This window comes from Pseudonaja textilis, chromosome Z (genome assembly GCF_049901715.1).
Source record: "Pseudonaja textilis isolate UNSWEBS1 chromosome Z, rPseTex1.2, whole genome shotgun sequence".
Classification (NCBI taxonomy): domain Eukaryota; kingdom Metazoa; phylum Chordata; class Lepidosauria; order Squamata; family Elapidae; genus Pseudonaja; species Pseudonaja textilis.
In genome coordinates, this window is record NC_142008.1 from 29,911,943 (window position 1) to 29,972,890 (window position 60,948).

General features: G+C 37.4%; 3 protein-coding genes across 7 annotated transcripts in view; 2 read left to right on the forward strand and 1 right to left on the reverse strand.

Annotated features, from left to right (window-relative positions):
* Positions 1-3,103, forward strand: part of TAC1 (tachykinin precursor 1) — a 12,680-nt gene extending 9,577 nt beyond the window's left edge. For all 3 annotated transcript variants that reach the window (XM_087915266.1, XM_087915265.1, XM_026706307.2), the window contains one exon: positions 1,280-3,103. In XM_087915266.1, the coding sequence (XP_087771392.1) occupies positions 1,280-1,329 (50 nt within the window). In that variant the 3' untranslated portion in view covers positions 1,330-3,103. The remainder of the gene's footprint in view (positions 1-1,279) is intronic.
* A 15,163-nt stretch (positions 3,104-18,266) lies between these two features.
* ASNS (asparagine synthetase (glutamine-hydrolyzing)) lies at positions 18,267-39,463 on the reverse strand. 2 transcript variants are annotated; one of them, XM_026706305.2, is made up of 12 exons: positions 39,290-39,463; positions 34,883-35,152; positions 33,413-33,650; positions 31,746-31,931; positions 30,803-30,904; positions 29,493-29,620; positions 28,729-28,855; positions 27,275-27,381; positions 23,775-23,875; positions 21,496-21,577; positions 20,948-21,103; positions 18,267-19,494 (listed from the first exon to the last, which is right to left on the reverse strand). In XM_026706305.2, the coding sequence occupies exons 2-12, from the start codon at positions 35,129-35,131 to the stop codon at positions 19,285-19,287; spliced, it is 1,686 nt and encodes a 561-aa protein (XP_026562090.1). In that variant the 5' UTR covers positions 35,132-35,152; positions 39,290-39,463; the 3' UTR covers positions 18,267-19,284. The 2 variants fall into 2 exon arrangements, with proteins under 2 accessions (XP_026562090.1, XP_026562089.1); XM_026706304.2 differs by having other exon boundaries at positions 34,883-35,155.
* An 11,717-nt stretch (positions 39,464-51,180) lies between these two features.
* C1GALT1 (core 1 synthase, glycoprotein-N-acetylgalactosamine 3-beta-galactosyltransferase 1) lies at positions 51,181-57,544 on the forward strand. Of its 2 annotated transcripts, XM_026706308.2 has the most exons (5): positions 51,181-51,334; positions 52,236-52,329; positions 54,206-54,431; positions 55,077-55,744; positions 56,265-57,544. In XM_026706308.2, exons 2-5 carry the CDS (start codon positions 52,327-52,329, stop codon positions 56,475-56,477), a joined length of 1,110 nt encoding a protein of 369 aa, XP_026562093.1. In that variant the 5' UTR covers positions 51,181-51,334; positions 52,236-52,326; the 3' UTR covers positions 56,478-57,544. The 2 variants fall into 2 exon arrangements, with proteins under 2 accessions (XP_026562093.1, XP_026562094.1); XM_026706309.2 differs by lacking the exon at positions 52,236-52,329.
* The last annotated feature ends 3,404 nt before the right edge of the window (positions 57,545-60,948 follow it).

Here is a 60,948-nt window from a genome sequence, read left to right on the forward strand (position 1 = left end):
TTAGTAAAGCAAGTTAATTATGCAACACAATAGATTGTGGTCTAGCTGTCAGGTTGTCTGCTAGTATAGATATAAAAACATTCAAACTGCTATTACAAGAGGCCTTGGAGAGTTCATTTCTAAAAGACACCATATGAATATTTGAATTTCAAAAAAAACTGCCTTAAATAAATTGTTATTCTGTAGATATGTATATACAACTTCATTAGAATCAGTGGGGATTATTTTGAGGAACATACTATATCTATAAATTACACTACTGGAGACACTAATATTTAGTCAGACTCAGGATAATAAATTCATATCTTTTTAACATAATGAACATGTTTACAGTTTCAGTTCCTTTGTCTGGTAATCTAAAATAGTCACTAACAAATAAATCAGATTCTACTGAATGTATTCAGTACATTCATGTAAGTTTACCAGAAACAGTAAACAGTAAACCAGAAACACATTGAACTGGTAATTGAAAAAGTGTCTGTGAAAGAGACAAAATAATTAAATCTTAAGATGTCAGTTCCTTTATTTACAGTGATGAAGGCCAGACTTTTAAGCAATTATGAAAACCAACAAAAAGTAAGATCTATCACTTGCCTTTATAATTGCCAATATGCTAACACAATTTTCCCAGACAAAGATATGTAAACATGAACTCTGCAAATTCTCAAGCTGGTATGGCCATTTCTGAAAATTTTGGGAGCTAAATCTATACATTTAGAGATTATCCAGACTGAGGAAGACTCTTCTAAATCAACAGTGATTATCACTGTAAAGCAATTCTATGTTTTATTGTAAGTACTTTAAAAATCACCTAGTTTAGTCTCCTGCTCACTGCAGTATATAGTAGATGGTGAATAACGCACTTGCCATGTGATCATGGAAATTCCTCAAATGAAAATATGAGGACCACCTTATGATGCAAATAGTTCTTCAAACATTCTCTTGTCATTCTGAGTGATAAAATCTTCAGAGGAATCCAGAGTGCCTGAATAACATTGAAATATTTTCATGATCAATGACTTTCTAAGTCAACATAAGCACAGAAGTTCTGAGGGATAAATTAGATGCCAATATTGGGGGCTAGTTCAGATGAGTTAAAATCTTTGAATCAAATTTATGTGGCACTTAAAATTAGGAAGCAACACTCCAGCTGTGGTCTGATGGGCACAGCTTACAATGGAAATTCATCACACTGAGCCTTAATTTTGAGACAAGCTTATCAGGATATATAAATATTCATTATATTCAATTAATCTTCACTGTTTTGTTTCCTTGTTAGGATCTTCTGAATGGAGTACCCTGCAAATGTTTGAAAGAAGACGCAAATGAGACAGTTTTTCCATTGTCCATTGAAATGTTTAAGTAGCCAGCTTAATGTAATGAAAAATAACCATTGTAAGGAATATTTATTTATTTATTTATTTTTAAGATGAAAATTTCAGTTACAATGATTTTCTCTATTGTGACAGTGATGTATGCATATGAACATGGCAAGCTTTACAGTAATATTTTGAACGGAATATAGAAATCAGTAGTGTTTCACAAGAAAGCACATTATACATTGTGTGAAAAAATGTTCAACTGTAAAAAAAGTGGTAAGAATTAAGAAAAAAAGAGAATCTTTTGTTAATTTAGTATTTGCTAAACCACCAAATTGATTTGTGATCACAACAAAAAAGAAAATGAAAAGCCCAGTAATTTCTATCATCAAAATTTGCACATGTAGCATGTTTTTGTTTATTTTGCCTATATATATTAAAGAAATGAGGTGAATTTAAATGTCTTCACTTCATTGTCTGATACCTTGCCACAATTCACAGACATCAGATAAAAGTAACAGTCTATTCAGAAGGTTTTGAAATACCCATTTTATGCATGAATATCATTAATTAAAACAGGAGCACCAGATCTCAAATTTTAAAAAAAGGAAAAGTAATGATTGTGCATTTTATTAGTGAATGATTATTTGAGTATTGTCCATTAGTCAATCTTGACAGAATTTCTAGCACTGGCATTTATAGTTTTGCACTTAGCAAGTTGAGGAAGGATGATCAAGCAGATTAAGAATGGTGCATGTTTGGTGACTGTCTGGCCTTCAACTAATCTAAGCAAATCTGGACAGGTGAGCTTCTAAAGTTGTCTAAAGTTTCTAAATTTCTAAAGTTAATACAGTAAGATTTCAAGATACACAGCTGAAGATAAAGCAGTTGCAGAATTTTCTGACTTCCTTGGGTTTCCTTACTTGTTATGTGAAAAGCAGAAGCACTGCCCCAAGAAAACAGATTAGGAAAGCAATGGTAGGATGAGAATCATAAGGATAAACTGCAGTTCTTGAACACATACTGTATATACACCTTGATTATATAGCCATATCATGATTTAGTTTCAAAGCTCCAGATGACCAAATAGAGAGAAATCCTTTCTATTAGATGAGCCCTCTAATGATCCTCTGGATTTTTGCAAACAAGATTTGCTTTTGTGTAGCACTGCTGTCCCTAATGTAATGGAAATCATGTGAAGAAAATGCATCAATTTTAAGATTCTACTACATAAACAAAATAATGTGAATTACCTAGAGTTCTTACCACTTTTGGAACATATACAGTAAAACTGCACATCTTGCTTAGCCATGGTAGATCTTGTATGATTCACAGCTTCCCATGTTGTACCAAATTAATCAACTGTGATTAAGCAAATAATGATATGTGATGTTATCTTTATATGAATGCACACTGAATATAAGCAGTCAGCACTTTTGTCAATTCTAAATCTACTGCTAATCAATTACTACAGTGGACTATAAATTCTAGTATGATGAATTCCTATTTTTTGTGTGAAGGAATGGAGTCCCAGGAATAAATTTTATAACATATTCTAACTTCCTCCTTGAAAACAGAGAAGTCTGAAGTTGCATTTTGCAAGCAGCTCAGTTTTATCATATACTATTTTGATCCTATAAAAAGTCATATCCAGGTTTAGGGGGGAGCAATCTTAAAATACTTTTCTTTTAAAAAAAGTTTATATGCTCTATTTGGATCGCTATAAACTGTAAGCCTATATAGTAGTTTAGCTAAAAGCTAATAAAAAATAACTTATCAATTAACCATCTGTATTTGTCTATCTTTGTCCCAGAAATATCAAGCGTTTATTTTTCTTTAAAAAATGCAACAGATTCTAGTTTCCTAATCATGAAATATGATCTAAACAATATGACAAATTTAATAAAAAGTATTATTAAAAGGTAAGTAAGAATCTAACAAAAAAGAAGTAGGCACTTTATTTATAATTATTTTCTCCTATCAGATGTGTTTCCTTAGAAAATTAAGCTACACTCACATGGTTTAGCTGTCCTGATAATAGCTAAAGAATAGCTAAGCAGTTATTCTTTTTCTATGGAAAGAAAGCTGGCTTCTACAAACATGAGTCATTGCATGCATTTGAGATTCTATATCCCCCACTACCTCTTTTTCTGTTCTTGGCTTTCAGAGATTCCCCTGTTCTCTTCAAAGTGAATTGTGTGTACATAATTGATTTAGCTATAAACCAACACCCAAAATGTAAGGCTGAAATGAATGTAGCAATTTTATTGTTTATGTAATATATGGTTTCTTTAATTAATTTCTTTAATTCAAGAATTGAAAAACTTTGAATGACTAGGGGTTGCCCTTAAAGTTGTTTGGATTCTACCAGTTCGCACCTATTTGCTAGAACCGGTTGTTAACATTCTAAGCAGTTCAGAGAACCGGTTGTTAGAAGAAATTACTGGACTAATCCTGTAAGGAAGGCAGGAAGGAAACATTCTGGTGTTGCTTACAGAAACTGCCTCTCCATTAACCCTTATTACATTCTTGACAGGACTAGATTTCTTGTCTCAGGAACTTCTCTGGAGTTTTTTCCCCCTCCTTTGCTGGTACTTTGCTTGTGTGGAGTGACCATTCAAAGTTACAATGGCACTGAAAAAAGTGACTTATGACCATTTTTCACATTTATGACTGTTGCAGCATCCTCACAATCATGAGAGGCCAGGCGAGGAGATGCGTGCCTCAATGTGAGTGATATTGAGTTGGCCACACCCAGCCAATAACATGACCACCAAGCCACATCCACCACCTAGGCCATGCCCACAGAACCAGTTGTTAAAAATTTGATAGACACCGTCTTCTTCCATTACCTGCATAACCTCCTATTCACCATCCCCAGTTCTTCTTGTCAAGAGTGCACTATCTGAAACTCCAGGCTAAAAGCAATGTTTTCTTTTTCTTTTTTTTAGAAAAAACTTTATTAATTTTACTTTTAAAAAACAACAACACAGCTACAAATTATATGCAACAAAAAGACAAACAGGTCTTGGCATAGGCCAAGAGGGAAAGAGAGGAAGGCTTGAGAGAGGAAAGAGGGAAAGGTAAGGGAAGGGTGGGAAAGAGTAGGGAAAACAATTATAATAAAACCATATTTTTGTGACTGTCTGTAAGGTCCTTTCTTCTTCAAAACTATCGTCGGCGGTGCTTTTCTTTATCTCTGCTTCGGAGGCCCTCGGCCTTAATTTTCCTAGAGGTGATCTGTCTTTGGTTTAGCCAATTATACAAAGGATTCCAATTGCTATAATAGATTGAGGATTCTTTATTTTTAATGCTTGGAGTTAGTTTGTCCATTTCAGCGCATTGTAAAATTTTCTGAATAACTATAAGTTCAGTAGGGATAGAGGGTAGTTTCCAGCACTGGGCAAATGCCAGTCTGGCCGCGGTTAAGATATGGATTGTAATATACTTTGATTTTTTGGATATTTGTTTATCAAAAATTCCTAGAAGGAAGGACTCTGGTTTGTACTCAATTTGTTCCTTGGTTATTTCCTCAAGCCAGTGCCTAATTTTTTGCCAGTACTTCTGGGTTTCCTTGCATGACCACCACATGTGGAAGAAGGTACCTTCTATGTTTTGACATTTCCAACATTTGGGGCTCGTGTTGGGGTGCATCTTCGCCAATCTCGAAGGGGGCAGGTGCCATCTATAAAACATTTTATATGAGTTTTCTTTATAAGCTGCTGATTTCGTGATCTTAATGTTCCTGTTCCAGATCTTTTCCCATTCTGCTAGGGTAATGCTCCGACCCACGTTTCTGCTCCATGCAATCATATTTCCTTTGACAATTTCTTGTTCTAGTTCTGTTTCTAATAAATGTTTGTAAAATTTAGATATATTTTTTTTACTCAGTCCTAATAGAATTTTGTCTAAAGTCTGTAATTTATTGCAGATTCCAAATTCCTTAATGTCTTGTTTGTATCTACTATGAATTTGAAGGTACACCCACTGATAAATCCTCGCTCTTGTAATTCTTGTCATGTTTTCAGCTTTCCTTGTGGGTCTAAGAAATTTTCGTACTTAATCATTTTGGTTATGTCCAAATTATTAGGGTGTACTATCGCTTCCATTGGAGATAGCCAAATCGGTATTTTTAGATAAAGTTTTTTACATACTTTTTTCCAATTAGTTAATAAAGAGTCCCTGATAAGATGCCTATGGAAATATGATTGCCTGGGTTTCCCAGTTTCCCACAGAAAGGCATGCCATCCTTTCTGCATATTGTGGCCTTCTAATACTAGTGTTCTTTTGTTGGTTAGATTCACCCAATCCTTTATCCATAGTAAGGTGGCTGCCGTATGATATATTTCCCAGTTTGGCATGGCTAACCCTCCTCTGCTTTTTGAATCTTGTAGGGCTTTTACGTTAATCCTAGCTTTTTTCCCCTGCCAAATAAATTTCAACGTTATCTTGTTTAGTTCCATAAAAAAAATTTTATTTAATTTGATTGGAATTGTCTGGAATAAATATAGAAATTTTGGCAGAATATTCATCTTAATCAAAGCAATCCTGCCCAATAAGGAAAGTTGTAATTTACTCCAGGAATCTAAGTCTTTCTTGGATTGTTGGAGAAGTTTGTCATAGTTGTTTTCTTTTAACGATTTGCTTTGTGGAGTTAGCCAAATTCCTAAGTATTTAATTTTTTTTGTCACCTGTATTCCCATTGTTGTCTCTAGCTCTTTATTCTGGTCTCCTGTTAAATTTTTAGTCATTAATTTCGTTTTTCCCCTGTTTATTTTAAATCCTGCGACTTCTCCAAATCGTTCTAGTTCTTCTAATAAGTTGTGTCCTTTTTCTATGGGCTCCACCAGAAAAAAATCCAAATCATCAGCGAAAGCCTGTACTTTATACTCTTCTGATTTGATCCTCAGTCCTCTAATTCTCAAATTTTGCCTAATGTACGTCAGAAGAGATTCTAGGGCGAATATGAAAAGCAGAGGGGAGAGAGGGCAACCCTGTCTTACCCCTTTTTCTATTTTTATCGGGCCAGTTTGTTCCCCATTTATTAGAATATCTGCCTGTTGAGTGTGGTAAATTGTAGTGATGACGTTTTCGAATCTGAAAGCAATGTTTTCAATGGACAAAACTATGGGTAAAACTGTTTTGATGATAATTTCCACCTGCATTATTCCATTACTTTCAGGAGAAAAAAACAACCTGGGACCACTTTCTCATAATTCTTAAAGCGGAAGTTCCCAAACTTTCTGGCTTGGTGGCCCATTGGGGGAGGGGGAGAGAATTAATAGTTCCTTGCAAGTAGCAGGTGAGCATGCACAAGCAGCTCCATTTATGTGAATGATGGGCAGGTGATTGTTTGCGTAAGCTTCAGAACTTCATGCGTGATCGCAAGTTTGGTGCCGCTCATGCAAGCAAAGCTTCAAACACGAGCACAAGCATCTGCCACTCATGTGAGGGGAGCTTCGCATGTACACATGCTCTCACTTAACACCTGCATGGTCCAGTTCCGAACAAGCCATGGCCAGTAGTGGACCACAATCCGTGGTTGGGACCCTGCTGTAAAGAACTCTCAGCATTGTAAGCTCCTCAAAGAATCCAATTATATTTTAGAACTGTAAAAACTGTTCCCCCTCCCTGGGAACAGGCCTGTCTTTTCCAACTGACTTCCCCCAATCTGATTGTTAAATATTATCCTTTAACAATGATTCACATGAACTAGACCAAGATAGTTAGAACTCTCGCTTCTCCCATCCATCCACCCCCACTCAAAATCTGTGTTTTCAAATTGTGTCAACCCATAGTTAACTGAATTGCATATTATTATATTAACTCACTTGCCTGGTTTCATAGAGTACACTATGTTGAACCCAACGGTCCTGGTTTGCTGAGCCATAAACTAGCCAACATATTTAGTTCTGTTAGAAGATGCAAAGCTAACTAAAGTGGTAAGCAGCAAGTGAAGGGGCTAATAATATCAAAAGTTCCACCCAACCAAAACACAGACGACTTATAACTCTTTCTGTCTTCTTCCCTCTTGTTATCTATCTATCTATCTATCTATCTATCTATCTATCTATCTATCTATCTATCTATCTATCATCTACCTCCCTAGTGGCGGGATTCAAATAATTTAACAATTGGCTCTGCCCTAATGACTGGCTAGGTGAGCGTGGCTGGGTGGTCATCTAACTGGGTTGGTGTGGCCAGCTCCACATCACTCACCCAGCCCCATCCCTCCCCTCCCAGCCATATCTCACCACTGGAGAGCATCCCATTGGGAACAGACAGCTAGCCCTGGCTGGGTTCTAATCACAGCCAGGCTGATATGCAGCTGGTCTAGCTTTGTGCCTCTTTTTGTGTGTTAGGCTAAACTCAAAAAAAGTTTGAAAACGAGCCGTTTTGGCTTAGAGGGCTGCACTGCCCCACAATCCGGCTGCTTTGGAGAGCATGCATTAGCAGTCTGTATCCTGTACATTCTTCCCCCCACCTATTGTGCAAAGGAATGAAAACCAATTTTGCACTCCAGGGCACTGCCAAGGTCTCTCAGGTGCAGCTCTCTTGGATTTGCAATGGAGACAGAATGTGGACATGGAAGAGAGGAAGCAGACTTCAGCTGCTTCCAACCGCAGAAGAGGAGACCAGCCGCCCCACTTCTTGCCCATTCTGTCTCTCCAATAAACCAGTGATCAGCAAGAGAGAGATTCTCCCAGGCTGACCCTCTTCCATCGCCAACTTGTTTCCCCGGCCCATGCATTTTTGTGCAAGGCTTCCCTGCCGTGCTTTGCTCTGGCTGCTTTCCCTTGGCTAACGCCCAGCAAGGGAGAAGTTGCTCTGCCACAAAAGGGCAAAGACGGGCAGCGAGGGGTGTGCCCAAATGACATTGCTGTGCCAAAAAACTTACCCTTCCTCTGTGTAAAGATTAGGGCCTTTTTACTCTGTCCTAGGTCAAGGGGATGTTCCGGGCACAGATCGCCACTGGCATTACCTTTATGGGCAGCTGCAGTACAAGCCCCACTGGCTGGAAAGTAAAATGAGCCATCTCAGGGGGGAAGGCAAGACTCAGCTGCCTTTCAGGCCCAGTCTCAGCTTCTGCCGGCCCTCCAGACAGCTATTGCCCAATATCCCTCCCTTCCACCTTGGATCCTGCACCCAGCCTATGACAGAGGGACACACATCACAGACCGCTTCCAGGCTAGTCTGGCCAGCAGGAGGGCAAGCAGGTAGCCCTCGGGGGAGAGCACCATGCTGGAAGCAAGTCTGCTGCAATGCAGCGAGGTACGACATACGCCTGCCTGTCATGCAGGAGCACTGCTGCCAGGTGATAGCTCCATTGGGGTCTGAAGAGCAGGCTGCTTGGGCCAGCAGAGGTGCGTGGAAACTCTGGAGCCCCTTGAGGCCCTCAGAATGGATCAGGGAAGGTTGTGTGCCCAGACAAGGCACTTTCTGTCTGCCTCGCGGAAGCTGAGAGCCAGCCCAAAAGGCAGCCTCGCCATTCTCCCCAAGGCAGCCTGCCTTACTTCCCAGCCTGTGGGGCTCACACTACAGCTGCCCACAAAGATAATGCTGATGGCGACCTCTGCCCGGAGCATCCTTTAGGCCTGTGATGGTGAACCTATGATACGCGTGCCAGAGGTCTTCTCAGTGGACACGGACACCATCAAAAGCTGCTATCTTGGTTTCTGGCATGCACATGTGCGCTAGCCAGCTGGTCTTTGTGGGTGCCAGAGCACTGGAAAATGGCCCCAAAATTGGCCAAAAACCAGGGCCATTTTCAGGCCTTTTTAGGCCTATTTTGGGGCCAAAAACGGGCACAAAAACAGCATGAAAGTGCCCTGGAAAATGGTCTGAAAAATGTTCTCCGCTTCCTCTCCTGGCACCCCAACTGGGCTCGTGTTCTCTTCACACACCTCTCCAAGTTTGCAAGACAAGCACGCATCAGCCGAACTTGAAACCAGGGGCTTTCCCAAAGTTTCGTTGGAGGGGGACCCTCCCAAGGTATGTTTGTGTGGGGATGTCTTTTTCTCCAAGTGAAAATAGGGGAAGAGACAAACTATTTTTCACCTTCATCGTTGGGACTCCAAGTGAATCCCTCTCGTTTGCACTGTTTCCAAGACTGCTGGGCTTTGATTTATTTTGCTGGAAGGCTTACAATGGTCTCTTCTCCCCCACCTTCCTTTTCATTTTCTTAGGAACAGAAAGTCACAGGGCTAATCTGGAAGAAAAACACTGGGCTGAACCATTAAAAAGTGCAGGTGGTAGTCTCTCACCGTCTTTCCGCTTCCCTGGGTCTTTGATTGTGTGTTTCTTCTGGAGCAGAAGCAAAGAGCATCTTCAGAGAAACTGAAGATTTCTCTGTGTCTTTTAATTTTCTTACATAGAAGAACAAAAGGGGCTTTTCCTGTAAATACTTTTCCATGTCTTTATTCTGATTTTCCCCTGGAGCAAAAGAAAGCTCTTCCCTGTGTGTTTATTCTGATTTTCCTCTTGACTGGAACAAAATCACCTGGTGGCAGGCCTTAAGTAACAATCCCACTTATTTTACTCGGTGTGTGGTCCACCCATTATTTAATTTACCACTTCTGTCTGTGCTTCTTTCCCAAACTGTACATTTGTCTCAATCACAGTCACACACACACACACACACACACACACACACACACACACACACAACCATGGAAAAATTGTCTTCCGTGAAATTAGTACCAAAAAGGTACATGTTGGGTCCCTACAGGAGAGCCCTTTTAAGGATTATGTATTAATAGGAAAGCAACTAACTTAGCTCTGTTCCTAAATGCTAAAGGTTTGCACATAAAAAACAGGGGAACTCTGTCAACTATCACAGCCATCATTTTGACAGTTTTGCTGTAGTGTTGTCTGTAGATGCTCCCACTAAATGCAAGCATGAGATAAATGAAGCCTGGTTTGTTTTCAGTCTTTTAAGTGACCAAAAACTACTAGCAAAAGTGGCATTTGATCATAAGGCAAGGAGGCATCAAGAAATGTTTCCCCTTTTGCATTTGAGCAATCAAGAAGGGACAGGGAAGGAGATAGGGAAAGAGGAAAGACAAAGAAGGAAAGGTGGCAAGAGAACAAGGAAAGAAAAAAGGAAAAGAGGGAAGGAAGAAGAAAGAATGGAAAGAGAAGAGGGAAGAAAAAGAAGAAAGGGGGAACGACCAGAAAACAGGCCACTTTTTAGGCCTTATTCAGGCCTAAATTTATTCACCCCAAAACACCAAAAACTGCCTGAAATGCCCCCCCAAACAGCCAAAAAACAGGCATGCACACACCAGCCAGCTGGTCTTTGGTTTTCTGGTACTCCGGCACACACGCATACATGTGCCTGCGCACATGTTCCAGTTTGGGCACTCAGTGTCAAAAAGATTCACCATCACTGCCCTAGGCCTAAGGATGGAGTAAAAAGGCCTCGATCTTTACACTGGAGGAAAGGAACGCTAAGTTTTTCGGCACAGGAGTGTCACTCTCACTGGGGCAACAACTGGGCCTGGGCCACAGGTTAGGGTTAGGGTTAGGGTTAGGGCAAGTGGTGACAGCAAGCAAGCACGCAAGCACGGACCAGGAGCAGCTGGACCTGGGCATGGGTGCCACATGATCTGGGTGTTACAGTGACAGCTGGCAAGTAAGGGGAGAATCACACAGTCCCTATACTCAGAACAACTTATCAAACATTAGGCATGCTATGGCAGGCAAGAGTGGGAGCAGTTGTGCCTGGGCCGTATGGTCCAGGTGAACGGTGATGGCAGGCAAATGGGCAAAGAGTGGGAATGGGCAAGGAGCCAGAGAGCAGCTAGGCAGCAGGCATGACTCTAGGCAAGTGGTCAAGGCAGACCAGGTAAGATAAGGAGTGATTTGGAGGGGCAGGGTGGAATGGGGCGGGGGCGGGACAACCAGTAGTGTGATCAGCCTGGACAAAAAGTTAACAAACGGTTCAGCCAAAATGGTGTAAACTGGCTGAATCCCACCTCTTTATCTATCTGGTTATATCTCTGCCTATCTAATACATGTAAACTCAAATCTATCAACTACCCGCAACATGAAGCCTCTCTGTTGAAGCCCCAAGCCAACTGGCAGGTACCACAATATTAAAAGATGTTGAGTTTCTAAAAATAGTGCAGAGAAGAGCAACAAATATTTATTAAGGAAATTAAAAGGCTAAAATGAGGGATGCGGTGGCTCAGTGGCTAAGACGCTGAGCTTGTCGATGAGAAAGGTCAGCAATTCGGCAGTTCAAATCTGCGAAACAGAGTGAGCTCCCATTACTCGTCCCAGCTTCTGCCAACCCAGCAGTTTGAAAGCATGTAAAAATGCAAGTAGAAAAATAGAAACTACCTTTGGTGGGAAGGTAGCAGCATTCCCTGCGCCTTTGGCATTTAGTCATGCCGGCCACATGATCATGGAGATGTCTTCCGACAGTGCTGGCTCTTTGGCTTTGTAACAGAAATGAGCACTGCCTCCTATAGCTGGAAACGACTAGCACACATGTGTGAGGGGAACCTTTACCTTTAAAGGCTAAAATATATGAGGAACAATTGCAGGAATTGTGTATGTCTAGTTTAATGAAAAGAAGGACCAAGGATGATATGATAGCAGTGTTCCCATATCTAAGGGGCTGCCATAAACAAGAAGGAGTCAACCTATTTATCAAAGCACCTGAAGGCAGGACAAGAAGCAATGGATGGAAAGTAATCAAGGAGAGAAGCAACTTAGATTAAGGAGAAATTTCCTGACAGAACAATTAATCAGTGATATAACTTGCCTCCAGAAGCTGTGGGTATTCCAATACTGCAGGTTTTTAAGAAGAGATTGGAGAATCATTTGTCTGAAATGGTATAGGTCTCCCTCCTTGAGCAGGGGGTTGGACTAGAAGACCTCCAAGGTCCCTTCCAGCTCTATTATTGGGCCATTCTGTTAAGCTCTTAGAGAAAGTCAGGATGGTTGGGCGTCCTGATTGGAGCTGACCACACTTTGGGGGTGGGGGCTAAATTTTCACAAAGCAAATGCAATAGCAGACAAGACACTTCTGGACACCCTGACTGATGGCATGACTCTTCTGTCGGCACAGGTGGGGTGGGCCAATCCCAGTGAGATGAGATGGTAGCCTGAACCCATGCCACAAAGGGCTTTAAAGGTAATTACCAACACCCTGAATTGTATCCTGAAGCAAATCGGCAGTCAGTGCAGCTTGTGACCCAGTAGTCCTATTCATCCCAACTTTAAATCTGCTACTCAAACTCTGCATATTTTAAGGGACATTACTATAATCTATAATTATGCTTAACAATAAGGAAGTTCAAATTAAGCCTGAGTGGACAATTATTGTGAAATAAATATGTTAAATTGATTTCTATACAGTGAAGAAGTTTACAATTCCATGAAAGAATTTTCTGATTGCTTATGCTTTTTGTGTTTTTTCTTTTGTAGGCTTAAGTCATGCCCTGACATTTCTTTCATTTTCTAAGGAATAATAATAATAAAAAAATATAAAAGTCCCAATTAAAAGTAGCATTTTAATTAAAGGTCATGTCTTTTTCGAAGTGATAATAGTTGCAATTTTGTTCCTCCAGAAACTCAGTTGCGTTGGATTCAATTTAAGTTGGTAAATGCTTTTCCAGACAAAAAAACAGACCAGCTTCAGAGAAGAAAGAAGAAATGAACTTCATATTGATTTTTATAGCTATAGATAATTCCTAACGCTATACGACATGGGGCTGCACAGCCTGGAGGACTACAGGTAGTCCTCAACTTACAACAGTTTACTTAGTGACCATTCAAAGTTATAACAGTACTGAAAAAAGTGACTTATGACCATTTTTCACACGTATGACCATTGCAGCATCTCCATGGTCATGTGATCACAATTCAGACTTGGCAACTAACTCATATTTATGACGGTTGAAGTGTCCTGAGGTTGGGTGATCACCTTTGATAACCTTAAGACAAGCAAAGTCAATGGGGACACTAGATTCACTTAACTATCTTACTAATTTAACAACGGCAGTGATTCACTTAACAACTGTGGCAAGAGTAGTCGTAAAATGGAACCTTGACAAAGGTCTCACTTAGCAACAGAAATTTTGGGCTCAATTGCAGTTGTTGGTTGAGGACTAACTACACTTGATTGCAGGATAAGGATACAGAAAACTCAATTTTTTTGCCATCTAGTGGTTGTTTAAATGTTTATAGCCCTATTTTAGTAGCCTTATAATAGCATTTCTGAATAAAAAAACTTTGAGACCTCCAAATAGTTCACAAAAACTCCTTCATTTATATGTATCTAATATTGCCTTATGGGTAACATAATTCTTCCTTTTTTTTCAAACAATGCTTTGCAAATGGGGGAATTGCCCCATTCCATTTTGACTTCCACTGTCATCTAGAGCATGGGTGTCAAACTTGCAGCGTCACATTGCCATCACGTGCTGTTTCATGATGTTTTTTTCCTTCATGGAGCTGGGACAAGACTAATCAATTCAGAAGCCAAATGGTAGAAATTATATGTATGTATGTATGTATTTATGTGTGTATGTATGTTTTCTTAAGTTTTTGCAGGTATTTATATGTATGTTATTCAGCTTTGTTCGGGTATTTTCCCATGTTATTATAGTTGTACTTTTAAAGTTGTAGCAACGTTTCGGCAGAATCTCACCTGCCATCATCAGGCTTCTGTATTGTGTTCGTCTGTGAGTCAGACTTTCACAGCCGTTTCTGTTTTAAAATTGGTGCTAGCCTACTGCTGTGCCAGAATGGTTTTTCCTTCATCCTGATTGGTTGGGAGTCTTGGTCTGTGTTTACTGGTCTTGGAGTTTGCTGTGTTCTGCTTGATTGGTGTTTCTAATATCTTCTGTCTGTTCTGTAGCTTTTTTTTGTCTTGATTGGCTGACAACATTGTGTTTCCTGTATTGGAGGCTTTTAATGTGGTTTGGCTCCGAGTAAACGGACGGCTATCATTTATTAGGAATCTAGGTTTCATCTGGGTGCCTGGTTGGGGTGTGTTTGAGCTGGAGGTATCGGGGGGGTGGTCTGTTTGTGCTCAGGTGTTTGCCTGGCTTGTGGTGTGGAGATTTTTTTGTTTGTGAGTGCAGGCTTCCAAATAATTGACAGTCTAGTGGAGTCATCTCTTCTATTCATGCTTTCAGGTCTTCTTTCAATCTCTATGGCTTCTCTGATAATTCTGTAGCTGGGGTTTTCTATAGTGGCTAGGATTTTGGTGCCATTGAAGTCAATGTTATGACCTGTTGCTTTCATGTGTTGGACTAGTGATGAAGTGTGTTTAAAAGCACAACTATAATGATGTGGGAAATACCCAAACAAAACTGAATACCACACACATACACACAAACACACACATATATATACATGGATTCTTAAATCTGAAAGTGTAGGCATGGCTGCTTCCAGTTTCAGTGACAACTGCAGAGTGCTAGGCATGTACACCCTTGGACTTCTAATATATATATAAACTGTATTTCCCCCAAAATAAGACCTATCCTGAAAGTAAATCCTAGATTGATTTTTACATGTGCGCTCAATATGAGCCCTACCCCCAAAATAAGCCCTAACCCCCCCCCCCATTTCAGGGTACATGGGTAAAAATTAAGCTAGGATGGGAATAGTGGGATGGAGCTGCCCTACTACTTACCTTTGGACAGTTGCAGGCCTCACACACTCCAACACCTGCCTTGCTGGCCTATTTCTTTGATCTGCTCTGTTATCCCCTGCAGAGGTCTTCAGAAAAGCCTTGCTGGCCACAGAAAAAAAGTTCCTGAAGGCCTCTGACAGCAAAAAGGAAGCCGTGAGTGATGTGTGCAAGTTAGGCAAGTCAGTGGATGACAACTTCCCTGAAAATTAGATCTGGTACCCTTTTTGGTGGCAAAAAACTATAAGGCAGGGTCTTATTTTCAGGGAAACATAGTATATACACATATACATAATGCATGCATGATATGCATGTATGTATGTTAGCAAACTTTTTGTTTGGATGGATTCTTAAATCTGGATTCTTAAATCTGAAAGTCTAGGCATGGCTGCTTCCGGTTTCAGTGACAACCGCAGAGTGGTAGGCATGTACACCCTTGGACTTCTAATCCAGCTGGGCAGGTAGGTCCAGTATTTACACATTGTTAATAAGTGCACATAAAACCAAATTAAGGCACAGTGTCATTTATTTAACAGCCCTCTGCAAATGGCTTGAAACTTTCTAAAGGCTAATTTGGCGGGGTTGTTTCCCCTTCTATAGAAAAATGCAGCCATAACTAATAGATCCAAAACAATGCAGTTCCCCAGGACATTGGGCAGAGTGAGAAAGGAAGATAAAAGCAGGCTCTTAAAAACTTCCATTTCTTGTTGCCCTCAGAGTCACACTATCTGATGGGATGGAGGTGTGTGGGGAAGGGAAGCCCTTTGCTTCTTTCAAAGTACAAAGTGATTTTACAAGACAGTGGTTCAGCTGTTACTTAAGGGATTTCCAATATCTTTGCTGTCAGTTATCATAGCCATAAAACAAATTTGTCCAATAGATAAGAACCAATTTATTACTTTATGGTGTATCATTTATTTTCTACTGCTGTTTTTTGTTTTGCTGTCCACACGTTATTTAAGTAATAGGATAAACCTTTCCTTTCCTTTCATTCTTTTCTAACTTCCTACTTTTCTTCATTAGCTTTTCAATAATTATAAGTAATGCGCAGAAAATGCAGCTAGTAAAGCAATGGAATTTAAACTTTACCATATCTTCATAATTTAAATTATTTTTTGTAATGAACAACTAGTGCAGTAATCAGAAAATCTCCTACTTCTTTTGCAAAGTGCCTGTGGCAGAAAGCACAAATTGATGCTATCATTTTGTCTACATTGTTAACTGAAATCTATTTTTCTCTTAAAAACAGAATGTTTATATTATATTTTGATTTCTCAGTGCTGACCCCATAACCCGATTCATTAGAATAAAATATTGGTTAAGAACATTTCTTTTTCTTTTCTTTTAATTGACAATGAAGAAAGTAGTTTAGGAAATACAAGATATAAGTAACATTGTACAGAGACAAGCAGAATATCCAGAACAGTTACTGCCACCTGCTGATGAAAATAAGGAAGTAAACAGAAATCGACAAGATTTAAACACAGGAATTCCACAAATGTTAACTTACAGAATTCATCCAGGAAATGTGGGTGGCATATCTCCAGCAACAAAGTTTTATCTAGGTGTGCTTCGCCACAATAATACCACAATCATACATATACACACATATTGAAACACCATAATGGGTACCTGGAGGCCCCAAGAATTGTATCATGTCTTGGAAACAATACAATATGTTTAGGGAAAGTTAAGCAGAATTATTTTAAGTTTGTACTATGTATAGTACATAGCTTCAGCAACAAAGTTTTATCTAGGTGTGCTTCGCCACAATAACTGCATATCATTTGACAGGAAAGCCAGCAAGTGAAGTTTATACAGGTAGTTCTTTACTTGCACAATTGAGCCCAAAATCTCCATTGTTAAGCCAGAGAATTGTTAAATGAGTTTTGCCCCATTTTTCTCACTACTGTTAGGTGAACCAGTGCAGTTGTTAATAACAATGTTGTTAGTGAATCTGACTTCTCCATTGACAGAAGGTCGCAAAAGATAATCGTGTGAGCCCTGACACTGCAACTGTCATAAATACATGCCAGTTGCCAAACGTTCAAATTTTGATTATGTGACCATGGGGATGCTGCAACTATCATAAGGGTGAAAAATAGTTGTAGCTCCACTTTTCAGTGCTGTTGTAACTTTCAGTGACCATTAAACAAATGGTTGTGTATCGAGGACTATCTGTATGGCATTGCAGCAAACGCTGTTATATGCAGAAGAATGCACAGGTTTATTTTTAGGCAATCCGAACAGCACCAGGTATTTGTGCATGCATGTGATGTGTGTAAGTTTTCCATTCTAAAAAATGAGAAAAAAAATAATCTCCCAATGATGGAAAAAACAAACGCTGGCACATAGAGGGAGAGGGAGAGAGAAAGGGAGGGGGGAGAAATGGGAGGAAGGGATAGTGTGGGGAGAGGAATGGAGAGAGGGATAAAAGGGGAGATAGGGGGAAAGAAAGGGAGAAACGGGTAGAGAGGGAGAGAGGGAAAACGGGAGGAGAGAGATGGAGGGACAGAAAGCGAGGGAGAGGGAGAGAGAGGAAGAGGGGGAGAGAGACGGTCAGACTGAAAAGCATCTGCTTACACATTCAATTTTGGCAAGCTTGTTTGCTACTGTAATAACTTTTTCTAACAAGTTAATCAGAGCTTAAAGAAAATATGTCTGTTTATAATTATGTTTATTATTTATGTGTCATGCAAATTTTTAAATTTAAAAAGATCTAGTTCACTTCCTTTGAACATGTTTTGTCTCTAAATTTATTTTCTTCAAAAACAGATAGGTATTTCTTTAGGAAGTTATATATGTAAGAAAACTGATTTCTTCCCATACTAAGAATTAAGTCTGTAGGATCAAAATCTACTCTTGTTAAACTCTACTCTTACCATCGTTAAAACAGTAGTCGTCTCTATTGAGTATGATTCTTGGTAATGTACAAAGATATAGGCAGGGTTTAGTAAAGAATATTAAAATTATTCCTTCATTGGTAGTCAAAACTCTGCCCTTTTTAATGTTCATTGTTTCAGAATTTGCTTTTAGTGTATTTTATGCACTACATTATGGAAATATTGCACTATCAAGTAACTTATAGTTTTTGCAAATCAATTAATTAATCCAGTAGAACAATGTCTTCACCTCAGCAACTTTAAGATACCCTTCCTGCATGTTGCTGAGAAATTCTGGGAGTTGAAGTCTACACATCTTAAAAGCTGCTGAAGGTATTCCACCCTTAAAATACATCGGAAGTTCTATGGCGCCATCTTGTGGTTTCAGAATAGATTTTAAACAGGAAAAAAAACTTTATATCAACAAATCCAGGCATTTATTCAAGTATTGTTTAACTTTTTAGAACATGAACATTTTTATTACACATGATGTTATATATGAAGTCTATTTTAACGTATTAAATAATCTCCTGCAGAGTTAGAATTAGAATATATATTTTCTAAATTAATTTGCTTCCAACAGCGCTCTCATTTAGAAAAATTAATTCTGCAGGCTTTACTGAAAAAAAAGATTTAATGCTCAATTGCAACTGTAGAATTGCATTAGTTGTGTAAAGGGGATTCTGCTGAATGCATACTGTTATATTGGGATTCTGTAGGAAAAAATATATGAAAACTCTTTTGCAGAGTTTTAAACAGTGATGGACTGCATTGTGATTTGTAATGTGGTTAGAAAGCTATGAATTGTATATTGTCAAGGTCTGATCATAGAATGATGACAATCACTCTAAGGCAAGGGTGTCAAACTCATGGACCGTGGGCCAGATATGTCCAACAAGAGCCCAGACTTCCCAGATATACACAGCTGCAAATTGCTGGGAATCTTAAACTTACAAAAACTAAAGTTAATTATCCTTTCCCACAGTAAAATAACTAGTATTTACCACTTGAACTCAGATTAGCTTTTATTTTATTTATAAGACTACAAACATACATTAATTGCAGAAAAAGTGCACTTAAACCACTATTAATTCTCTGTATGCTCAAGTTGCTTATATATCATTTGACATCAGTGTGAACTAAACTACCTGAATAAAGACTTACATTCCAAGCTTTCAATTTTATCATTTAAGCTTGATTTTAGAGTATATCAGTTGTTGCATAGTGCCGTTTAAGGCTAAGAGGCATTTTTTTTATCGGCATGGCTGGAATCATCAACAACATTCTATTTTATCTAAATAAACTAATAAACTAATTCTTTTTAAGAAAAAAAACCCATACATTGCTTTTTAAGTTCCTTTAGGTCAACAAGATTCATCTATTTTAACAAGCTCTTTGGAGAAATTATTCCTCCAATATATAAATATTAAAGCTATTCATTTATAGCTGATTTGTAATGCTTCAATGTGCGAGCAGATGGATCAGTAGCCTTGATCCACCTTGGCATCCAATAGTGCGGGAGCCAAGTAGAATGCCCTGGGTAGTGCTTCTCAAAGATCTGACGATAGAAATATCCTTCCTTTGTTTGGGGAGGATTGAATGGAAATTTCTCTTCAGCTTTCTCCAACAAAAGATCATCCACCTATGGGTCAATTCAAAAGAGCAACATGAGAACTTCATCAGGAATTATTCCTTATTTTAAAAGTTATGAACAAAAACTTATGTTTCTCTGTTCCATTTTATTTTTCTTTTTAAAATCACACTGCAGAATTATTGGACTAAACAACTTAGAAACAACGTGTATAACTCATAAGGACAAAGGTATCCACAGTGGTGTTGATGTGTGTCATGATACATTACCATTCTGCAGTTTTTTATTTTCCCTGTAGATACCTTTGCCTAAGATCCATGGAGAAATTCATTTGAGAAGAGAATGAGAAGGTTGAAGAAGTGATGGTGGACCAATTTTTCTCAGATATTATTATCATTACTATTATAATAATAATATTAGGCCATCTATATTACAAGATCTCTAGCAGAAAAATCAGAATTACTTTAAAATAAATACACCAAAATACACATTCCTAAAATACAACACAAAATACATCTCAGTAAAAATGGAAACAAAAATGAAAACGTGTAGAAAAAAATGTGGATCTGGCCTTGGGAATGAGGAAGAAATGACTCAATTTAAGGAAGAACTTTCAGAAAGGAGTATTCAGTCCCAGAAAAGTGTGAATTAAAAAACCAAACAAACCTGCCTTGTTTTAGTTTGGTAAATAATCTGTTATACTACCTTATAAAGAAGAAAACCTGGACTTGCCACACCTATTTCTTAACCCTGCCTAATTTGAATGGCTAACAAAAGATCTATTAAAATAATTAAATTACACCTGTCCTCAGGAAGCTCAAATTGACATATTTGGAGAAGAGTCCCATTTTATCTTTAGAATTATAATGTTTGGGAGACAAATGAAAGACAATGACTAGCCTGCAGTCACTCAATGAAAATCATAGTCAAATAGATATTTGAATCTGAGCTTCCTTAATGCAAGACTTACATCTATTTTTTTTAAATAATAAATTTGGAAGCTTGGTTATGTGTACACACACGTTTTGAGAATTTACAGAAACAACTCAATTTTTGCTGTCAAAGCTAACATTTTTTTAAAAAATCAAGATTTAATTTAAATTCTTTTTTATGTTTCAATTCTGTATTCTGAAAAGCACAATTCTAAGTGAAAATGCAGGTAATGTTGATGCAGCTCAAGTTTGGAGATCCAGATTCTGAACCACTGTATATTATAACCTTCAACCCAAAAGCAAGAAAAATCAGAGTATTTAAATAGAAGCGTGATAACCAATTTCAGCCATCAAGCTACCCAACTCCTTCCCCCAAAACAAAGAAATTAAAAGTCATCCTCATTCACTCTGGAAGGTTGCATATGCAAAGCTAATGGGCTTCATGTGTTTCACAGATGGCCCATTTTTGCCCTAAGTTTTTCATGATCTACTTTCAATATACTCACACTAGCTCTATTATAGGAATTAAATAGCATTTTAGTCAGACTGGCTTTAAAAATTCAACCTATTACCTGAAGGTCAGTATAGTCTTGTAGCATAGAGAACCAAGATTTTTTGATAGAAGCTAAGCCATCACTGAAAGCTTCCTTAGGCCTCCAAAGTATTTCTTTAGGCAATAAGTTAGAATCCTTAAAGGCTTCCCTTAAGAGGTGCTTTTCAATTCCATTCTGTGCAGATATAACATAATCAAGAACACATATAAATACATTCCTTAGGCATAAATGTCAGAAATTCTAAAAAAATATTTCAGAAAAAAATCAGCATGACAATCCCGTATTCAGCACATTTTAAAGAGTAACCTACCCCATCAACTTCAAGGTCTTTGGCATGGTTTCTTGTTAAAGAATTTAGGTTTGAATGCTAAATCTGTCAGTTCAATTGAGATCAGTTTAAAGAAATTGCATCTATAGCAAGACAACTAATGATCAAAACTTAAGGCTGAAAATCACAAGCATATACAAAGCTTCAGAGAATAATCAGTGGATCTTAAATGTAGACTGTGGCTTCATTAGATAATACTGTACTTTCCTCTCTTGTCTAGTAGCAAAGGCTAGCTTACCTTTGGAATTCTGAGTTCTGCTGGCAAAGAAAGGTAATAAGCAGTAAACTGGTGATCCAAAAATGGAACTCTTAATTCAAGGCTGAAAACAGAAACAAATATTATTGGTGTACAAAATAAGCATATTGATTTGAAAAGGGTATTCTGTGCAACTTATACACTAACAGAAAGTAACCCATGATTAAATCATGATTTATTTAAAACCACCCACTGTCTACTTTGCCTTGCAGCATTAAGCTTTAATTAGGAAACAAGCCATGCTTCGCCAAGAATAACACGTAAGCATTATAGCTTAGTAAGATAAATGACACATTCCAGGTTCCTTTGATTTAACAATGCCAACTACTGGGGCACCAGAAGTGTTCCTTCTCTGTGGCAATGCCCTCTGAAAGACCAGTAGGGTGGAGGCCTACTGGGTCTCCAGGGGAAACTTCATTTTAGAGAGCAAGGGCTTGTCTTCTAGAATGAAGTTCCCTGGAGACCTAGATGGCCTCCATCCTCCTGGTCTTGCAGAGGGCATTGAAGACCTGCTCCAGATCTTTGGCAAAAATGACTGAAGCCCTTTTCTGAGTAGTGCAGTGTACTTCTTGTTATCCAGTATTTGCCAATTTTGTTTTTATTCTTTTACTGCTTTGGTGGTTTTTATTTGTAAGCTGCCCAGAGTTACTGGGAATCTGGTGGCATAACAATGTAAATAATAAATAAAATAAATGTGAGAAAAGGCCATTGTTCAAGTATATAACCTTGATTATATAAATTGTCCATTAGTTTTTTTCCCAAATCAGTACCCTCTCAATATACATGCCTCCCCACATCTTCAACTAGCATGGCTACACAGGCAGAAATACATCTAATTTCCAATCGGGAAGGCTTTTCAGGTCTCCACACTAAAATAGTAACTTGTTTTTTGAATAATACTTCCAAATAGTTCAACCTTGAGAATTATTTATTTATTCTGAATTAAAGAAATAATTTGAACTGAACATATGTAACTCTTTTTGATTATTATTTTAACTAGTGCTAACTTTTTTTTTTCCTTGTCACATCATTAGAAATTACTTGTAACTGAATTTATTCTAGTGGTCATCTGTTCTTTCAAATATATAAACATGGCATTGTGCTGTATTCTCAGTGGGATTTACAGGTAAGGACAGCACGCCCCAACTGGATATGCACTTATATAGTGTTGCCTTTCTCACTTATTTCTCTTTGGACTATGCAATAGCCTCGGAACCCTTACCAAAGCAAATACAATGGTACCTCCTTGTTCATCATTAATTTATTCCAGAAGATTGATGACTACCAAAAGTGATGCATACCAAATAATTTTTTTTGAATAATGTGGTAAGTCATAAGGCAGCCGACACCAACAAGCTCTACCTTGTGCATTGACTACCAAACAATGAGTACCAGAACAAAATGTCACATCAAAATGTGTTGAGTACCAAATTCGATGAGTTTCAGAGCAGCTGAGTGGGTATCACTGTGTATGAAGATGGAATATATATACTCAACTGCTTTGAAACTCATCAGATTTGGTACTCAAAATCTCACTTTGGGAGAAGCCCAAATTAAAGTATTTATTCTAAATAAATGAATTAAGTCTCTCATGACATGAACAGTCAAAGCTGGAGACCAAGCCTGACATAGCTACTATACTGTTAGAAGGATATGTGATGCTATCATAAGTTCGTTAGTCATAAATTTGGAATGGATACATGGACTGTTGGATACAAAACTGTTCTACAACAAAACTGGAGAACAATCACACTGCTTCCTAACTGAGGATACAACTGCTATTGATACAAAAGAGGATGTTAGAATCAACCTTAGATCTTCCCTTGGATAGAACAAAGCAAACAGCCAAGTAAGGGAATAACCTTGCCACAAAAAGAGCATTAGCAAAACAGTAACCTGGAGACTCTAAACCTTGAATATGGTTGCAAATGCTTGAAGCCCAAAGAATTCATGCCATAGATTCTCTCAATCATGTCTATCCTCTTATTTAAAAATTTAAATGTGAAGTAGAAAGAAGGATAAAAATTTGATGGAATAAAACTATATAGCAAAACTGTACCTCACACAAAATATGAAAGACATTCCCAATAATAAGCTTGAAAAATGGAGACAAAACTCTACAGGAAAAATATGTTCTTCATCAAAAACCTCCTTCATTATAAAAAGTTTCTAAAAGGATTTTGGTGCAAATATAGAAGCAAAATATGAGATCTATAGAGAGAGACTTGAAAGGAATTAAAGGATCTACATCTGAGCATTACCCATGGGCAGCAGTTGTTCTGTCAGCACGGAGAACATCAAACAGGTAGAGCTCTCTGAGAAGTCTCTCACTTTCTTCAGCAGCTTCTTCAGCTGTTGGTGCCTACAAGAGAGTATGGAAATTATTTTCATGCAAAGGCAGTTTGGCTGCTGCTATGCATAACTGTGTGCAGTTCATAAAAAAAGCACTGAAAATGTTTCTTTTGGTTCAGGAGCAATTGGGTTGCCATTCCACAAACTTTCAATACAGAAGTAATGCTTGGACCCAGAAAAATTATGGACTTTTGCATTAGCAGAAAGTACTTCTGCTCTTACACAATAAGCACTTTTGTGTGTTAACCTTCCTTATACCTTCAGAAATCCAGAAAGGCGGATGGTAAATATTCTAAAACAGTAATTGTACAGAGTATCTCACTCTATACAAGCAGAAGTGAATTAACATAGAAATACATCCAATATAGACACATATCTTATTTAAAATGCCTCTTTTTCTCCTACCATTTGAAGTGTACAGAAACTAGGGGCACTATTACATTTGTAAAAACTGTCTCAAGAATGTTTCATGGAGGATCATGGAAATTCAGCACCCTGACATTTCAACGTATATTAATTTATATTCATTAAAATAAAGATGACAATAATTTTAAAATCAATAACATAAGGTATATAGGGTAAATATGTATTTCATTGATATGCTTATTCCTGCCTTGTACCTCAACAGCAACTATTAGTTTCTCTCAGATGATCATGCCTGATTTGATGCAGAGAACCATCAATACTCCCTCTTCTTGGACGTCCAGTTTGAGCCTCTTCAGTGACAGACTGAAATCCACGATCGTGCGTGGTTTCGATCTGTGCTCGCCACTGGAGCGCTCCAAGCCGGCTGGTTTCAGGGCTAAGCCACCCTGTAGAGGTGGTGAAGAGGGGGGAGAGTGCCAGCAGGGTTGAGGAGAACCACATCTCTCCTCCCCAGCTGGCCATTACTCCCTTTCCCAAAGACGGTTGCAGCAGTTATCAGAAATGGCCACCTCAAAGAAGAACTTGACCGAAAAGGAATGTGCAGGAGGAAGATAAGAAGAGGAAGTTTTTTGGCTGACCGGGTCGAACTGAAAAAGCAACAATATAAGATAGCCTGGAATTTGAATTATAAAGAATCATTGTTCCCAAAGAAGACTTTGAAGTAGCAAACGAGAGAGGGAAGAGAAAGGATTTGGTGGTTTGTTTTTCTTTCCTTCCCCATATTGACAACTAAGAGATTTAAGCAAGAAACCAGCTAAAATCCACTTTGACATTAACAGACATTTAAGTTGAAAATAAAATGTCAAAGGAGTAATAAAGATTTCTGGATTCTCAAAAAATTTTAAAAGGAGAGGAGAGAAAAGGAAAAAACAAAAGGGTGGGATCTGGAAAAAGAGAGGAGACCATCTGGAAGTGAAAGGAATTAACAGTGAAACTTTAACAAGATTCCTAAAAGATACATTCTAACGGAAACTTTGTAACAAAATAGAACCCCAGGAAGAGAAAGTGGGAATAAAGAAGAAGAAACAGCTTTGGATTACATGGATTATTTGGTGATTTTTGGGTTTTTGGTTATTGGATCTAAAGGACTAAAATTAATCGGGTGGTTGTTTAAAGGTTTTTAAAATGGTATCACTCTTGGAAGAATTGAAAATGGAACTTAAAAAACAGAAAGAAGATGCACAAGAAGAAAGAGGGTTTTTTGGCTTCACATTTCAATTTTTAAAAATGGAGATCCTGAACTATGAGAAACAGCAAGAAATGCCAGTAGAACAAGAAGGGCGGGACAAAGAAGAAGCCATCTTCAATGATCAAGTAATTCTATGTGGGGAAAAGAAAGGAAACGTGGGAAAGAGAGCGAAAAATTTAAGATCTGAAAAAACAACCCCCCAAAAAGAATAGTTTGAAAAGTAATTACAACATTGGGAAGAAAAAGAAGAGAGGATTACAGAAGAGAGAATCAGACTTAGAGAGACAAGGGGTCAAAAAGGGGAGGGAGAAGAAGAGGGGGAAGAGGGAAAGGAAAATAAATTATAAAGGACAGAAACAGGATATAGAGAAACAAGGAAAATGTACAAGGATTAAAGGTATAAGCCTATTTAGAAGACACAGAGATAATGGGTGAAAACTTAATTGAAAAGGGGATTCTACATCCCCATGGTTTTTTCTAATTCTTTCCTCTGGTTCTCTGTTAGATTTTTAGTCAGTAATTTCGTCTTATTTCTGTTGATCTTTAGTCCTGCTACTGAACCATATTGTTCTAGTTCTTTTATTAGATTATGTCCTTTCTCCATGGGATCCTCTAGGAAGAAAACCATATCGTCTGCAAACGCCTGTAATTTATATTCCTCTGCCTTGACCCTAACCCCTTGAATTTCAGGATTTTGTCTTATCCGCGTTAACAATGATTCTAAAGCAAATATAAATAAGAGGGGTGAGAGAGGGCAACCCTTGTAGACTGTCAAAAAGAATATTTGTCTGGTTTTAACGTATTTTCTTTTTTCTTCCGTCTCTTTGTTTTTTGTTTTTCTCTCTTTTATACTTCTTCTTCTTCTTTTTCGGTCGCAAGACCGAGCTGTTTTTTTTTTTTTCCTCTCTTTCTTCTTTCTTTCTTTTTTTTCTCTCTGTTTCTTATGTAATGTTGTTATGTTATTTTTTTAATTGTAAATTCAATAAAATTTATATGAAAAAAAAAAGAAAAGGGGATTCTACAAGGGTGCATAAGATAGTATTGTTATATTAGAAATAGAAATGTACTTTGAAAATATGAAACAAGTGTGATTAAAATGATAGATAAAATACTCACTGCAATGTAATGGAATGTTTGTTAATAAATAAATGAAATAAGAATGAGAGAATGAAATTAGGAAAGAAGGGGAACACTTTAATTATTACTAATGTGTTATAAAAATTTAAGTGAAGAGGAATATGAAAAAATAATGGAAATATTATAAGTGTTTTTTTAATATTATAACTCCCTCTTCTTTATCCCAAATTATATAGTTATGTCTAGTAACAGAGGGACATGAAGGAAAATGTGAGCTTTCCAATAACCTGGGATCCCTCCCTCCCCTACAACTGGTAGCACATGACTTGTAATCCACTGCTGCTGCATTGGGAAGGGTCCAAACCAGGGGTGAAATTCAAAAATTTTCCCTACCAGCTCTGTGGGTGTGGCTTGGTATAATAGTAATAGCAACCAAGGACGATTTTTTAACGATTCAAATCATCCCTACTATCTCTTTCGAGCCAGGCCAAGGGGGTTGAATTTCACCCCGTGTCAAATCAATGGATAACCACTTCTGCATAATGGTGGCTTTCATGTACTTTTCAGTTCTCAACTTTGGGTGGGAAAAAGTAGTTTGTTGCTCACTTCTTCCTGCTTGCAAATGAAATTCAGCTATGTTTATAAATATTAGCACCTGTAAAATTACTTTAAAAAGCATTCTCTTATTATGATGATTGGCAAGAAAGATTACATTACCTTATGAAAATAGATATATCCTTGAGTCAACTCATCTGATCCTTCTCCTGAGAAAATGACCACACTATCTGTTTTCTTTCGGATGTATTTGGAGACCAGATGCATGGCTAGAATGAGAAACAATTTTCCCTCAAAAATGTTTATTAATCTCACACAAGACCTATATGCAGTTGTATTTTTCACAGTAACTTGCATGACATATTTCCTTTCATAGCCATTCAACAAAGGTTATATAGAAATCGATTCTTAACAGAAGTTTAGATACCTTGATTCAACAATCTTTGCAGTATAATGCAAAGCATTTGAAGCATTTGAGCTAGCTTCGGGATACAAACAGACAAACAGATAAACACAATGAGAGTTCTGGTAGTGTATAGATGTAATGCATGCAAACTTAGGCACATGTAATTGGGCTGGTAAAGATAAACTTTCTCATCAAGTCCTTTTCATGGTATTCTTCCTCCCTCTACCTCCACCAATGATACAATCAAAGTACCCTGATGAAGAAAATAATGTACAAGAAATTCTAATAGAATAGTGTCACCTCTCTCCAGTTTTCAGAGAACCTACATTTAACATTTAGCAATAGCACTTAGACTTATATACCACTTCATAGTGCTTGATATCCTCTATAAGTGGTTGACAGCATATTGCCCCCAGTAATCTGGGTCCCCATTTTACTGACCTTGAAGGATGGAAGGTTGACTCAATTTTGAGTCAGTCAGGATGAATGGGCAGAGTTACCCTGCATACTGCATTCTAACCACTACAGCTCTTAAGCCTATCTCATCTAGCAACATCCACACATTCAGCATTATTAGACAGCTGGAAGACTGGCACTTTCCCCCCAGACTTAAATTTGGATTCCACTCAATGGAAGCATACAGAGATGTATTAACTTAGGTAAGAATATAAACAAGGAAAGGGAATCTATAATTTCAACATGTAGATAACAATAATGTGAAGGGCCTTAAGAGGCTGCCTTTAACACTAGACTATAATACTCAACGTTGTTTTATCAGAATGTAAGAAGCTGTTTAGAATTTCAAACAGGAATTCTTTTCATCATAACTGGAAATGCCTGGCATGTAACTTGAGACTTTCTATGTGCCAAAATAGAGCCTACCAAGTAAATCGTAAATTTTCACAAGAGCATCTATCTGATCTGATATGGAAAATTTTATGACCATAAAGGCAGGATAACCTAATAATTTTCATAAATAGTACTACGTTTCCATTAAAACCATTACTTGGTTATTCAGAAAAAATATTTTTCCATCCTCTTTTAATCTTTTTTTCTCTATTATCAGTAAATACAATGCTAGGCAGAAAAAATATATGGAAGCTACTACATGGAAGCTACTGAAGGATTAAAATTCTACTTAATTTATGCCTGTATTAAAAGCAGGACTGAATGGGACGACAGACCAACTTCCATAATTTGTAAGCCTTACCCACTGATGCTCGTACTGTTGTGATGTCATATGTTTCCAAGGAAAGTATTACTTCTTCTAGTGACTCAATCCCTTCTTGAGAACTAAACATAACCTCATGATGCTCACTTCCAATGTGAGCTGCTACCTATTAAAAGCAACCATTTACATTAAACTTGTTAAAGTGAATTTTCATCCAGTATGCAGTCAATAGAAGTTGAATTCTGCAAAATATATTTTACAAATTCATGTTTTATTTTTCTCAATCTATTACGCTACTGCTCTAATGGGGATTACACAGAAGACTAAGGTGAAGAGTTATCTTATTCAGCATCTAATTTCCACTGCTAGCCAATCAACATTTTGTGAAAGTCACAGTAAGGCATGAATGTGCTAATGTTCTATTTTAGTTGCTAGCCAACAACATGTGTTCAATGGAATATTGCTCCCAAGAGAGATTACAGAGAATTAGTCTAACAATAATAATATACAAGGCAATCAATTTGTCTTGTGCCAGAAAATGCTATAAATTCATTATATAGTTCAGGACAAAGTATTCTCTTTGCTTGCTTGGAATCTACCAATAATCAATTTTACTGCTTTGATCTGTGAAATTTTGTTCAAATCTATCCATTCTAACTTACCAGCCTAGAACCTTGCTTAAATGCAAACATGAAAGCTAAATTTCTAGAAAATATTTCTGTGCCTCCTATTATTCTCCAGATGGTGTAAGAAAAAGTGTTTTCATTAAAAAAAACCCTGCTAAACCAGTAATACCACTGTACCTTTCTCGCAGCCAGTACATCAGGGCTATCTTCCATCCCAATAGAAAATGTTTGCAAGGGATAGGAAAATTTTTGTTCTTTCATAAGTTTGATAAGTATGGCTGCCACCAAGCTAGAATCCAAGCCACCTGGTAAAATATGAATTGTTGTTGATATTGGTTATCTTTTTTCCCTTATCATTTAGAAGTTTAAACAACTTAGATATTCTTCCTTTCCACTGGAATCCTTTTTCAAAGGAATAGACTTTCCAATAAGTTTTAGAGAGTTCTGAAAATATTTGGAAAATTATCTGGATTGTAATGACTATTGCTATATCATCCTTTATTTTATGACTGGAATAATTTTTTTCAGTTTAAGAACTGGAAGACAATAACTATAAAATTAGATAGAGTTTTCTATCTAATCCCATTAGTTATAGCATATCAAAAGCTCTTTTGCCCTGAATTAAGCCTTCATGGCTTCAAACAGACCAAATAAATTTATAAGGAATCCTTTATCTTTTGCATCCTTTATCTAAAAAAAGCACCGACTAGAGATTTATCAATTGATATCAAATAGAAAATAGGCTCTTTATTGCTATGGAAAATGTATATCTATTATTATACAGTTGACTCTGTAAAATATGTAAAAGCAGTAGCTATTAAACATTTCCTAAATATACTGTTGCTAACAGAATGAAAATCGAGGTAGTCTTCGACCATTTTTCACAACTGAGTACACTTATTGACCGTTCAAAGTTATAACGGCATTGAAAACAGTGATTTATGACCATTTTTCACAATTTTTACCATTACAGATTTCCATGGTCATGTGACTGGCTGCTTGACAACTGACTCAGTTACGATGGTTGGGATGTCTTGACATTATGTGATGACCTTTTGAAACCTTCTGACAAGCAAAGTCAATAAGGAAACCATTTTATTAATTTAACAACTGCAGTGATTTATTTAACAAAACTCACAAATTTCTCACTTAGCAAGATACATTTTGGGCTCAGTTGTGGTCATAAGTTGAGGACTACCTATACTGCAAATACAGGGCAGTTACATAAGATACATTAATTTGTGCCATCAAGTCAGCATTGACTTAATATTGACAGGTCCATGTATTTTCCTTGGCAACCTTTTTAGAAGTTATATGCCACTGATTTCTTCCTATAGCTGGGAATATATATCTGGCCCAAAGTCATTCAACTGGCTTCATGTCTAAGAATTCTTAAGTCTCTCATTTTCTAATCTGAATACTTTTAACCACTACACAAAGCTGCCTCTCTATATGTTATGTTAAAGGATCTGTTGTTGTTATTTTACCTGATAAGAGACAACCAATTCTTCTATGGGACATCAAACGTTTTCTAACAGCATTTTCAAACAAAAGTCGAATGTTGCTTTTCACAGTTTCAACATCAAAACCTGACAGGAAAATAGAAGTTCCATTAAAATAGATCAAAAGGGAGGACAAAGTACTAATCCATTTTCTATTAACCGCTTACATAACTTCAAGATAGCAATACCATTTAGACTTATATACTGCTTCACGGTGCTTTACAGCCCTCTCCAAGCGGTTTAGAGTCAGCATATTGCCCACAACAATCTGGGTCCTCATTTTACCAACTTCGGATGGATGGAAGGCTGAGTCAACCTTGATCCTGGTGAGATTCGAACTGCCAAACTGCTGGCAGCCAGTGATCAGCAGAAGTAGCCTGCAGTACTGCATTCTAACCACTGCGCCACTGCCGCTCTTATTATCACTTCTTGCAATAAAGTTAGAAATAACCAATGAAGTTGGTTCTTGGCCGAAATTATAGAGCTCACCAATCAATATTAGATCAGAAGAAATATCTGGCTCCTCCCCAGAAATACAGGGGTGGAAAAGGCTGGAGCAGAAAGTGAGTGAAATACCCTCTCCTGAGTAGACTTAATCCATCCCTTCTGATTGATGTCTTCCAAACATGACAAAAGTTTCCCCTGCTCCAAGAGCATGAAATACTCTGACAGGAAGACACATATTCCAATAAAGGAGAATAATTGTAGCTAAGGGTTGAAATGGGGGTGCTCTCTGAGCTTGATTGTTTCTCTACAGATGTTTCATTACCCAAAGTAGATAGGATTACCTAGTTAGGGTAATGAAATGTCTGCAACAAAACAACCAAGCTGGGGAAAGCAGCAAAGACCCCTCAGACACATATTCACTGGAATGGAATACAACCTGCCTGACACGTGAACCTGCCTCAAAACTGAACAATGCTGTTACCTGACGGCAATTTTTGTACTGTACTGTAGGCAGCATGCAAAGGTTCATCTTTAGGGCTGTGAAATTTGACCACTTCCATTGATGCAACTTTCCCGCTTAGCTTTAAGTCCAAGACTTCATAATGTCCAGGAAGAAAAGGCTCCACTTTGAGAGGACTGGACATATTGTGTTTCAAGTCGATCAGACCTACAAATATAAGATAGCACATAGATTGAGCAGTTATTTTACACTCAGCCTGTCAAAATAACTTTCAAACATGTAGATTTCAGAATACCAATTTAACAGTGAACTGTGAACAATAAAAGAACATTTATTTGTTATAAGCCTGGTTCAAGTCACAATAGCTGCACTATGCATGTGTCGAGGAATGTAACAGACTGTGATCCTTTCCATATCCTCTGACTAGGGGAAATTCAAAAAGTCTGACTGTTATAAGCCAGAGGAGAGTTATGTATATTTTCCAGCTCTCCTTTTACATTTATCTAGTGAAAATTGTAACCATGGAAGATTGGAAAGAAAATTCACAGAAATTACCAATCTTCATAAGATCTTGGTGCTCTTGCATATGCATCTAAGAAAGGGGAGCAAAAACATCAAAGAAAAAAGATGTCACTGTTTTAAGAACTGTATTAACCTTAATTAATGCAGAGTCTGTTTTTTATCATGATTATTGATCTAGGAATTAATCAACTAGTTTGTTGCCTAGGCCTGACATTATAGACTGAGAGAGAATGACTGTCCCAAAATCACCCAGCTGGCTTTCTTATCTAAGACAAGACTAGAACTCACAATCTCTTAGTTTCTGGCCAAGTGCCTTAACCACTAAACCAAATTGGTTCCGAATTAACTTTAATAATCATTTACTTAAAGTTGGGGCATCTCTACTGTAGGCTTACATAGAAGCCTTAAAAAGTAATGTCTGTTTTAATTAAATGTATGCATGCATTCTTGCTATGCTTATTTTCACACAAGTTTATGACATTTCTTTCGATTAATTTTTTGAAAGTTTGTAAGCTGTATGGAAATTATAGTTCAGCAAGGACTTCTAATTTCTAACATTTCTTTCAAATACCCCCAAACTAAAACAAAACTCATAATAAACAAGATCACACAATAATTTATACAACATTTTACTGCAAAACCTATGTCTTGTATTCCTTTCATGGGTTTAACTTTCTGCAGAAAGGTGTCATGTCTTACTATTAGGAAGTTTCTGGTTGATTCTAAAAAAGAGATTTTGTGGGATGAGGTATGACACTTTCAATATTAAGCAGGGTAACCATTTATAATATTTTTCTGAGTATAAGACACACTCCCCCTCTAAAATGTGGGTGGAAATGTTTGTGTGTCTTACACAGAGAATATTGCGGTGGGGGGAGGGGGGTTGGTGAGGCACCGATCAGCTGTACGGTCCATGGCGGCAAACAAGCTGTGGTGAATGGGCGGCAGCAAATAGGCCACGACAGCAAATGGGCTGTGGTGAATGGGCGGGATGAATACCGGATGGATGCTAGGAGGCAGAGGCAGATTTTCCCCCACTTCTTTTCCTTCCCAAAAGCTAGGTGCATCTTATACTTCGGAGTGTCTTATACGGCAGCTTTATTTGAGGAGTTCTGATTCAAGACTGTTATTAAAGGATGGTTATTAAAGTACAGAATTTGAGTTACCTTTTGCTTCAGAGCAAACACCCAAGAAGCCATCATCAGTTAGGGCCCTAAACAATGGTCTAACTCCATATGTATCTCTTCCCAGAAACACCTTTCTATTTGCACTGTCAAGCAAAACGAATGCAAATACACCATCGAGCAAAGAGGCAGTTTCTTCTATTCCTCCTTTGTCATAAAGATGAAGAATGACCTCTCCATCTACTAAGGTCTGGTATTCAAATCCAAACTGTTTCTGTAGCTATGAGAAAAGAAACATATTTAAAGAGGTAGATATTAGAATACAGAAGAATAAACACAAAAAGCATGCTTTTAACAGCCTAAACAAAACTATATGTTCACAAGAGCGGGCTGGGGGGTGGAACACAAAAATACAAGCTTCCCTTTAGTGAAATCATATCTCCTTTTCCTACATATTCCTTTTTTCATAGTTTATCTATTAGCTTGAAGAGTTCCCCTCTATTGATAGGATACTGAAGACCGTCAGAAATGTTGCAGCTTTTAGACAATCTACTATTTCCCTTAACCTGCAATAGGAGGCTCTAAATATGTCGATTCATATAGTTGTACAAAAAGAGCAGTGGGAGAAGAGCATATCGCAGGAATAACTATATGACTGAAGCCCTGATATTTCTCCCCCTCGCACACGACAAGTGACCCTGCTGGGGACCATAAGAGGCTAATTGAGCTTATGATTATGAGCAAAAGTATTTTATACTGGAATGCCCAATTAGGAGAATTTTACTTGTATGCTTTGATCTTTGGGGGAAAGGTATTCTTTAAAAAGTTATTCCAGACATTTCAAGCACTGAATATTAGATTTTATTTGTTTCAGGATTTGACATCCTCAATCTTATTTGTCAGGATTTGACATCCTCATTCTCTAATGGAGGCTTCCGTTTCTATGCTCAAATTTATTATAGTCTTTGTTCTTTTAATTAAATGCCATTCTAGGAACTTATATAGGGGAGAGAAATATAATAAATATTAAGTTATTTAAGTGTAATCTTGAGGGAAGAGAATGATAAACAATGACAAATTTATTTGTAACTTGACAAAATAGAAAAATATGTTTGTCCTTGCTAATAAATCAATATATTTTAGAGGACCCTAATAAGAGTATGAGATCCTTTTGAATGCTTAATATTAGATTGCACATTTTCTATGGCAAGTTTTAGTCTTTTATCAGACATTTGCTTTGTTTACATTTTTTTTGCCATGAATTACCCAATCCATTGACCCAATATTTTTGCAATTTTCTCAAGTTTCTAGATTTAAGAGAACGGTGTGGTGTTACAACTAGTCCATTTTCAATAGAAGGAATTTATATGCTGTTTTTCAGTTTTTCCAACCCAGCTTATAAAAACATTTTAACATACAGACATGTTAAACATGCATAACAATCTGTTCAGACACCAGATAGTAGGGAATGCTAACAAAACCATTAGAATGTAGTTCTAATCGTATTTGTACCCGTTTGAAGTTGTAGATCTCTCCATTGTAACAAAGCCACAAATAGGGAAATTTTTTCACCCTTAAAGGCTGCATTCCATATAGCTGATCAACAATTGCTAGACGATGGAAGCCAAAGCAGCAGTTGGTAAAGCCATTGACATTTTCAAACCGGAAAGCATCTGGACCCCTGTGGCCTATTTTCATAGCAGAGAGACACTGGGCAGAGAGGCATCCATCACTTCCAAAAAGGGCCCATATGCCACACATAGTGATGATGATGAACAAAGGCTACTGTGAAAAAAATTGAACAAGGAAGATCATTTTTTAAAAAAAATGTTCTGAAATCCGTATCTTTACACCATTCCATGAAAATAAATGTGGCACCTAGCAATGGTAAAGGAATAACTAAATATGTATACGGAAAAATGTGAGGAAATGCAAAAGATGTCTTGATGTTAATAATAATGTATACACTGTTTTTTTTTAAATTGAAACTTAATAAAATTTATTTAAAAAAATAAGAAAATAAATGTGGCACCTAACTTGTCATTAAAAAACACATCACATACAAAATTTCAATATTTTATTTTAAATAGTTAAGCTTTATTTCAGGGATCTACGAACTTGAGAACTTTAAGAATTGTGGGCTTCAACTCCCAGAATTCCTCAGACAGCATGGCTGATGGAAGAATTATGGAAGTCCACAAGTCTTAAAGTTGCCAAGATTGGAGATTCCTGAAATATTTTGTGGTATTTCAACTAGTGTGTATTAATTACATATTAATTAATACCAATTTTGATGTTTTTATTATTAGTTTGGTCTTCAGAAGAAATTTGTGTTGTTTCATTTCTGTGCATACCTAATTCCAAAAAGTTCTGCAGAATATGGAATAAGCATATTTTAATCTTTTTTTCCATTATTCCAGCTTAATTACAATTAAGCAACTTTCCTATTGCAATTGAAACTTTCCTACATGAGTGTTTGGCAATGCTGTCAAACAAGTGTGATCTTGCTTGACATTGAGTCAAGCTACTTAACAAAACATCCTCAACCACTAATTCTTCAATATTTCAATTTTAATCTATTATGTCATGATGATTATTTTAGAAAACAAGAAAAAAAATAAGAGAACTCCTTACCTCTGTGATGGTGAACCTATGGCATGCAAGCCGGAAATGGCACGCAGAGCCATCTCCGCTGGCACGCGAGCCATTGCTCCAGAGCAGGTCCACTGTGTAGGTGTGTGCACTGCCTACCTGCCAACTGATTGTTGGGTAGCTGCCATGCATGTGCGGGGGGTGGGGCATGTGCAGGAGATGCACACGCATGTGCAGGAGATGCACACGCATGTGCAGAAATGTGTGGTGCACATGCGCAGAGGAACATGGCAAGGGAGGTCATGCGTGTATGTACAGGGGGCATGGGCCCCCCATGTGCGCACCCACACTTTTGGCACGGGAGAATGGAAAGGTTTGCCATCACTGCCTTACCTTCCTAATTATGAATAAAAGAGTAGAATCTGATGGCAATGAAGTAACAGCTACCTACTTAGAGTAGACCACAACTAAGGGTCAGTAATAATAAATAAATCCTACATATGATGTTCAAGGAAACATACAAACTTTCTCCTCACAACAACACATCTATGACTGTGAGATAGCTTGGGCTAAAAGAAAGTAACTGGCTCAAAACTTCTCAATCACTTCTTTGAACATGGACTTGGTTTTCCCATTCAAAAACTTAGCCACATCCCCCTGCCCTAAAATTTATCAATCTTCACGTGTCTTGTCTACTTTCACATTAATTTATGAATGTCTTATGAAAATCTTCACATCAATCAACATTAGTCAATCTTCCTGTATGTTTTATTGTAAAAAATTGATGCATATTTTCTATATAATGCTAAGGCCCATGGAAACTGAAGGAAATCAGTGTTCTAATCTTATTATTGGCTTTAATCAAACAGTCCTTCTGGCTGAATTAAATTAAATGAATTAATGAATGAACTGATGAATAGGCATATGGCAACATCCAACTGACCTGTCATTAGGGCAGGAAGCCAACTATGGTCAAACTAAATTAATTTAGATGGAAAACCACCAGGAAGTGCCAGAGCTGTATGTATGTTAAATGAGGAAAGCATCTGGAAACAAAGCACTGCCAAGCAACTTCATACAGTTGGTAAGAAAATTGCCTGGATGAATATGTGAGGTCAGAGAGCAAATAGCAATAGCACTTAAACTTATATACCACTTCACAGTGCATTACAGCCCTCTCTAAGTGGCTTACAATATCAGAGTATTGCCCCCAACAATCTGGGTTCTCATTTTACCCACCTCAGAAGGAAGGAAGACTGAGTCAACCTTGAGCCAGTGAGAATCGAACTGCCAAATTGCAGGTAGCCGGCAGCCAGCAGAAGTAGCCTGCAGTACTGAACTCTAACCACTGCGCCACTGTGGCTCAAATCAGACTTCTCTTTTATAAAGCAGCGTTTGCCAACTGGTAGGCTGTGGCCCACTGGTGGTCCTTGAGAAAATTTTGGTGGACCACAGAGAAATGTCACCCTCAGAGCACTCCCCAAAGCAATTAATCCAGGATGTGCAGAAACACAAGGCTGCGCCACCCACATGGGAACACTCCCTGCCCACTCACTCCTTACCTGGCAAACTTGCCTGCTAAATTGCTATTTTTCCTTTTTCCAACCATCATCTGTTCTGCTGTGCCGGGAGATTTAGTTTAGCTAGGAAGCAGGAAATGGTTGGATTTCTTGCTTTCTAGCTAGTTTTTAGATCTTCGGCTCTGCTTTTAAGCAGAGGCGAACCTCCCTTAGTACTGGAGGTTCTATTATTCAGTGCCGTGCACTCACGGCAAGCGAATTTTATATAATAGACTCAGGTAGCCGATGGCAGATAGATAGATCACTGAATGACTCTGTGAGCAACTCAATCTGCCTACCTGCTTTGCCTGATTTTGGGTAAAAGTTGCTCTTTTTTAAATAAAAAATTCAGTATTTATATACATGGTGTGCTGTGAGTTAATTTTGTGAGTTTGCTTGCTAGCAAATTTTATGTGTCAGACTGAGCTAGCCAATGGCAGACAGATAGATCTTTGAATGAATCTGTGATTCTGTGAGCAACTCAATCTGTCTGTTTGCTTTGCCTTTTAACTTGGGTAAAAGTTTTTTAAAGGTTTTTTTTGCTCTTTTTATAAAAAATTCAATATTTATGTAAATATTTATAATATTTACATACAAGTCATGCCCAGCCAGTCACATGACCACCAAGCCACACCCACAAATTAGGCCACGCTCACAAAACTGGTTAGTCATCCCTGGGATTTAAAATTATGAGTTTGGTGGTCTCTGAAGTCCAAAAGGTTGGCGACCCCTGTTATAAAGCACAGGTAGTCCTCAACTTACAACATTCATTTAGTGAACTTTCAACTGAAAAAGGATGCATGACCATTTTTCACACTTTTGACTGTTGCAACAAGTCCCATGGTCAGGTGATCAAAATCCAGACGCTTGACAACTAATTCATATTTATAACAGTTGCAGTATCTCAGAATCATGTGAGACAACCTTCTGACAAACAAAGTCAACGAGTAAATGAAATTCACTTAACCATGTTACTAACTTAACAATTGCAATAACGACTTAACAACTGTGGCAAGAAAGGTCACAAAATGGGGCAAAATTCACTTAAAGATGTCCTACTTAGCAACAGAAATTTTGGGCTCAGTTGTGGTCATAAATTGAGGATTACCTGTATTCTGCTTTGAAGAAAAAATTGGCTAAGGGCAAAACACCAAAGGTATGAAATACAGTATCTGGAAAAGATTTTAATGTTAAAAAAGATAACATAGCCCTGGAGTTGTAGAACTTTTGAAAGCACATCCAAACACAGCTGGCTAACTAATTGCATGGATTTGCAATTACACTGGGTGAATTCAGACAGCACCCACAAATTAGCCAGCAGCTAATTTTAAGCTAGCCTGTTGTGCTAACCACGCTCCTAACATAACAGTTTACATTCTCCTGCTTTTTCATCTTGCACAAGTGAGAACCGATAGTGGGCATAATTAGAAAGTAGCGTTTTTTAAAAATCTATTGAACCAGATGTTCAAAACTTGCAGTTTTGCAGTTTTCTTTTGTTTGCACTCCGTACTTTTAAACGATTAATTACGGTCACTTCCGTTTCGTTCGTGAATAAAAACTAGAGCCCCTCGACGGCCCGCAGAAAAGCAGTCCGTTGCAGAGGGCTTTTTTCCAGGCAGCGGGAAAACAGTTGGAACCTGAATTGCACGTGTTTTGCAGCCCTGAATGGCAAAGCGGGAATTACGGGCATAAATAGAAGGGGTGGAAAACTAATAATTCCCGGGTCCGTACAGCCCAGCCTTGAAAAAAGATCCCCTCGCTGGCTTACCCTTTCAACTTCAACTCCGATTTTGCACCCGGAAAAGATGCTTTCACAGGCGAGAAGAGATCAGTCACTAGCAGGCTCGACAGGTGAACCGCATGCCGTTTGGCCGAGCTCAAGAGAAAGGAAAGCACAACGCGGAAACCAACCACAAACCCACTCGGCTACTTCTGTAAGACTGAGCCGGATTTCATCAGCCAGCGGTCCGCCCATCGCCCGTGCCTGAGACCTCCTCTTTCGGTTGGCCGCATCTCATTGGTTGGACGCTTTCCAGCGCCGCCGGCTCCAGCTGGGACACATTCCCGCTTTGCTTTCCGGAAGCCATCCTCCCGCGGATGAGAGGAAAGCTGTGTTGTTTCGAAGCGCGATTAATTTTCCTATGAAACCGGTTGCAACTCAGCAGCGGTGTTGTGCCTTTTTTTTTTTGACATGACCTGGTGCCGTTAAAGATAATGTCACTGAGGGGGTAAAAAAGCATCTGTACTGGAGATGTGTGTGCAAATTACTGTTCAGTAACCCCAGTATATCTGAGTGCGCGGGAGGGGTAAGGGCAAGAGGTCATTTGGCCCGGGCCGAAAGAATCACTTGTTCTTTTTATCCATGTATGCAAACAAAGGGTCATGCTGTTTGGAATGGTGGTGTTGGGACACAGATAATCAGAGTTGGAAGGGACTTTGTAGGACATCTAGTCCAACCCCCAGCCCAAGCGGGAGACCCTACACCATTTCTGACAAATGGCAGTCCAATCTCTTCTTGAAAGTCTCAAGTGATGGTGCTCCCACAACTTCTGAGGGCAAGCTGTTCCATTGGTTGATTGTTCTCACTGTCAGAAAGTTTCTCCATGTTTCCAGGTTAAATCTCTCCTTGTTCAGTTTCCATCCATTATTCCTTGTCTGGCCTATAGGAGCTTTAGAAAGTAGCTTGACCCCTTCCTCCCTGTGGCCCCTTCCTCCCAGGCTTCCACATTCCATGGCACCAGGATAGGACATAAACAACATTGCTTACGTTTCTGGGGCAGAAAGGTTTATACTGGTGATACCTCACCATTGGCACCCAATTATCTCTTTCAGGGCTTTCATGTAGGTTTTGAATGCTACAGGAGGGGAGAAAGTAATACATCCAGTAGAATCTAATGTAACTTCCCCTCCCCAAAATTATTAGAATATAAATCTCAATATTTCACTTGCCAGGGAATCAGCTTGGTATATGGTCATAGTTAAGGCACCAGGCTAGAAACCAAGAAATCTAGTTGTTCCTTATGCATGAAACTAATCAAGTGGCACACTTGATCAGTCACACTCTCACAGCTCTAGGAAGTAGGCAAAGACAATCCATTTCTGAAAATGGTCAACACTGACTTGAAGGCATCAAATCATCATCATCATCCAGCGGTGCAGCAAAATTTCACAGACTGATTATCTGCAATTAACATCTACAGTTGCCAAAATCATAAGCTTTACCAGATGTTTGGCCTTGAAAATTAAAAAAAAAATCTGGTTCATTGATATTGTAATACCAGGTGATGCATAAATTGAAGAAAAACAACTAAAAACATAATGAAATATTGTGGTTTACAAATTGAAGTTGAGTGATTATGGAGGAAGAAATCAGTGTTTGCATCAATAGGAATAGGAGCCCATGGAGCAATACACAAAGATATATGGAAATTTTGAACTTGTTAGACCTGAATATTCTGACTTCGCAAAAAAACATCTTAATCAGAATTCCCTATATTCTCTGATGTTACCTTAACAGGTCTTAGATCCCTGGTTAAAACTTGAAGTTTTTACCAGTCCCAGACTGTGAATCAAATTGATTATTAACTCTTAAATAATAATACTAATAATTACAAATTATTCATAATAATAAATCCTCTTGTCATAGCATTGTGATTAATGATTCCTACAGAAATGACTAATCCATCCCTTTATACATTCCTAATAACCATTAATAATTATCACACAAAAATAATTGGATACTTGACTTGAAATATTTAAGAACAAAAGAACTGTCTTCTTTGTTAGTCACAAGGGAGAGCTGTGGCTTTGATGCTTACTATCAGCTTTTTCCACTTAAGCTAAATGAGAACAAAGTTTTATTGTGTTAAAAGTTTTCAAAGCTGTTGTTTGAAGTGACTACAAAAAAGTTGCAAGAATTTAACTTTGCTTATCCATGAGCTTGTGTTTAGTCTTGGAAACAATGGTCTGATAAAAAGAAACTGTGCATTAGGAAATGGAAGTTAAATTCATCTCTTTTTTTCCTTCGCCCATCATTTCTTTACTATATTTGTGTCATTTCAACATAAGTAATATCTGTCAGATTATTCAATAAATTTTGTATTTATTTTCTCATAGCTGTTTTGATAAAGGACTATATTTCATTTGCTCATCCATTATCTATGCCAAGGCCCTTGGGCTGGATCCAGCCCATGGGGTGCATAGATCTGGCTTGTGGGGCTGCCCTGGAAACAATAAAAGACAGGCCTGTGGTGCATTGGCCAGCAAAAATGGAGCTCAGGAACTGTTTTCACTGGCAGAGGGTTGCAGGAGGCCAACCCAGCTGAAAACGGATATAGGGAGCCTGTTTTCTCTGACAGAACATTCAGGCTGTCACAGGCACCCCTGAACGAGTGACATCAAGCAGGCCATGTACGCCCTGGCCATGCCCACCTCAGCCCTAGGAGGTTAAACACAACTCTGATGCAGCCCTCAATGAAGTTTGACATCCCTGATCTATACCTTGATGAAATTTGTTCATAAAATTACTGGCAACACCAGGTTTTACTCCACTAAATAACTAGGGTCAAAAATGTGCTTTTCCAAAATGGAGGACCTGAGAGCCCGTATGATGTAGTAGTTAAGGCATCAGGCAAGAAGCTTAGAGATCATGTCTTCTGCCTTAGTCACAAAGCCAGCTGCATGTCCTTGGGCTTGTCACGTAGACCTTGCCAAGGCCATGGCAAAAAAAATAATAATCTGAAAAGCCTTGCTAAGAAAACCAAAGGAATTAGCTAAGAAGCCTGTGAGTCTGTTCTAATATTTGTTTGAAATTCTAGCTCAGCTGCAGAACTAAGGTGAAGGACTAAAATCCTTTCCTAAAATCTCTGGGCAAATAACAATGTTGTATTTAAGGGAATACCTACATGCCAATTAAAATAACATATTTCAGAAAAAGAATCTAATAGAGAATAATAAAGTTGAAAGTGACTTTGGAGGTCCTCTAGTCCAATCCCCTACTTAAGCAAGAGATCCAAAGCCATTTTAGACAAATGGTTGTCCAGTCCCTTCTTAAAAGCCTCCAGTGTTGGAGCACCCACAACTTCTGAAAACAAAAGTTTCACTGATTGATTGTTATTACTGTCAGGAAATTTCTCCTTAGTTCTAGCTTGCTTTTCTCTGTTTCTATCCATTGCTTCTGTCTTGCCTTCTGCTGCTTTGGAAAATAGATTGATCCTCTCCTTTGTGGCAACGCCTCAAATATTGGAACACTGCTATCATGTCATCCTAGTTCTTTTGCCTAGTACTCAATTCCTGCAACTGTTCTTTATACTGTATATTTTTGTCTTCAGCTCCCATCTCCCCCAATTATTTTTGTCACTTTTGTCTGCACTCTTTCCAGAGTCTCAACATCTTTTTTATATTGTAGGAATCAAAATTGGATGCAGTATGCCAAGTGTGACCTTACCAAAGCATTATAAAGCAGTAGTATCACTTCTCATGATCTCGATTCTATCCCTCTGTTTATGTAGCTTGGGATTGCATTGGCTTTTTTGGCAGCTGAAGCACATTGCTGGCTCATATTTAAGTGACTACCCACTAGGACTCCAATATCCCTGTTACAGTTACCCTTGTTGAGCCAAATTTCACCTAGTTTGTACCTGTACATTTGGTTTTTCTTGCCTAAGTGTAAAACATTACTTTTTTCTAAATTGAATATCATTTTATTAGATAGGGCCCAGTGTTCAAGTCTATAATGATCCATCTGGATCTTCAGCCTATCTTCTGGGGTGTTGGCTAATTTCTGCTAGTTTGCTGTCGTCTGCAAATTTAATGAGTTTTTCTTCTATTCCATCATCTAGATTGTTTAAGAAGATATTAAAGAGTGATATTAAAGAGACCTAAAACAGAATCTTGTGACATTTCGCTGTTTACTTCCTTCCATGTAGATGTAGTTCCATTAAGGGTTACATGTTGAGTGCAATTTGTCAATCAGTTGCAAATCCATCTGATGGTGATGCTATCTATTTTACATTTTTCTAAGTTACTAAGAAGTAGGTTGTGGTCTACTTGTCAAATGCCTTACTGAAATCTAGGCATACTATCTCCACAGCATATCACTAGTCCACCAGTTAGTCACTTTGTCAATAATGAAATACTTTTTTTTAATGATCTGTTTTGGATGAGCCAATTTTGGGTTTTGTTCCTAGGTGCCTGCAAATCTGTTGTTTGATTATCTTTTCCAGGAACTTTTCCAGATATTAATGTCCAGCTGATTGGTCTGCAGTTTCCTGGATTCCCCACCCCCACCCCATTTTTGAAAATGGGGACATTTCTAATCTTCTGAGAGTTCTCTGATGCTCCAGGACCTTTGAAAGATATGGATTCAGGAAGCATTTTGGATCCTGGAAGAAAGATTCAGAAAGGAGGAATATATTGTACCTTTTTTATTTAAATATTTGCATTAGCCACTAATTAAAATTCAATCACTGGAGGTTTTAAAGAAGAGACTAGAGTTGTCAAACTCCCCCCACATGCCCAGTTTAGCAAAGGGGGAAAATGTCCCGATACATCACATGATGCCACCGTGACGACGTGAGTTTGAGGCCCCAGTACTAGACAGCCACTTATCTGAAATAGTATAGGTTCTCTGCTTGAGCAGGGGACTGGACTAGAAGACTTCCAAGTCCCTTCCAGCTCTATTTTATCCTAATATAGCCCGTTAGGTAACCAGTCAATTTAAATCAAGCAGAAACTAGAATTCAAATAATATTTTGTTCACTCCATAATTTAAGATAAGTACATTGAACTGAACTAGTCTATGAATGTCACATATCCTGGGGAAATTATATATATGTATGCATGATACACCTCTAATAATTGCTATAGCCAATAGGCACAAATAAATAGAGAACTATACATAGTTAAAGTCATAAACTCCATTGCACATAGGACCACATTAGAGGTGGTATTCAGAGGTTCTGACCAGTTCTGGAGAACCAGTAGTGGAAATTTTGACTAGTTTGGAGAACCGGCAAATGCCACCTCTGACTTCCCTGCCCAGAGGTGGTATTCAACTGGTTTGTACCAGTTCGGGCGGACCGGTAGTGGTGATTTAGTGTGGGTCACCGAACTGGTGGCGACCCCTGGCTGGCCACGCCCCCGACCCTATCGTCCGGTCGCTCACTTGCCCTGGTCACTATTCTAGCTTTCCCTACCACATGGTAGCCATGGCACAGCTCAGGCGGATGTCCCAGGGCTGCTGCACATGCACACTGCGTGTGAAGCTGCTACACATGCAGTGTGCATGTGCAGCAGCTCCGGGACATCTGCCCGCCTGCCTGCCCTCCCGGAGCATGTTTTCTTCCTTCTTCCAGCAGCCGCATTGAAAAAAGCATGCCCTGTTCTATGTGCTGGGCCCGGCAAGTCCGAGCAGCCCAGTCATTGAACAGGGGGCGTCAAACTGTTGGAGAAGCAGAGCAAAGACAGAGATCAGTAGCTGCCTCTTTCACAGCACAGAAATCCTCCCTGAATCGGCCGGCTGGTCTTCTCCTTCTCTGCCTATTTGTTCTGTATGGCCGAGGAGGAGGACACTTTACAGCACAGGTATCAAATTTGCAGTGTCACGTTGCCATCACATGATGTATCACGACATTCTTCTCCTTTACTGAGTGGGGTGGGCATGGCCTGCATGTGATGCATCTCGCCCATGGGCTGCCAGTTTGACCGCCTGCTCTACAATATATTCCATGAGTCTTAAGGAAATGCACCATGTAAATTCTATTTCACAATTTCTAAGCAGCTCATGAATGAATGTATATTCCTTGGATAGTCAACAGCCCAACTCATCCAGCTTGTCAACTCATACGTTTGTAAGATACATTTAGAAATCATACATATTTTTAATTAATTAGAATGTATACTGCAGCTAAGAAGTAATCTAATCTTAATAAGAATGCATACAGAGTGCATAAAGAAAACATATTGATTAAGAAGGTAACTTCATACAGGTAATGCTCAGGTAATGATGGCAATTGGAACTGGCATTTCCATTGCTAAGATACGCATTTGTAAAGCATGTGACCACAATCCCAGGTCATTAAGCAGGAAGAGGGGGTAGGTGTTGCAGGTAGCACTATGAAGCACAGTGCTATGGTACAGCAGAGGGCCTTGGGCACTAGAGAGTCCAGGCATGCTGGCCAGGACCATGGACTAAGAGTGCACTCATGCATCATCACAAAATCTCCAGAACCGTAAAGCTTACAAACTTGAAATTTGGCACATATGTTCCTCTTGGCTTCTAGGTGCTTACTAAGAAAGAATTTTTTGAAATGACCATCAGAGAATTAGTAGTTCTTATATTATTACTAACATGCTCTGATGCTTAGGACTTCGATTCCCCCTGAAAACAAATACATTCTAAATGCAAAACACAAGCAGAAGAGAGGAGTTTCACTTTCACTTTCAGAGCAGCAAGCAGCTTTAGTACAGAATAGTTCAGCCACGCCCAGGCTCCTTGCTGTCTTCTCCTTGTTCACACAGCAAATACTGTTTCAGTTTCCAAACATCCCTCAAATTTCACATACACTGACAGGATGCTAGCCAGATAAATACCAATGGATGCTGGTAGGCAGGGGCACAATTTTTCCCCCTTATTTTCCTCCCCAAAAACTAACTCGGATCATATAGTTTTATAGCGAAGCACAGATATAGAGCTAGTTATTGAATAAATGGTCATAACTTGAGGATGAACTATATAATAATTTCTGGTGATCTTTTCAGTTTTTCCTTTTACCCTACCTTTGAAAATTATTTAGGATGTACATCTCAAATGAAAAGGATTATTGAAAACATTGTATTATATTTTAAATAATTTGCAATACTAGCAAGTTGTCAGTTTTTTCCATTTATTCCATGAATAAATGCAGTGTGTTACAAACCTTTAAGTAATGTCCATATGGAAGAAAAATACTGGTAGTCCAAGACTTACAACAGTTCGTTTAGTGATCATTCAAAGTTACAGTGGCACTGAAAAAAGAGACTTATGACATTTTTCACACTTATGACCATTGCAGCATTCCCATGGTCACATGATCAAAATTCAGATACTTGGCACTAGTTCACATTTAAGACAATTGCGACATCCCATTATCATAAGATCACCTTTTGTGTCCTTCTCTGAAGCAAATTCAATGGGGAATGCAGATTCACTTAACTTTTGTTACTTATTTAACAACTGTGGTGATTCACATAACAACTGGGACAAGAAGGGTCATAAATGGGACAAAACTCACTCAACAATATAAATTTTGGGCTTAATTGTGATCTTAAGTCCAGGACTACCTGTTTGCATCCATAAGTACCATTTTAATTTGCTGTAAGTACTACAATTGCTTTTCCTTACCTTGGGCAATAGGTTGCATCTGATGATCTAAATGATATATTTCAAATTTATGATTTCTTAATATTGTGTTCATATAGTCTTGGAGGTTGAAGCATTCTCTCTATATATGTGCCTGTCCCGACAGTAGCAAGCTCATCATAGTCATGTTTAGTGATGCAGATTTTACAATTATAGCAAAAAAGGAGATTTATTCATAAGAAATGCATTATAAAGAGGGAAAAACCTACCACTTACAGTAGTTAACTAGGCCATATCAGGAGACAGATCAAAGAACCTGCTGCTCTGGGCATGCATATCTCATGAAAAAGGTAAGTGGAGTGATCTTAATTTAGCAATATGCCATAAAATGAAGAATAGACTATAGTGAAAGTGGATGCATAACAACTTCTTGACTCTACAGGTGAGGTCCTGAAGAGTTACTGTCCTTGGATTCACAGCTCCAACAAGTTTTATTATTTGAGCTTTACTTCAACCTGAAAAGTGTAATTGTTCTGGTATTCAACAGAAAGCTCTATTTGACTTTCATTGTTAATAAATAGAGATTTATGGAGACATTAATTATATGTTTTCTTCCTTTACCTTATTTGTCAGCCGGTAAATCAAATAGGAAAGGAGTGGAAAATGTCATAGGCAAGCATAGTGAATAAGCTCTATCTTACAATCCAAATACTTTTATTATAATTCAAAAGCAGCAGTTGTTCCATAGAAATAATATTGGTTTGCATATAATTCTATCAAATTTGCATCTTGGAAATAAGCTTGTAAAGGAGTTATCAGCCCCATAGTATATCATACATGGCCTAGTATTAACTAGAGACAAAGCTATTTTTAAAAATGTCCCAAATCATACTGGAAACAGTATTGTAACAATAGTTGTCACTGAAAAAATTCAAATTTTGAAATAATATACAAAGATGTTTAGGAAAGGATTATTTATATGCTAACATTTGATCCCACCAGAACACCCCGCCCCCCCAAAAAAGAACCTGCAATACATTTTGAATATAACAAAAACAATCACACATTGATTTCTTTAAGACTGTTTCAGAAAATATTTTATTTAAATGCACATTCATGCAATGTCAAAAAAGTGATGACAGCCACGACCTCAGGACTGAAGTTCTTCTTTTTTAATGTCTGTAGTTTAAAAAAAGGCTAGAGTTCAATAATAAAAGTGGCTGATATATTGACTTTATTTGACATAACTCTGTCCCCCATCAATGTCCCTGGCGTCATTTTTCAAGTTGAGGTCAAAATCTGGACAACACAAACTCCCAAATCTGACCTTCCAACACTTTAATGTTTATATAGTAGCTAACATATGCAATCTTTTAATTCAGTGGACACTTTGACATTTTGTTAGAGCAGAGATAGCAAGGAACAACCACAGCTGTTAAGGCACTTCTCCTTTCCAACATTCCTGAGCTTCAAAAATCATTGCTGTAACCAAAGCTATATTTTATCTGTATTCTTGAAAGGAAAACAAAGGTAAAAAATTCAAAACAAAGCACCAGAAGTGCAACTCATTGTATTTATTATATGAAAAAGGCTTGAAACTTACTTATGGCCCAGACTCATTCTTATAAATTCAGATAATACTTGAAACATTACTACTGAAACTTTCGATTTAAAAAAGGAACAAAAAGAATTTGGGGGTCTGTCAGATATTAAGGGAACTCATACTGATACATATGTGAATTGCCTTATTTACAGTGATTGATCCTTATTTACAGTGTTTGACAAAAGCTAACCAAGTTTTCATACCACAGTAACTTTCTAGCAAAATTAGAAATATTATTTCTAATTTATAAAATTTAATATATAAAAAGTAGAAAATTTGAATCAGGGAGCACAAACTAGGATAGGATAGGATAGGATAGGATAGGATAGGATAGGATAGGATTGTAAGGGACCTTGGAGGTCTTCTAGCCCAACTCCCTACTTAGATAGAAAACTCTACACAGATCAATATGAAATGATGTAAAGGCAGCTTGTCTTTCCTACCTAGAATGCATATTATGTCAATCTCTAAGGAATATATTTTTATTACACAAGACACAATAAGTTACTTATCAAAGTAGAGATAGGTCTGAACTTACGATCACAACTGAGCCCAACATTTTTTGCTATGTTTTTATTAAGTGAGTTGTGTCTCATTTTAAGACCTTTTTGCTACAGTTGTTAAGCAAATAAGTGCAGTTGTTAAGTAAATCATGTGGTCATTAAGTGAATCTAACTTTCTCATTGACTTTGCTTTCAGAATCTGGCTGGGAAAGTTACAAATGATGATCATGTGACACACACGCATAACTGCCAACTGCCAAACACCAAAAATTTGATCATGTGAGCATGCAAATGTTTGAATAGTAAGTATGAAAAACAGTCATGTTACTTTTTTTCAGGATTGTATCTTTAAATGGTCACTAAATGAATGGTTGTAAATCAAGGACTACCTGTAATATCTGTTTCTATTTCAGATAGGATCTACATGAAAAACAGAAGAAAAGGCTTTTAAAAATTCAGTATATATTAATTAAACCAATTAAATCAGACATTTTGCTGGAAATGATTGTAATTTTATCATAAATGTACATGAACAATTATTTTCCTCACTTATACCTAGCTAAGGTATTGCCCAAATCATTAAATTTTCAGATTGCTTAATCCCTATATTTTTAGTACACTGCTTCTGATTTCAAAGAAAATTACTTCCTAGTAAATATTTTAGGTGTATAGTTTAAAAATATTTTTCCAGAAATCAAAACTACGTAGGAGCTTTTTCTATGCTTTTTAAATACGGCTTGATGGTAAAATACAGCAGATATAGTTCTATTCCATATGTGTATAAACCTGGCTTAATAGCAGTAACTGTGAGAAGGATCTTGGAGTCCCAGTAGACAATCAATTAAATATGAGTCAACAATGTGTGGCAGCAGCCAAAAAAGCCAATGCAATCCTAAAGTGCATTAACGAAGAGATTGAATCAGGATCACATGAGGTACTAGTGCCACTCTATAAAGCCTTACTAAGGCCATACCTAGAACACTGCATCCAGTTTTGGTCACCCCACTATAAAATAGAAGTTGAGACTCTAAAAAGAATGCAGAGAAGCCTGGAAGCTAAAACATGAAGAAGAGTTGCAAGAACTTGGCATGGCTAGTATAGTGAAGGGAAGGATCAGGGGTGACATGATAGCTGTGTTCCAATATTTGAGGAGCTGACACAGGAGGGAGACAACTTTTTTTTTTCATAGCATTCAAATGCCAGACAAGGAACAATGGATAAAAACTTCAAGGAGAGATTTTTCTGAAAATGAGAACAATCTATCAATGGAAGAGTTTGCCTTCACAAGTTGTGGATGCTTCATCACTGGAGGCTTTCAAGAAGAGACTGGACAGCCCCTTGTCAGAAATGGCATAAGATCTCATGCTTCAGCAGGGAGTTGGACTAGATGACGACCTACAAGGTCCCTTCCAACTCTGTTGTTATATTAAACAGTATTCATGGGGAAACTCTTATCTCTCAGGGCTGAGACATCTTTGACATACTGGTCTGGCTCCTGCCTCCCAAGGTTATTTTATTGAGGACAAAGTTTATCCATTTTAAAGACATGAAGCCTGATCTTTCAAGCTGTATCTAGAGTAATAATATTTTTTTAAAAAATTAGACAAATCTGAAAAGGGCAAATCTTCAAGGGATTTTTAAAAAATGCTCATTTTTGTAACTTTGCTTTACAAAAGAAAAGCTGGAGAGCAGAAATAATTAAAAATAATAAATCTAAAGGAGAGCTTCCTGAAAATAAGGGCTGTTCTTTTAAATAACTGGTATGGTCCCCCTGTACCCATGCCCTACACTTGGCACAGTAAAATAACCCATTGGTTTAAAACAAAAATGCTGTATTTCCAGCCACTATTAGCAAAAGTGGTAATTTATATTTTAATGGCAGCCTGTGCGACTTGCTTTCTCCTTGTTTTAATGTAAAGCTCCCCCCCACGCCCAAACATAGACGTGAAAGAGGGACCACTGCTGAGTCACCCATAACGGCAACCGTCCCGGCCGCTGTTTCCCTTGTTCGCACGTCGCTCTCGCGCCCTCAAGCGGCCATCGCGTGCGCTCTCCCGAATATCGGGTAGGCGTGAAGAAAAGCGCAACTCCGCCTCGTTTCCACAGCTTCGGCGCTTGGGCCCTATCTGCGAGAGAATGAGACGCTGGGAGGAGGAAGGGGGCGGAGTCCGGCTCTGGTTCCTCTTTTTCTCCGGCCGGCGACCTGCAGTCTGGGTAGTTGCGGTGTGGCAGCCTGCTCGTAAACTTGTCAGCGGGGAATGGTAGTGACAGCGGTGCTCGCGTGGTCTCTGCTCTTCCCGGAGCGCTCCTGAGCGGAGTTCTCGGCCTTCCGCGCTTCTCCCCTGGAAGAGGCTGCTAGGAATTAAGGTAAGAGGGGAGGCTGAAATGCGGTGGTCGGGCCTGGAGAGCGGAGCGAAAGGCGAGGCGCTTCCCGTTCGGCACGGTTAAAAAAAAGCGGCGAGGGCGCGTATGATACCGTCTTTTAGAGCAGGGTGGAAATAAAAACGCCGTGTGTTGTACAAATGGCTGAAATCGTGTTTTTAGAGGCATTTGACAGCAGGGCTATCGATGCCGGAGAAATCGTACTAATTTCAGTTGGGGCCGCTTTTGATCTGATGTCTTCCGGGAGTGTTTTATCGCAAATCCTATTGCCCCAAGTAATGGCGAATGTTTTGTTTTATTATTACTGTCAAGGGAATATTTGGGGGTGTCCCAATTTGAGCGGGGGTTGCGCAAATCAGCAAATCGAAATGAAATCCAGACACTGTAAGATTTATTCGAGAGCGTAATGACAACCCTCGAAGTTAGATTGTAAATGGGACATAGAGACCAGGTACTTTTTATAAGGAAAGCGGTTTGGGGGAAGAGGTGTACGGTGTGAGCCTGTACCTACGTGGCTTCTATAATGTTTAATTTGGCGAACGTGTAATTAAGGTGGGGAAATGGTTTAATAAACTTCTCATATTTGCAAACTTTTTTTTTTTTTGCTGTTTTGGGCAACTGGTTTGCAATTTCAAGGAAGAATGTGCAAAGGATTTACCTGTTTGCTATTACTTGTTCAGGTTAGTTAGTTTAGTCATTAATTACCAGAAGAAGTAGATTAGTGATTTTTGTAACATATATTCTGGTCTCTCTTTCTCCCTCCTCCCTCTTCCATCTCTCCTCCCCCCACCATCCAATTTTACTTTTCTATAGGAAAGACCTAAGGAATAAATTGGTTTTAGTGTCAATTCTCTGTGCTGAATTTGATTTTTGCTCTTTCTTGCAGTAGCCTTTTCATCTTTGAATAAGCAGAATGGGCCTAATTGTGCCATAAGTTCCATATTTTCCAGCCAGTTTGATCAAGACTTGCTAACTAAATGGTAAACATTGTAGTTTAATCTAAATCTGCTCTGATTGATGTGTTTGGGCTGATCTACCTATTAAGCCTGATGTTATTAATTATGACTGGATAGGTTAATATGAGATATTAACCTGAGGATATTATCCTGAGAAGTCAGTGCACTCATAGCTTCATGCAGGAAGAAAAGGAGTTAGTACAGGGGTGTGAAACTCGCAGCCTGGGGGCTGGATGCATCACATTCTGGCCACACCTACACTGAGTTAGTGAAGGGGGTGGGAAATTGTGATATGTCACTGTCAACGCGTCACGAGTTTGATGCCCCTGGGTTAGTATATCAGCAGTTACAATGATATGTTAAGTTTGCAGCTTGCAGTACTAAAAACAGTTAAGAAATTAAACAGACAGAAAAATATTGCAAAGTCTCCTTCCAAGGTAGGAGTATGCCACACCTGAAAACATTTTTAAAAGTTCGCTCATGTGGAAGATGAGAGGAAAGGATTTTTTTTCAGAACCAGGAAGAGACACAATTTATTCCATGCTTGCAGTGGATATTTGCCAAACTGAAATGAAAGAATGCTTCCTGGAGTCATAGTGATAGAAAAAAGAATAGCTGTATTATGCTTCCAATACATTCCATACAAGATGCTGCACCTGAATGACATGAGAAAAAGATCCTTATAAGTTTCAGTAAAAGAAATATCCTTAAATGTTTTTATATATGTCTTAGGTGGTAAACGCTTCTGTGCAATTATCTGAATAGTATGTTAAATGCTGAATTATAAATATATGCAGTTGATTTGTGCCTCCCTGTTGTTTTTCTCTTTATCTGTAGGAGGCAAAAATTGTATATTATTTTTAAATCCATTAGTGCCCTTGTAGTGAAATACATTTAAAAAATGTATTTTGCATTCAGGATTCATCTCTTTCCCAACAAGATCATAAACATGTAGGAATTTTCTCTTATATACATATCAGGGTGGATTTGATTTAAATCAAATCAATTTAAGTCATGATTTAAATCATGATTTATATCACTAGTAAAAAGACTTGATCTAAATCAACTAAATTTAAATCATAATTTTTAGAGAGCAGCTGTCATCAGATAAATTCCTTCTCTGACCCGTTGTTGACTCACCAACAGTTCCATTCACTTTATTGGGACAACTGGTGATGCGGCAGTGACATAACAAGGTGAGGGACTGGTGACTAGCAGGTGAGTAGATAGATGCCCGCTAATAGGCACTGCCATGGTGGATCTGAAATGACAGTTGCTCTTTAAATGTAAGGACTCATTCTTGCTAGTAGTTAGAATCTTTAATATTGCAGAGCTTGGATTCATTGAATTAGTTTATCAAAAATGTAAATATTGCAGAATATACAATCTCATGCTATATGAAATAGGCTGAATAAAATAAATTATTAATGTATCTCGAATAGAAAACTATCTTTACATAGACTTTTACTCCAAAAGCATTTTATTAAAATTTGATTTTTAAAAATCTGATTATTTTTATTTTTAAAAATAATATTTTTTTATCCATGCTGATATATATATATATATATATATGTGTGTGTGTGTGTGTGTGTGTGTGTGTGTGTGTGTGTGTATATGTGTGTGTATATATATATATATATATATATATACACACACACACACACACACACACACACACTACACACATTGTATCCTTTCCATCTGACTATAATGCATTTTGTTTATATTGCATTTGTTTGGAAGGGGTCCATCCAGCCCACCCTTGCTGTGGCTAAGAGCTATAGACCTGATTAATTAATGATTATAATTAATGATTATTCAATTTCATTGCTGAATGTATTTTTTCCTGTGTTCATTCATTATAACTTAGAGTAAAATAATGGTTCCTCTCTTCCCTCAGGAAATGGCATCTCCAAAATCCTTACTGAATATTCTGACCTTCACTTTTGGATCTGCAATTGGTTTTTTCCTATGTTACTTACTGCTTAACTTAAGATTAGATGAACAAATCAAGGTTGAGCCTCACATTCTTCATAATGATCCTCATGGCCATCATTCAGATAATGATGAAAACAATAACCTGAAAGGACAAATGAATTTCAATGCTGATGCCGGACAACATAAAGGTATTTATATGTTCTACCTGAAGCACTTTTTTATTTTTCTACATAATAAGTACCATGTTTACCTGAAAGAAAGATTGTAAATAAAAATGTTATGGTCATGTTTTAAATGGTCCAGGTAGTCAGTTAAAGAACATGCATTCAGCAACCCTTTGAAGTTTCAAGGACTTTGAATGAATGGTACTTAACTACTAGTCTTTGAAGTTCTAGCTGTTGCAGTGCTCCTGTACATTATTGTGATGGTTTCAGTGTCCCACAATCATAAGCTCACCATTTGTGACCTCCTTTGCCAGCTTTTGGCACAAGCAAAGTCAATGGGAAAGCTGACAGGAAAGTTCAAAGTTGCTCCAATAAGTGGTTTGCACTGCTTTTTCTCCTGAAAAGTATACTACAGGATCTCATATTCTGTATTCTCACCCACCTGCGGCCTCTCTTCCTGCAGTCCATTGTTCATTCGTGCTTTTATGTGGTGCTGCAGCACCTCTTCCCATCTGGTCAAATTTAGGATGAATTGCAATAACCTCTTTCCCATTTGGCTGTGCTCCTGTGTGCCATACCACTCCATCCTTTGCCCCCCTTAGAATTTTTTATATTACTTATTATTGTGAAGATTAAATTGAATAACATATTTTCTCATACCTTCCCCAGATGAAAATAAAAATATTGCTGAAGACTTGTACCAGAAGGTAAGAATACTTTGCTGGGTGATGACAGGTCCTCAAAATCTGGAAACAAAAGCCAAACATGTCAAAGCTACTTGGGCCCAGCATTGCAACAAAGTCCTATTTATGAGCTCTGAGGAAAACAAGAACTTTCCAACAGTAGGATTAGAAACTAAAGAAGGTAGGGACCACTTATACTGGAAAACTATTAAAGCTTTCCAGTATGTGCATGAACATTATTTTGATGAAGCAGATTGGTTCATGAAGGCAGATGATGACACTTACGTTGCACTGGACAACTTGCGATGGCTCCTTTCAAAATACAGTCCTGAAAAACCCATTTATTTTGGGCGAAGATTTAAGCCTTTCGTAAAACAGGGCTATATGAGTGGTGGGGCAGGATATGTGCTCAGCAAAGAAGCTCTGAAAAGATTTGTGGATGCCTTCAAAAATAACAAATGTACTCATAGCTCTTCCATTGAGGACTTAGCATTAGGCAAGTGTATGGAGAGCATTAATGTTGAAGCAGGAGATTCTCGAGATACAAGCGGCAAGGAAACCTTCCATCCATTTGTGCCAGAACATCATTTAATCAAAGGATACCTTCCAAAAAATTTTTGGTACTGGAATTACAACTATTACCCTGCTGTAGAGGTAAGTTTTATTATGGGGGTGGTTATAAAGATTATTATTATATTATTAATTAGTTATTAGAAATCTTTTAAATTTGTTGAACTTCTGTAGTTGCTTTTTTTGCATCAGATGCAGGATCCATGTAGTCTTATGACATCTAAGACATTACCATGGTATCAGGCATAAATTTTACTATTACACATCTGTTTTAAAAATGGGAGATACCTGAGCTTTATGCATGGAAATTCCATCATACTAAGTTTAATATTTCCTACTTCTAAGAATACTCTGGGGAGAATCCATATGTGGAAGAGATTGAAATAATATTTCCCTGAGATGAATCTATTATACCGTTACAAAGCAGTTGTATATAATTCATATTCAAAGACAAAACAAATGCTCTCAGAAAGAAAATTTTTCTTTGTAAACACAGATCAGAACCATCATGATTTAAGTTAAAATCACCTGATCTGCATTTAATTAGCTATAAAATGTGACTGTTTTCTTTGTTGCCGTTTGATTTTGTTTTTTCTTTTTCCAGGGGCCTGCTTGCTGTTCTGATCTAGCAGCTTCTTTTCACTATGTAGATGCTACTACTATGTATCATTTGGAATACTTGATTTATCATCTCCGTCCTTACGGTTATCAATTCAGATATAATCCTGATATCCCAGAAAAACAGAATTTAAGTGAGGCTACGAAAAGTGGTATAAAAATCAAAGCTGAAGAAAATCTTCCAAAAGCTTTTAAATAAGGAGCCTTGCTCAGCAAAAAGTGGCAAAATGAGTTTCCTAAGTAGATTTCCAAAGTGTTCTTTTGTATCCTTTTCTAATATGCTGGTACATTTTTTCATATGCCAGGGAACTGACTGCATGCAGTACTTCTATCAAAGGTTTGCTTTACTGACACATAGACTCAATCTGCTCTTGAAACAAATACTTTTGGTCCTTTTCACACATAGATCTTCAACATTGTCATCCTTTTTCATTAGGATTTGAATGTATTCCCTTTTTTCTAACAAAAAAATCACTTTCTTTGGTTTACTAAATCAGAAAATGATGAAGACATCCAAGCTTGTATATGAAGAAAACACTTCATCCCATGAAATCACCTGGAAAAACCTACAGCATCAAAAATGATCACAAGAGGCCAAATTTAAATAAGATTTTGTTAACATCTTAAACTGTTAAATGTTTATCGCATTTTTTTGTATCACAGCTTGAATATTTCCATAGAATGAAGTCTTAGAAATATTAGTGAAAAGAGAGGTGTAAATATCGTTAGTAGATATGTGTAAATATAATTCAATTAGAATGATTATTTCTCTGAGCAACAAATTATTATTTCATATTATTTTTCTTCATTGCCTTAGTTTGTTCTTTTAACTTCCTCCAGAACATAAATTCCAGAGGCCGTAAGAACTATTCATCAGAAATAGTTAGAAATAGACTTCTTTAAGTTTCATTCTATACAGAACTGGATTGGTTTATATTAGAATATTAAACAATGTTGCTAATTTAGTATTTTAAACTGTTCCTAGTTTGCATTTGGAGTTACATACTTCACTAATACTTTGGTAACAATTTTTGAAAATTACATTTTTTTTATATCTTGATGTATTTTTCAACACAATTGGCAGTTCAGTATTAGAGATGGCTAAATGTGTTGACTTTCAAATACTCAATAATTGGTTGTTCCTGGATACAATAGATATCCTTTTGACTACTCAAAAAGTGTTTTGAACTTGAAATATTTTACACGTCACTATATACAATGAACTGTAATAGAATTTCTTTTCGTAGTATAAAAGTGTAGATATTTCCTTTTGTCATTTCATTCTTTCCCAAAAGAACTACTTCAGGTTATTTGATTTATTATATCCGAAATTGATGTTTTTGAGAGAATCAAGTTTCTAAATAAAGGAGAAACATGACACCATAAAGTCAGCTGACAAATCCCCCACGATTGTAATTGGCTCCAATATCAAATTTCAATATGATTTTTTTCAAAACGTCAACAGTTTAATTTTTTTATTTGGTCTTCCAACTTCGATGATTTGGGTCAAAGGATGTCTATGAAATATTAGCCAATTAAGAAGTGAAAATACAATTTATTTCCATACATAAGTTTAAATAATTCAAATTGAACTCCAAGCCAAACAAAAATTTATTTCTTCAGATTATTCTTTTGGTTTTTATTTCCACTTTAACCTTCTTTCCCATAAGAAGTAGATTTCTCTTCCTTTTATACTGAAGCTCAGAATAATTTCAATATTTCCCCACAATATATTTAATCTATATACTAAAAACTGAACTTGTTTATATTAGCATTTTTAGTAACGGTGCTGATTTCATATTCTTAACTGTTCCTATTTTTCATTTTTCATTAGATACTTTTTAGTTAATCTTTACTAACATTTTCATTCCAACTTTTAGGAATTGCATTTTGTTTTTCATTTTTTTTTTTTAGATGTTCTTTTCAAGGCAACAATCAGTTTAGAGTTAGGTATAGGTAAATGTTTTCAATTTCAAATACACCATAAAAGGTTGCTCCTTGGATGCAGCAAATATTTTTTAGACCACTCCAAAAGTGTTTTGAACTTGAAATATTTTCCCCGACACTATTTACAATGAACTGTCGCATAATCTCTTTTTGTAGAATGAATGTATATACTTTTCCTCTTTTTCTCATAATCCTCAGATTGTTTCAATTTGTTTCTCAAAACGACCCCTTCAATTTATTTGATTGATTATGTCCAAATTAGTATTTGGCAAGAGAATCAATTCCGCAAGTGAAGATCACACATTACCCCATAAAGTCAGCTGACAATCCCCCCAGATCCTAATTGGTTCCAACGGTCCAAATTACACCACAATTACCTCCTCCAATCTTTAGTCTCTTGTTTTCTTGTCCCAGGTTGAATGGTTTAGAAATGGTATCCCAATGAAAGGTGTAAATAGCATTAGCGTATTTCTGTAAATATGATTCAGTTACTCATTTTTCTTCTTCTCTATTTGAACCAACATTTTATTTCTGTAAAATATTACTCTTGTTTTGGTTTTGATTTTTGACGTTCTTCTGTAACTCACATTCTGGGCCATCTATGAAGTATTCATAGGAAGCTTCCTCTGGAGATCACAATCCCGAGGACATAAGAAGTATTCATAGGAAGTAGGTAATAATAGACATGTCCAGGTTTAATTCTATGTTAAGAACTGGACTTGTTTAAGTTAGAATTTTTCATAATGCTTCTGATTTAGTATTTTTAGCTGTTCCTAGTTTTCATTTTGCGTTAGATCCTTTTTAGTTAATCTTTACTAACATTTTGATTACAACTTTTGAGAATTGCATTTTGATTTTTTTTTCTTTCCTAGATGTTCTTTTCAAGTTAACGATCAGTCCAGAGTTTGGGATAGGTAAATGTTTTCAATTTCAAATACACCATAAATGGTTGCTCCTCGGATGCAACGGATATTCTTCAGACCACTCCAAAGGTGTTTTGAATTTGAAATAGTTTACACATCACTATTTACAATGAACTGTGGCAGAATCTATTTGTAGAATGAATGTATATATTTTTCCTCTTTTTCTCATAATCCTCAGATTGTTTCAATTTGTTTCTCAAAACGACCCCTTCAATTTATTTGATTGATTATGTCCAAATTAGTATTTGGCAAGAGAATCAATTCCGCAAGTGAAGATCACACATTACCCCATAAAGTCAGCTGACAATCCCCCCAGATCCTAATTGGTTCCAACGGTCCAAATTACACCACAATTACCTCCTCCAATCTTTAGTCTCTTGTTTTCTTGTCCCAGGTTGAATGGTTTAGAAATGGTATCCCAATGAAAGGTGTAAATAGCATTAGCGTATTTCTGTAAATATGATTCAGTTACTCTTTTTTCTTCTTCTCTATTTGAACCAACATTTTATTTCTGTAAAATATTACTCTTGTTTTGGTTTTGATTTTTGACGTTCTTCTGTAACTCACATTCTGGGCCATCTATGAAGTATTCATAGGAAGCTTCCTCTGGAGATCACAATCCCGAGGACATAAGAAGTATTCATAGGAAGTAGGTAATAATAGACATGTCCAGGTTTAATTCTATGTTAAGAACTGGACTTGTTTAAGTTAGAATTTTTCATAATGCTTCTGATTTAGTATTTTTAGCTGTTCCTAGTTTTCATTTTGCGTTAGATCCTTTTTAGTTAATCTTTACTAACATTTTGATTACAACTTTTGAGAATTGCATTTTGATTTTTTTTTTCCTAGATGTTCTTTTCAAGTTAACGATCAGTCCAGAGTTTGGGATAGGTAAATGTTTTCAATTTCAAATACACCATAAATGGTTGCTCCTCGGATGCAACGGATATTCTTCAGACCACTCCAAAGGTGTTTTGAATTTGAAATAGTTTACACATCACTATTTACAATGAACTGTGGCAGAATCTATTTGTAGAATGAATGTATATATTTTTCCTCTTTTCTCATAATCCTCAGATTGTTTCAATTTGTTTCTCAAAACGACCCCTTCAATTTATTTGATTGATTATGTCCAAATTAGTATTTGGCAAGAGAATCAATTCCGCAAGTGAAGATCACACATTACCCCATAAAGTCAGCTGACAATCCCCCAGATCCTAATTGGTTCCAACGGTCCAAATTACACCACAATTACCTCCTCCAATCTTTAGTCTCTTGTTTTCTTGTCCCAGGTTGAATGGTTTAGAAATGGTATCCCAATGAAAGGTGTAAATAGCATTAGCGTATTTCTGTAAATATGATTCAGTTACTCATTTTTCTTCTTCTCTATTTGAACCAACATTTTATTTCTGTAAAATATTACTCTTGTTTTGGTTTTGATTTTTGATGTTCTTCTGTAACTCACATTCTGGGCCATCTATGAAGTATTCATAGGAAGCTTCCTCTGGAGATCACAATCCGAGGACATAAGAAGTATTCATAGGAAGTAGGTAATAATAGACATGTCCAGGTTTAATTCTATGTTAAGAACTGGACTTGTTTAAGTTAGAATTTTTCATAATGCTTCTGATTTAGTATTTTTAGCTGTTCCTAGTTTTCATTTTGCGTTAGATCCTTTTTAGTTAATCTTTACTAACATTTTGATTACAACTTTTGAGAATTGCATTTTGATTTTTTTTTCTTTCCTAGATGTTCTTTTCAAGTTAACGATCAGTCCAGAGTTTGGGATAGGTAAATGTT

What these genes read in the sequence shown, in the direction of transcription:
- ASNS (XM_026706305.2), bottom strand. Translation starts at nt 35,131, where the DNA reads ATGTGTGGCATATGGGCCCTTTTTGGAAGTGATGGATGCCTCTCTGCC. An exon ending in TGTTTGCTCTGAAGCAAAAG is followed by an intron (nt 31,932 to 33,412) that starts GTAACTCAAATT and finishes TTATATTTGTAG; the next exon opens with GTCTGATCGACTTGAAACAC. An exon ending in AGTACAAAAATTGCCGTCAG is followed by an intron (nt 30,905 to 31,745) that starts GTAACAGCATTG and finishes TTTTCCTGTCAG; the next exon opens with GTTTTGATGTTGAAACTGTG.
- C1GALT1 (XM_026706308.2), top strand. An exon ending in TGATGCCGGACAACATAAAG is followed by an intron (nt 54,432 to 55,076) that starts GTATTTATATGT and finishes TACCTTCCCCAG; the next exon opens with ATGAAAATAAAAATATTGCT. An exon ending in ACTATTACCCTGCTGTAGAG is followed by an intron (nt 55,745 to 56,264) that starts GTAAGTTTTATT and finishes TTCTTTTTCCAG; the next exon opens with GGGCCTGCTTGCTGTTCTGA.